The sequence below is a fragment of the Pipistrellus kuhlii genome, unplaced genomic scaffold (assembly GCF_014108245.1).
Source record: "Pipistrellus kuhlii isolate mPipKuh1 unplaced genomic scaffold, mPipKuh1.p scaffold_m20_p_1, whole genome shotgun sequence".
Taxonomy (NCBI): domain Eukaryota; kingdom Metazoa; phylum Chordata; class Mammalia; order Chiroptera; family Vespertilionidae; genus Pipistrellus; species Pipistrellus kuhlii.
Window position 1 is genome coordinate 179,820,458 of NW_023425404.1, and position 72,089 is coordinate 179,892,546.

A 72,089-nucleotide genomic window follows, 5' to 3' on the forward strand; every position below is an offset into this window, starting at 1 on the left:
GCCCCTTTCTCTTGTTTGCCTTCTTGAAGGTCTCCTTAAAGCATAGAAAGACAGACCCCTGATGTGGACAATGCATTTTCATGAAAGCTGACTACTCTTATCCCATCTCCCAGGGCCCCTGCTACTAGCACTTCAAGCCTTGAGAAGGGTCTGCAAGAGAGCTCTTCAGTGAGGTCTGGTGTGCCTACAGAGAGGAGAGACGGTTAGCCAATTATCTGCTGAACCTTACAAGCTTAGCCTCACAATGCATTACCCAGGAAATTGTTTCCTGTTCACACAAAGCGCTGATATCCAAGAGAGAACTACTACCTACTCCCCCTAATGAACTGCCTTTGCCCCTTTTCTCCTAACTACACTCATCTGATACCATTGCAGTAAACAGGAGCTGCAAGGTAGGGTAGGGAAGACGAGGGAAGGAGTACAGAACCGTTGAAGAGATCATGCTTCCATAACTTCCACTGGGAAGGACTAGGAGCCACACTTCTGGTGTGAACCCAGAATAAAAATCATAATTGGATTTGCTGTGAGATTAGGGTTTGACATAGGAGCAGCTAGGACTTAATCTCTGAAGATGAATAGTAATCACCAAAATGAAACTAACCACATAAATAAATAAAAGTAAAAGAAAAGCTATGGGATTCACAGATATTAACAAAAGGTAGACATGAGAGAGAATTGGCAGAGCCTAACAGAACAGAGGAGTTGAATGGAAATGAAGCCATTTCTTATCTGTGCCCCATTAAGGTCAGCCCCTTCTGTGAATCCGTTATGTATGTGGCTCATTTGGGTTTCTTGCCTAAATTGTCTTTTTATAGCCTCTCTATGTTTTTTTTTCAGGAGTTCCTGGTTTTGTTTTGTATTTGTTTTGTGGGAGTTTCCCCCCCCCCACTTCTCTCTAAGCCAACTATTGTAAAAATTAGCCAGTCATCACTAGCTTTATTATTCATCTCCCTTCCTCAAATGTATGAAAACAGCTTCTATTTTTTTCCATCTCATTAAAGCTATTTTTCTAAAGTAGCTTCTTTAGTGTTTGTCTTACTGAAACTCTTATGCTGTTTAATAGTCAATTTTTAAACTGTTTGCTCCTTCTAGCTTATACATGACATCGTTTTGTCTGACTCCTCCCACCCCAGTCCTTTAAATCACCTTATGGGCTTTGACTTTTATACTTGATCCTTCAACATTGGCTCCCTCAAGGAGTTGTAAACTAGTCCATTATAATTTTTGTGTACGTTTTCCTTGTTTGACTTAATTTACTCTTCAGATTGAAACTTCCATCAGGATGCTAGTGATTCCCAATGGCTCTCTCCAGCCTCTGTTTTAACCTGACTTTCTACCTCATTTGCTGCTCGTAAGTTAGGTCTGTATGTTCTAAAGATACATTAAGCTTCCAAATGTTAAAATATAATTGAATATCTAGTAACATACAATAAGTCTGTTAAATTTCACACACACACACACACACACACACACACATACACACACACACACACATACACACACACACACACACACACACACATATATATATATATTTATTTATTTATATATAAATGTGTATATATACAAATCTGTAATCTGAAATCTATCCTATAATTCTTCACCTCCTCTCTCTTCCGATGAATTCTAACCAATTATCAATACCTGTAGAAAACTTCTTTGAACTGCCCTTTGCCTTGTTTGCTGTCATATCCTACACATGTCTTTATTTTAATGCTTATTTTGGAGTTGGCCCATTTATATGTTTGTCTCTCTAAGTATATGTCTATACGGGAAAGGAATTCTTAGGCGCCTCTGTTGTATATTACCTAGCATAGAGTTTGCAACCAAAAAGTATATATGCTGTACATATTTTCTGCCCTGAACTTTCAGTATGTGTATGCAAAATAGTGTTCTTTCTCTTTATTCTTATGTTGATAAGGTCTTATCAGATCAATATATCATTGCAAATGATATGCAAATATTAGCTGTGGCTAACCATCTTAATTGCTTTGTTGAATGAGGTATATATATATATTACAAACAAATTGATCACTAAATTTAGTATATAAATGCTTTTCCTTTGCTGTTTAACCATATGCAATACAAATTTGTAGAAAGTCATTGATTCAATTTGGAGAACCCATTTCATAGACAGTGCAATAAAAGTATAGGAATCTTTCAACAAATTACCATAAAAATAAACTTAACAGGTTCTTTCTGTTTCCATTCTTACTTCATAATGTACTAGTTGCTTTTGTATCGACCTAAGTCTTTACAAACTTACTTGCCTTTGCTGTGCACTGAGTTTCTATAATCAGTTTTTTAAACCTGTTTTCTGCAAGATATATTAATTTGTTTGTTACACCTATTGCTGCTCTTTCTTCACCTTGCTTTAACATTCTTTCTCATTACAACCTGAGATCTTTTTGTTCTTAGTTCTCCTTAATCATCTTGCAGTATTTGCCAACATTGACCATTTTGTTTTGGACATATTTCTTTATTACCCAACTATTGTTCTACTCTAACTGCTTACTCTAACTTTTTCTTCATGATGGAAAAGGCAATAAATTTACATTGATTTATTAAGTCAGTCAACAAACACATATTAATAGTCTCCTGTGTGTCAGCATTTTGCAAATGATAATACAGTGTCTGTTCCCAAGCAACTTGCTATTGCTATTTTGATGGGAAGACATAAACCTAATGAATACAAATATAGGATCATTTTCATGGTATTGAGTGTATTGAGGTCACAGTGGAGATATTGAGAAAGGAAGGCATTCTGAATAACATGTGAATGTGTAGGAGGGTTAAAATTTGTTTTTGATCTAACTGGCTGTGAGTACGGTAAGAATTTTCCAAACATTTATTCCTTTGTAAGGCGGTGGAGGAATAAATGCAGCTATGAATCACGGATAGAAAATCAGAAAATATGAATTGAGAATAATAGCTGTACATTCTCAAATGATACTGCCTTAGAAATTCCTATGGTAATTCCCCACCTTCTGTACTTACTTATCCTTTACAAAATTATCTCACTCGGCAAGAAGCTATGTAAACTATAATAATAAAAGGGTAATATGCTAATTAGACCAGACTTCTTCAGGACAAACTGGAGGCCCAAGGGAAGCCAGCCCATGTTCCAGTGCCAGAGGGAAGCCATTGCCGGCAGCCTGGGGAAGAGAGGCCTACTCTCGCACGAATTTTCCTGCATCAGGCTCTAGTATTTATATAATATTCTTTCTCCCCCTTTGGTATAGTGTATACCTAATTCAATTGCATAACACTAAGTTCTTATCATGGATTTTGTGATATTTTGTATTGATAGGATGTCTATTGTCAGAATGATCCTGCACAGTCTTTTGAGGACGTATGCATAGGATAAATAATCCTTCATGACAGTTTCTTCCAATTTAAGACAGCAATTCCTTACATATCTGCCTGCTTTATTGGTAACCATCATTGGTGAAGGTGAATTATCTGCAATCCAATATAGATGAAAATGAAAAGTGTTGCAGATTAACTATAAATGTATTCTTACTAAAGAAATTTTATAAATTTGAGACATATTGTCTCCTCAAGGTAGATAAATACTATGTTCCATGCTGTTTATAGAACAATATAGTTTTCTTACCTCCTTTACAAAATCAAAGCCAACTTTCTTCTCTCTCTCTTTTTTTTAATATATGTTTTATTGATTTTTACAGAGAGGAAGGGAGAAGGATAGAGAGCTGCTAGAAATATTGATGAGAGAGAAACATTGATCAGCTGCCTCCTGCACACCCCCTACTGGGGATGTGCCTGCAATTCAGGTATAATGCCCTTGACCTGAATTGAACCTGGAACCCTGCAATCTGTAGGCCAACGCTCTATCCACTGAGCCAAACTGGTTAGGGCTCTCTCTTCCCTCTTTATCACTATATATGTTAACTAAAGTGTGCTTCAGTTTCCCTACATATAAAACCGGGACACCAACCACACTCATTTCAAACAACTGTGAAAAATAATTGTATCTTGCCAGATTGTACTTTGAACAATATATGACTTTGATAATTTAGCTGAACAAAGTTTTCCAACTGATGTGTAGCAGTATGATCCATTATATTACATGCCTTGATCTGTATACAAAATGTCTTAAGCTCATGAATATAATTTAAAATGAATAGAATTAAGAAATAAAATATGTTCTTAATATATAGTCAGCTTTTACAACAATGAACCTGTGACTGTCACCTCACAGTGAGAGCTGCTAGAAATATTGATGAGAGAGAAACATTGATCAGCTGCCTCCTGCACACCCCCTACTGGGGATGTGCCTGCAATGCCCAATATTTCTAGCAGCTCTCACTGTGCATTTTCATGACAGATATAATATATTTTGTGTAGTGTGGTGATACAGTAGTCAACTATGTATTTTTGATGTTGATATTTTGATAATGTAATACTACTGGATTTTTTCCATTATTTCAATAACATATGGTAGTCTGGTCTGATAATCTGATATTTTGTTAACATTTTTTTCAAATTTCTTTTAAATGAAACCTCTTAAGAGTATTTTATCATTAATATAATCTATAACGAATCATGCCCAACTGATATGACTTAGTGGTTGCATGTTGACTTATGAACTAGGAGGTCACAGTTCTTGGTCAGGGCGCATGCCAGGATTGCAGACTAGATCCCTAGTATGGTGCATGCAGCAGGAAGCTGATCAATGATGTTCTCTCATCATTGATGTTTCTGTCTCCCTCTCCTTCTCCTCTCCATTCCTCTCTGAAGTCTATAAAAATATATTTTTGAAAAAATATGTATATAACCAATCATGATGTCTCAATAAACTATTACTAGAGTAATATCTATTTACCTGTAAAAGCTTTCCCTAATTAATAGAGCTAATGTTTTTCAATATTTATTATTTTACCAAATAAGGAACTGCTTCTTTATGAAAAAAATTCACATAGAGTGTGTGTGTGTGTGTGTGTGTGTGTGTGTGTGTGTGTGTGTGTGTGTATGCCATGGTCTGCTTGTAAATTTGAAATATTTTCAATTGTGAGACTAATAGCCATCTCATAAATGATTCACATGTTGCCCAGGGGTACAGTTAAAGAGTACAAACTGATGTCATGAATACATGTTTGTATAAAGCTCTATTAATAATAAATAAGTTCTCTCTTGTAAAGTTGGGATATAGTAACTGTGTATAATAAATGCTGAGTGTGAAATGAGAAAATCCTTTACTAAGAAAATGTATTTCCAAAAAGATAGTATATATATTTTTGTCCTTTATAACAATTGACTAAAAAGAAGAACGAGCATATCACAAAGCATTTAAAATAAAATTTCTACTATATGTTGTTGGAAAATAAATAGGGAACCTCCATTAATTTCTAATTCAGTACTTTGTTCTTGAATATATTTTTCTCTCTCTCAAAACTGGTAGTACACTACTACACATTTATCCACTGTGCTAAAAATATGCTCTAAGAAGAACAAGAAAAAAATTGCATTTGCCCTTCTATTTATCAGACTTCTTATGCTCGATGAGCTCATAATGTGTTTGGGCTTTCTTGTGATCTAAAAATTAGAGGGCTGAATCCTTGTATGGTGGGAAATGTCTAGGACACTGCTGTAGTTTTATAGTTTAGTGCCTTTGTCTACTCAGAATACTAACGCCCAAGCCACTTATTGCTCACACCACACAAGATCAATTCTTTTGTTTTTCCGCAGCTAAAGTTTTCTGGCTAGATTTGTAATACCTTCTAGAGCATTCATTTCATTACAAAGTAATATTGCTATAAAAATTTGTATTCTGATTATATTAAATATATAGATAAATTTAGAGACATTAACAATTTTTACAAAATTGCAGATTTTTTGTCAACAACATGATTCCTCCACATAGGCCAATTCCCCCCCTAGGTCTCAAGATAGAATTTTATAATGTAAGTTCAGTATATTTCTGAATAAGTTCATATTTCTAGATTTTATATTGAAACATTTTAGATGAGACTTTTTAAAAATTATACTTGTTAAGTAAGTACTTTTAAATTTTAAGAAAATATTTTTCTTTCATATTTATTGGTACAACTGGCCATCTTACTCAAATCTCAGAAATTTCCAGTGATTTAATTTTGCTATGCATTATACTTAGTAAATCAATTAATTTTATTGATAAGTAATGCTCATTTTTCTTCTCTCCTATATTTATATATTTTAATGTATACATTATATACATCAGAGTTTTTGTTAAATATTTATTTTCTCTGAGCAGATGTAAAATTACATTTCTTTACTCCCTCCTAATTAGATATATGCTGGAGCTTATGATATGCATGCCGTTTTCAGGTGAAATATTTTTTTCAATCCTCATCCTAAAATATTTTTCTATTGATTTTTAGAGAAAATGGAAGAGAGAAGGAAAGACAGGAATAAATATCAATGTATGAGAAACACATCAATCGGTTGCCTCCTGCATGCACCCTAACCATGGCCTGGGCAGGGAAGGAACTTGCAGTAGAGGTATGTGCCCTTGACTGGCAAATGCTCTATCTCCATGAGTGAACTCAGCTAGGGCTTCAGGTGGAATTTTTAATAGCCAGGTAATAATTGGCCATGTTTTCTACTCTGACCAGTAATCAAGAAATAACATGGAGGCGGGGGTGATTGCTTAAACTTAAGATATAAACGTATGTTATAATGTGCCTAGTATAATATCTAATTCAGAGAATATTTATTCATGGGCTGTAAATTCTACTATATAGCTTACAGTTTCTGTACTTTGGATGTGGCCAAGTAATCTGGGTACAATATAAAAGCTTGTAAAACTTGCCTGTTCAAAACAAAACAAAAAAAAACTTTTCTTCTCAGTCATTAAAAAAAATGATATAAGCAGAGCTTTAAATGACTGTATGTATGTATGTAATTCCTTGCTTATAGTTTAATAAGTGCAATTATTATTTCAAGATACATCATTAACTTTTATTGTAGTTTTTCTATAAATATAAAGTTGCTGCCTATTTGATATACCAGAAATTCTTATTTTAAGATTATAAATAACTGCATGAACAGGATTCTAGTTATCTTTTAGTGAGAGCATATTTTAATTAAGTTTGAATGGCAAGGAGATAGTAATTAGGATGCCAGACATAAAATCAATCATCCTTATGCAGAACTGTCCATTTATGCTGATCTTTAAGTTTGAGTCATTAACAGGTATAATATATGCCCCGGGCATGAGAACCTGAAGGCAGTGAATTTATCCCAAGTCAGATAGCCTTACTTTCTTTTATTGAAATTTTAATGCATAAAACATTGTATAAAACCTTAGGAATTTATATATTGGCAACTATTCTCCCTCCAAAGCTAACTTTGCTCTACCTCCAGGTATTTAGAAGCAAAATGTTCTTTACAAAGTTATCAGTTTGAAGTAGAACATTTCTTCCTACTAAGTCAAATAAATTTTAATGGTGTGGTAACTAAAACTTTTAAATGTGATGTTCCAAATGAAGTCAAAGAAATGAAATGAGCCCAGCCAGTGTGGTTCAATGGTTGAGCATAAGTCCATGAACTAGGTCACAGTTCCAGTCAGGGCATATGCCCAATGGGGGGCATGAAGGAGGCAGCCATTTGATGTTTTTCTCATTGATATTTCTATATCTCTATCCCTCTCCCTTTGTCTCTCTGAAATCAATGAAAATATATCTTAAAAAAAGACATGACTCTCCTTTAAAACAAAAAGAAAATAAGTTATAAGGTAATAATAGATAAAAATGTGTTGATAAATATAGTTTATATGGCAAATAGCTAATATCCAAATCACAGACACTCTCAAAATTGAAATAGCTAAATTATAAAAAGCATAAAAGTTATACTTATTATTTTATATAAATATATCATATTTATAAGACATTACTTTCATCTTTCTAAAAGGTACAAGAAAATAATATTAATAGGGAGAATATACTCACTCTTAGATGCCCTGTGGATTATGATAGTCTTATTAAAATATGAATGGAGACTATCTTGATATTTTCACCCTATTGTGTTATTTCTCCTACTTTCTTTTTAACACCAAAATTCCAAAATTATAGATCCAGCTGTTAAAGGGTTCTCAGCTGAAATAGCTTATGGATTGGTTGCCACTAATTGATGTAGCATATCATCTCTACAAGTTGCAGATATCATATGTTACATTTTTTAATTAAGATATTAAATATGCGTTCTTATCCCTCTATTAACCTCCCCCCACTCATCCCCTCACGCCCCTGGTGTCTGTGTCCATTGATCAGGATTATATGCATGCATACAAGTCCTTTACATATTTTAATTCTAAATCAATAGGAAGGTACATATCAATGCCCAAGTGAACCAATCAGTTGTGACTGAGAGCCTGGATCTAAATCTAGGAATATAAGGTAAAGCCATTTTTTTGTGTGTGAACAGTGTAGCCTTTTCCAGCAAATAATTACTGGGCTCCTATTCTGACTACCTCTGCTCTCATACCTTGAATCATTGTTTCCATATGGCACTATCCTGCAGACATTCTGCTTTTTTGACCATATCAAGCTATTTTCTTTGCTGCGGGCATTTCATTTGTTTCTTCTAGTTGGGATGTGTGGCTGTATACTGTATTTCCTGCAGCATTTAATCTGAGTAAGTGGTGGTGGTGGTGGTGGTGGTGGTGGTGATGGGCATTTGCTGAGCTTTCATAGTTAAATCACCCTGTTGAATTAGCATCCTTCCCAACAATATTCTTTAAGAATCCTGCAAAAAAAATTAGTAAAACCTGTAGTTTTCTCTTGGCAGGCATGGTATCTGGTTGACCATCGACCTATGAACCAGGAAGTCATGGTTCAATTTCCAATCACGAGGCAGCCAATCAATTATTCTCTTTAATCATTGAGATTCTCTCTCTTTCTCTCTCTCTCTCTCTCTCTCTCTCTCTCTCTCTCTCTCTCTCTTTCTCTCTCTCTCTCTCTCTCTTTTTCCATCCCTTCCTCCCTCTTCCTTTCCCTCTCTTCATTCCTCTCTGACATCAATTAAAAAATATATATATTTTATAAACCTGAAAAAATTATTTTGTCTTATTACTGCTATAGCTTCAATGATTAGTACATTCTATTAATTTACAAATGAATAAAGTCAAGTAATTCAATATTGAAAAGTTATCTTGAATTTATGATTTCCAAATTTCTCTCTCCCATTTCTCAATTTTAAAGCCTGGATAATTATCAGCTATGTTAATTATATGGGTGAATATATACCAGTTATGATGCAAAACAATAAGAAAATCATACATACTATTAGCATTATCAGTACTTAATGTTGCTTTGACACCTCATGCTCATATTACCATTAATTTTCAAAATTCTTACATACCAAAGGAGTGGAGTAAGATGCCTGAGACTAAGGAGCCTAGAAACTGATTTTAAATCCTAACTGTTTTTATGTCATTTAATTTCTCTCTGACTCAGTTTTTTTTTATTATAAAGAGATACAACAAAATCTATAATAATAAAAACATAATATGTCAATTAGACTGGATAGCTGAATGGCCTTCCAGACGTCATTCCAGACATCCTTCCTGACCAATCTGTGGCAGTGGGGGTCAAGAAAGAGGCAGTTAGGGGAGATCAGGCAGGCAGACAGAGGCGATTAGGAGTGATCAGGTAGGCAGGCAATTGGTGAGGGGCGATCAGGCAGGCAAGAAGATGAGCTGTTAGGAGTCAGTGATCCTGGATTGCAAGAGGGATGTCCCAGATTGTGAGAGGATGCAGACTGAGCTAAGGGACCCCTCCCCCTTCCCAGTGCAGAATTTTATGCACCAGGACTCTAATATATTCATAATTATTTAATGGTTATCAAAATATATTGATTTTATAATCATTATGTTCTATAATAAAATATTTTAAGGTGGAGATAGTCACTAAACATTTGTTTAATTATCTAAAAATGAACTTGCACAGAGAACTAAGGAGCTCAGAAAAGTTTTGACCCAATGAGAGAACTTTATAAATCTTTATGATGCCTGGTCCCTTGTGAAATATAAACACAATCTTTGTACTGACTATTCTAACTCAGTCATTATAATTATCCTGGTATCTTTATTTGTGCATCATGAATTTTCTCCACAGTATAATTCTAATTCTAATATCCTTTGTCAACTACTTCACAAAAAACTTTTCTTCAACTCAAACATAAGGGGAGAAAAATTACTGCTTTTTAGCAGTATGTGATTATCTTGTTTATTTATGCCCACAAGCAAAAGGATGCATTTTCTATTTAAAATGCATGGCACATACTACCTCATTTTTGGTAATAATTGTCATTCTACAGCAAGAATCTTACTTTCAGTTTTGCTGAAGGTGGATATGCCTTTTTATGTTTGGAACAGAGAGGATGGAAAGAGATTGTCAGCCTAACCATCTGAATCCTGGGTTAAATATTATGCACTATGTCTCAGAATTCAATGTCTTTTTTAAAACGCCACTTTTATCTTAAATTTCACTTTCTTTTGAAGTGAAGAAAAAAGTTGATCAGACTAGGGGAAGTAAGATTGAAATGACTTGCTCACTTAAGGAGAATCATTTATGGTTTTGTATAGTTTAAAAAGCACATTTTAAAAAATAAAAATATAGCCCTAGCCGGTTTGGGTTGGTGGATAGAGTGTTGGTCTGCCTACTGGAGAGTCCCAGGTTTGATTCTGGTCAAGGGCACATATTTGGGTTGTGGCCCAGATCTTCAGTGGAGGGCGTGCAGGAGGTAGCCGATCAACAATTCTCTCTCATCATTGATGTTTCTATCTCTCTCTCCCTCTTTCCTCTCTGAAATCAATAAAAAATATTTTTAAAAATTAAAAGAGAAATGTAGCCCAATTCACTACTTAAATAGATTTTAAGGATTAAAGGGATGTTAATTTTATCAGTATGAGAACAGTGAGCATAAAAATTTATGAGGGGATATCTGCATAAACAATGGCTCTGTATTTTCCAAATGTGGGATAAACATTAACTTCATATCCAAGAGGTCTAGTGGAGTTCAAATAAAATGAAATCACAATGAGACCTAGCATAATGACATTGCTTAAAGCCAAACCTAAAGAGAAAATGTTGAATGCAGCAAGAGAAAAATGGCACATACACAAAACAATACATCAAATAATGTGATTTTTAAGAAGCACAATGTGATGATTGTATATACATGTACACTGATAAATGATTGTCACAATCAGTTAATAAGTTAATGCATCCATCACTTTACATAATTATTTTGTGTGGTGAGAACACAAATTCAGCTCTTTTAGCAGATTTCAAGTATACAGAATAGTATTATTCATTATAAGCAACATGCTATACATTAAATCCCAGCACTTATTTATTTTATAACTGAATGTTTATCCCCTGTGACCAGCACACAGAAATACACTGATCTCTGAACGCATAATAATCTGGCCACTCAGTGTATTTCTATCTCAAATGGGTACCGAAAGTATTCTGGGCTTTCGCTGGAGATCAACCACCTATTTGCCCTGAGCTTTCTATCAGCTAGTGCAAGGGGAAAATTGATCAGGTGCACGATTTATAGTATCTTTGATACCAAAGAGAAGTACACTGAGTGGCCAGATTATTATGAGTGCAGAGATCATAATAATCTGGCCACTCAGTGTATATTCACATGAAATGATGTGGCCTTGTTGCAAAGGCAAGGCACTGGCATGTGTGTTAATTAAAGAACCTCCTCAGCAATTCCTAAGTGTCCTTCTGTTGCTGGGGACACAACCTCTGTCTTGTTATTAAAAGTAAAGGCTAGTGTATCAGTCTGAATTTTTTAAATTGGAATTTGAGCCCTGGCAGGGTGGCTCTGTTGGTTAAGAGTGTCGTTCCCAGACAACAAAAGGTTATGGGTTCAATTCCTGGTTAGGGCACATACTTAGGTTTCAGGTTTCATCTCAGTGTGTGTGGAGGGGTGCATGCTGGAGACAACTGATTGATGTTTCTCGCATCAATGTTTCTTTCTCACTCACTCTCATTAGCTCCCTTCATTCCTGTCTCTCTGATAATCAGTGGAAACACATCCTTGGGTGAGGGTTTAAAAAAAAGAGAACAGCCAAAACAGGTTTTGCTCAGTGGATAGAGCATTGGCCTGCTGACTGAAGGGTCCCGGGTTTGATTCCATACTTTGCATGTATCTTGTTTGCGGGCACATCCCCAGTGAGGGGTGTGCAGCAGGCAGCTGATTGATGTTTCTCTCTCATCGATGTTTCTAACTCTCTATCCCTCTCCTTTCCTCTCTGTAAAAAATCAATAAAATATATTTTTAAAAAAGAAGAAAAAGAAAAGAAAAAGAAAAAGAAAACAGAACTTGGGCTCTTGGAATGAAATGCCTGGGTCAAGGACTCACCTGCTGCTTGTTGGCTCTCTAGCTGACAATGTTCGTATGCTGATCAGATCTTCCTAGATCTCATACTATCGTTTGCTATCTCTCTCTTGCCCCATCATACACATCAGTGTGCTTTCTGGTTCCAGTGGAAGATTGTTGCTCTTGAGTAATCTAAGCCTGCTTTGTCCATATCCAAAGACCCAGGCATTCCTGGAAATTCATATCCCTCGTCTGCCCCCTGAGGAATGCCTAGAGGGAATGCAGGAATCAGGTTGAACTTCCCCTCTGTGGGATCCTGCCTGAGACCTCACTCTGACTAGGCTTCTCCTGCTGCTGTCCTGTTTTATCTGCACACTCTCTGCTTCTCCCAGTGACCACTTCCTTAGTAGCCCCCTCCAGGTATCTGCAGCTCAGTCTGTTTCTGGGAAACACAACCTAAAACACTGTGTAACATGCAACTACCATGTTTCCCCGAAAATAAGACATCCTCCGAAAATAAGATCTAGCGCATGGAAAGATAAAACATCCCCTGAAAATAAGACCTATCGCAACTTTGGGAGAAAAAATTAATATAAGACACTGTCTTATTTTCGGGGATACAGGGTAGTTCTGTAACTCCTCAGTTTCTGCCACTGCCAAAGGGATACAAAGAATATCCTTTCCCCAAAATTGCTATGAGAATTAAACCTATTTAGCATAGAGGGGTGTGTGTGTGTGTGTGTGTGTGTGTGTGTGTGTGTGTGTGTGTTAATGTCTGTTTCTATATCAGTTGGACCATTGACAGATAAATCAGTTCTTGAACATTTTTACAAGGCTAGTGAGATTTGTATATGTATTCTGATTTAGCATCATCTCATTATTTTATATTTATCTGTTTCTCAATTTATGAAATAGTTACATTACATTTTTTGTTTATGTATTGGATGACTTACAGGGAGGAAGATATCTTATTGTGTTATTTTTGACAATAAGAGATCAGTTTTATTATGAATGAACTTTTTGAGACCATTATTCTCATTTCCTTATATAAATATACACTTATTGGGAAACATGGGGAGAGAGAATCAATTGCTTTTTATTTTCCTTCATCTAAAAGTCATCTAAAAAATGATGTAAATCCAGGGTTTGAATCCACAAAAAGTACAAAGAATTCAGTACACAATAAAAATACAATACAACTCCTTTTCTATTTAAATCAAAAAGCCCTAATTCAAATTTCCGTAGTGTTGCATGAGGCACTCTCTGCATGGTTCCTGTTAGAGGCAATGATCCCCACCACCAGCAATGGGAAACCCCAGGAAGCCCTGTGTACATTTTCTTGTGTCTGTAAAACTGCTTAGGCAATTCAGGTGTTATTTTGTTTCGATAAAAGGAATAATTTAATGTTTTAAAAAGCCTTTAGTTTGCACCAAAACGTACTGTCTAAACAGTTTAATAAAATGATAAAGAAAGAACATCCCACATAAATGGATATTGTGACTAAGTTTTGGCACCGTTTCATTTTTTCTCACGTAATGAATGAAGAAGTGTAGTTCAGTGACATGAACATTTAAATTAGAACATAGCATTTAATATGAACACTTGGTCAGGTGGCTCCTGATTCACTGGAGATGTTATTATTTCTACCACTTGTCTTCTTTCTTTAGCAAGTAAGAGTGACCATAGCACAATGAAAACGTTTTTAGAAAATTTAGAGGTTAAAAAAAATTTAGAGAAAGCTAAACCATGTGCTTCAAATATATGAATCATAAATTTGGCAATTTTTATTCTTATTTATCATTATCTCTCTCATGTCTTTTCAATTTCACTGCATTTATCTATTTTTCTCTTTCACCTTATATACATGCTCACATACATATACAAACATACACATAGCACTCACACTGAGTGTGCAAATATGCATAAGCATTTTATGTTTCTGTTTTCAACATAAAAGTAGTATGTTATGTTAGGTAGGAACACCTGTAGACACAGACTGCTCAAATGGAAACCTACTTTCATCCTATATAATAAAAGGGCAATATGCAAATAGACCGGATGGCAAAACAAACAAACAACCAAAGTATAATATGCTAATGATTTGCTAAGGCTGCTCAACTGCTCACTATGGTGTGCATTGACCACCAGAGGGCAGATGCTCTGACTGGTAGGTTAGCTTGCTGCTTGGGATCTGGCAGATCTGGACTGAGAGAGATGGGCCAGACACTCCCTGGAGCTCTCCTGTAGATCCTCCCCGGCTGGCTTGATTGTGCATCAGTGAGATCCCTAAGCCTGGCCTATGCCCTCTTGCAATTCAGGACCACTAGGAGGATGTTGGAGAACCAGTTTCAACCCCATCTCGCAGGCCACTCCCCCTGGAAGGTCACCAGATGCAGGGCTCAGGCCTGGCAAGTGCTGCTGTGGTAGTGAGAGGCTCCCCTGATCAGGACTGATTGGGTGTGTGCCCCAGGCAGGCACAGTGGGGCCAGGATGAGCAGAAGCGGCAGATAGGAACTGCAGGCTGCATTGGACTGGGGGTTTAGGCCCGATCCCTGCAGGCCACATAGAGGGACCCCACCCTTGCACGAATTTGTGCACTGGGCCTCTAGTCATTTTATAAGTAGCTAAGTAAATTTCACTAATAATCAAACTTCATAATGTCTTCTAATATGTGAAAGGGTAATAAGATTAGCATCTATATAATAGTGTTGCTATGAAGTATTTATGTGTTCATGTGTGGAAAGCACTTGGAACAATACTTTGCATATGATTAAATCTCTAAATGTAAACTAATAATCTAGATTATCCTTATCCATATTTCACCTAGGTGCTCTACCTTATAAGCATTCTGCTTCAGGAGGATGGGAAGAAATGAAAATATGTGTTTAATCATAGGTATAATGCATTTTTCTTGGCATTATATTGCAAATTCTGTAAGTGTGCTGCAAAGTTGTATTTACTAATATATTTATTTTGACAGGTGAAGAACTAAGTTCACAGTGATTAGATCATGTGTGTGGAAGGTCATGCACCTACTGATTGGTGAAGATGTGAATCAGACTTAGGTTTTTTGGCAATACATCAATTCATTCCAAAGTGACATTTATAGGCTGGATATGTGCTAGACAATATCCCTGTACAAAACAGACAAGGTCCTTCCCTGATGCTTCTCATGTTCCAGTAAAGAGAGAAAGAGAAAACAAGCATAGTAATAAATATGATTTCAACAATGGTAATTCTCTAAAGAAAATGAAATGAGATAATTCAAGAAATCATAACTTGAGAAAGGCTTGTGATAGAGATATTGAAAAAGCATTTAACAGAATTAACATGAACTGAAAAAAATAATGATAAGGAGTCCTCAGTCAATGGAGGAGGGGTGTCATTTTTCAAAGCAGAGAGAACTGTAAGAGTAATGGCCTCAGTGAGAGAAAGAGAAGAATTAAAGATGCCAGTTTGATCAACTGGGAGTGAATACTGGGAAGGTTTACTGGGAAGGGAAAGGAACCAATTGGGAGTCAACTTCAATTGAGACAGGATAGTAAGAAGCCAGCAAAATTTCTTATCAAGTAGAATGGGGAAACCAAGACAGCTGATTCAAACTAGCCTCATCTAACATCCTGACTCACCTGCCTCCTTCTCTCTCACATGACCATTCCCTTAAGAATTAAGTCCTTGGGACAATGAGACTCTGATTGGCATAACATAATCTTAGGAAGAAAGCCCCAGGTCTGTTAATCACAGAAACAGAATTTTGATCAAACTAGAGATAACATCTAGGCCTCAGTCATGTTTCAGCTTCAGGTCCAGAAAAGCAGCAAAACCAGATGAAATGACACCATGGGTGGCATCACGACCAGATGCAATGACCAATGACCTCCACCCTAGTGCTAATCAATCAGTAGAGACCCTGACCCTGACCCTATAAGCTCATTTGGAAGCATCAGCATCTTAAGACACACCTGGAAAGCTGAAGGATATTCCATTGAGATCCTCTCCTGAGATCTAAAAAAAAAAAAAAAAAAAAAAAAAAAAGTCTTTAGAAAACAGATAAAAGTCTTTAATACAAAGCATCCAGTGTAAGTTATACATGCTTTTGCCTTCTTTCACTAGCCATGTTTCTTTGCTTTCTTTCTCCTAAACTCTGAGGATCCACATGAGATTTGCAACCAAGATGGCAGTGATAGTCTGCCTGGACTAATCCCCTGGACTTATCTCCAAGGACCCTTATTTTGCCTCTATACCTTGTTTCCTGAGTCCATGCAGCCCAGCTGGCTCACTTCTTCTGTCTCAGTGGCTTTCTAAAGAGCCATGGCAGCTAATTGAGCAGCTTGCTCAGATCTTCTCTTTAAGTGTAATTTCATTTTGCCAGAGTTCTCGACTCTGAATTCTTTCTTTGCCAAACTCAAGAATTAGAGCTGACTTCCCTGGTAATACAGTAGTATATTTTAGGCAAGTTAAGTATGCAATGCTTTAATAAATATCCCAATGGAAATAAATCCATAATTGAAATATGAGTGTACAGCTTATAATTTTGTTGACTGCACTGAATAAAAGCATCTGAGAAGGGAAATATAGGAAAGAAGAGGGCACCAATTCAAGCTTTAGGACACTGTAAATATTAAAATAAGCAGGAAAATTACTCAGCAAAAGAAACAGAGAATGGCAGCATGGTCCAGATAGAAGACAGATTGTATATTCACAAAAGTCAAAGGAAAGACATTTTTTGAAGAGATATGACAGGTCACCTCTATGATAGTCTATTAAATTCGCAAGCATTATGAGCAAGAGGATAGTCTATGGGCTGAATTTCAGGGATTAATGTGTGGTAAGATGAGGTCTGATTGTTCTGGGTTATGGGGAGACTTCGAGGGAGGGGATTAGAGGGAGTTGTTTGGGACCAGTCTTTCAATGGATATCCTGGAAGAGGAACATACACATGATTTAATAGCAAATAAAAAGAGGCCATATAGTAAATGTAAGAATGAACACATTAGGAAAAAAATGATAGATCATATTGGTAGCTAATGATAATGAGCAAGAAGAGGGAGAGAAAAATTGTCAGAACAAAATTCTTAAGTGATTAGAATATATTTGGGTTTAGAGCACAAAGAGTAGTAAGCCTTAGACAATTTAGAAAAGTGTTATTCATCTTAAGAGAAGGAAAAGGAGAGAGTTTAAATCCAGTTGCAGATAAATTTTAATGGATAGAATTATAGAACTACTGCTTGATTATATCCCTATACTAAAATAAGTGTAAAACCTTCAGCTTCTTTTTGTGAGTTAGAAGTTTAAAGAGGGGAGAAAAGGTGCAAAATATTTGTTTTGGGAAGTGAGAAAGTAAACATAGTCATTAAAATGAAGGAAGTGTCTTACAAAACATTGAGTGTATGAACCAAAGCAAAGGATCACATAACCAGAGTTGCATGAATCACAGATCAAGATTATCCACTAATTTCAAGTAGTTATTTCAGAGGGTCAGAAGAATTAGAGGAAAAATGGATTTTTTTTTTTGGACAACTTTCTAGGACCTGTCTTTGCTCTCTGCCCCAGAATGATACATAATGTAAGTCCTTAATTAGGTCAGTAAGTTACCTCACACAGCAGGCAGAATTTTAGGTTATGAAACATATACATTTTATATTAAGAAAGTGCATAGTTTACATGACTTTTATCTAGCAAGATATATCTCAGAGATTAGGAGGTTTATTTCATATAAGATATCCTTTAGGTAGGGAACATCCTATAGATAGGGTCTTTTTTTCTCTTTACCTGGAAGGATAGTTGGCAAGGATATTAGCATAAATTCATGCTACCTTTTTTTCCCTTGACTCAAATGAGTTTTCCCACCTTCCAAGGAAACAAAAACAATCAGAGGCCAACTGTTTTAACTCTTTATTCCTCAGTGCTTCTTTGTACTTTGTGTACTTACAGATGTTTTTTATATTTCTTTTTCTAAATCCTTACATAGGGATATGTTTATATCAATTTTTAGAGAGAGAAGACAGAGAAATAGATGAGAGAGAGAGAGAGAGAGAGAGAGATGAGAGAAAAAGATTGAGCTGTCCTGCAACTGAACCTGCAACTTCTTGATGTATCTAATGATGCTCCAAATAACTGAGCCACCCAGCTATAGGATTGTGAACTTACAGCTTTTAGGTTAGAGAAACAATCATGGTTTTGTTATTGTTTTTATTTGTTTTATAAAAGTAGTATGGTTGATAGACTGAAAGTCTTAAATCCTTTAACAATATTGGAATAAATATCCTTCATTAAAAGTGCTTAGGATGTAGTGGTGTAGTAGTGCAATGATAGAAGTTAAATTTTTAGAGGTAGTAGCAGTTATTGGTGATAGTAAATTTAATATAACTATGGGGTGGAATGTGGAAGTAAAATAAAGGCAAATATTATAAGAGTTAGGTAAACCAAAGAATTGAGAATCCGAGTTGAAGGGACATTATATATATAATATTATTAACCCTATAATATATATATACTTTAATAGCTAGTATCTCAATTTTGAAAATGAAATGGATTTTAACAAACACTGCCTTTATAATTATTCCAAATGTGTATATATTTTTGGACAACATTTATATATATGGTTTGCTTCAGCTTCTATGGAATACTCACTATTAAATATATATATATATATATATTCCTTTAGTTGAAAGTAAACTTAAAAGGTATTAAGTTAAAATATAATGTGTTTACATTACACTTTTATGAAATATTTTGTAAGTTGAATGTCTGGAAACTATTATAATTAGTGTTATAATTCTAAAGGCATAGAGCTTTTAGGGCTGAACCATGTTTTCTTTAATGAAATCTACCTTCCAATGTTTATTCATAAAGCCGTAATTAATTGTCAAGTGCAATCAATCAAAACAAATTGTGATACATTTGCAGAACATTGTGTAAAATTTGACCTTCACCAACTTTTACTTCACCAAGTATGCCTCATTCTCCTTTGAAAATGCCCACCTAAGTCAAATGTATTTCTCTGTTGTCTTGTATGTCATACAGAAATACAACTAGAGGAACTGAAAAATAGGTTTATATTCTCCATTTAATAATCAGGCAGGCCTCCTCTACTCAGCAGCCAACTGATGCAGTCCTAAAAACACTACGAAAATTAACAGTGGAGGCAGCATTGTCCGCTCCTCATTAAACTAGGTTTCCTTCCTTTTAATCAAGTAAAACAAAGAACTAGGTTTGGATTAGAGTATGACACATGCCTGCCTTTCGCATTTCTGACTCTAAACCACAGTATCTGAAAACAAACAGAAAAAAACAAAAACAGGACTATATGGCATAATTGCCAAGATATTCAAATTGAAAGAAAATATTCATCATGCACACTGAATTAATAATAAAATATGCTAATTAAGTTTCATGACAGATACCTATTGATCTTATGAACACCTCAAGAAATTCTAGGGATGTACAAATAAATCTGGCAAGTGAAGTATTCTAGATCATCTTTTATAGGTAGTTTATTAATACTTTACATTTATATATATATATATATATATATATATATATATAAACTAGGCTATTCAAAAATTTATCAGGAATTTTGTTTGCTCAAAATGTTGACTATTCTGGGCATTATAAACTGAGAGTTGCATGTCTGTTTGCTTCGACTTCTATGGAATACTCAACATTAAGTAAAAAATATCAATTAGATATTCTATAAAAACATAAACAATTAAGAGAAAGACTACATTTATAAGTACTTGAAATCTCTTGAGAAGACAGACAAATAAGACAAGTACAATGTCAGTTATAATAAAATCTATAGATCATATTACAGACTCTGGAAGATTTAAAAAACCATGTTGGAAGCTCAGAGCACAGAAAGATCCATATTTTCAGAATGTTAAACAACTATTTCACAGACACACACACACACACACACACACACACACACACACACACACAGAATGTCCTCTGCCAAAAATGTGGAGGTGGTTCCATTTCAGACTGAGGCAATGATATGGGTTAATTTATAGAGGAAAATGTTCTATCGTCCATAATAAATGTTTGGGGTAATCAAGTTAAAAAGGTGGGTTGAGCCCTGCCTTTCAAATATTATGAAATATAGGTCCATTAAATAGTTTCATGCCAATTTTAACTATAATCATTAAGCTATAATGAAGTAAGATGTTCACTGAAAAGTGCAGATGGTCGTGATTAGACAAAATAATAATTCTTTTCTCCCTAGAATGTTGTATATACTGTTTCTTTAAAAATAAAGGAAATATGCTTAACAGGTGTGACTCAGTGGTTGAGCTTCTACATATGAACAAAGAGGTCATAGTTCAATTCTCAGTCAGGGTACATGCTCCAAGGTTTCAGGTTTGATCACTAGTAGGGAACCTGCAGGAGGCAGCCAATCAATGATTTTCTCTCATCATTGATTCCTCCCTGAAATCAATAAAAATATGTATTTTTAGAAGGAAATATAACTTATAATCTCTAAATTGAACAAGGCAAAATACTTCTTTTCTTAATAAAACAATAAACATTGTGGCAACAATAAGGATCCTGGGAAAAGCAAAGCAAAGAAGAATTTCAGCATTTCTGTAAGCAGCATAGATTGAAGAAAAAAATGTGACTGGCAATTGCAGCAAGGTAAGGAATGAGGTGTCTGAAGTAAAGCAAGAGAGGGAAATGCTCAACTGCAAAGATAATCCTTCAAAGAAAATTGGAAAAGTTACATTTTTCAATATCCTAAATGGATCACTGTAAAAAATGAAAGAATTTCAGTCTTTGATTGAAATATCGGAGAGAGAAATATTAAAATCCTTAAGTTCAGAAATTGAAGGGAGAAAAATGAGCCAGGTAATTGATCATCGTTTTGACGCCAAAAGAAATAGAATTTCAAGCAAGTCCAAATTCATTAGAGGACTCAGAATCTGAAAATTATTGATAAGTGTTCCAAAGAATATGGATATCTATGAATCAGTTCTAGTGCTAGGCTAGCAGTAATAGGAAGATCTCAACAGGGCAGGATTTATGACCAGAGTGAGGAAGATCATCGATAGAGGGTAATGGAAATATAATTGTGGTAGATGGTGTAATAATAGAAATGTAATAAAAAGGTCAAAGGCTTATAGACTCATAAAACATTATGAAAGGTGAACAATTCATATGGTATTTGCTAGACAAGAACAAATATGAATACAGTGTAGCAACGTTTTCTAAAGTTTAGGAATATGCTCTTTGCTAACAACCCATGCAAAATTGAAGTGATAGGTATGCTAGGACATTGCCAGATAAGCCTATTTTATCTATAATAGAAATGAGAGAAATATAGACAAGTAGTAGTGTACTGTAATATTATATCAAGGTCTCTCTAATTCTGAAGCATTATGTTGATTACAAAGTAGTTAGGGAATATTTTTATTTTACTATCAACAATAAGAATTTTAGAATGAGTGCAAAATTTAAATTGAGACTTGCCATAAGTATAATAATATTTGTATTGACCAAAGGGATTTTAGATATTTAATATCAAAGCTACAGTAATATAGAAAGACTATTCAAAGTGTTGTGACTAGAACACTCTTTTTAGTCTTCCCACCATCACACACACACACACGTTACATATTTTTCTAAAACAGTTTACTTTATACGTGATATTTACGTTTGAAATATCAAATCGACAGAACGTGTTAGTAATGATGCCAAAAGTTACCAATTCCTATAAATCAATAATACAATAGAAATAACACCAATAAAAAAGAAACAAAAAAAATAAAAAAAAAAAAAAAAAAAGAAACAAAATCATGAAAAGTTAATTCACAGTAAAGGAAACACTAATTGCCAAAAAATAATTTGAAGAAAAGGCTAAACCTCAATAATGATTAGGCACATGCATATCAAAATTTATTTTAAAATAACATTGTATGTACTTTCTGTCATAACAATTAATAACTTATAGATAATACCAAATGCTGGAAAACATATGGATCAATAGGGGTATTCATTCATTTCTGTGGGGTAGGAAATAAGTTTTAGAAAATTCATTGATACTTTGTATTTGAATTGAACAGTACTCAGAATTTCACTCCTTTGTATAACCAAGATAAATTTTACTATATATGAATAAAATGACAAGGAAAAGTGTGCTTATACCATTGTTCTATTAGTAATAGTTAAACACTAACCTGAAAATTCAAATACCTTGTGATCAGAAAAAATGGATACTTAATTCGTGGTGTATTCACATGACACATCTTATGGTGGGGTTGGCAATAATATGGATGAATTCTATCAATAGTAATTAAATGTTGAGTTGCCAAAATGGGAATAGAGAAGAAAAACTATAACATAATATTATGTAATGTTCCATGTCATTTGGACATACATATATGTGAAACAAAACTTGAAATTAAAGAGGAAGAGAATTATGATTTTGACCAGAAAAATCTCTGGGGAGGTTAGGTTCAGAGTAGAGAAGAGTAAATGGGTATATGTAAAAAACAAATTTCATAGCTGTCTGAGAAGTAAGTTTATAAATTTGAATCATATTGTAATAAATTTTCAATTAAATTACTTATGCACTCTTTAACATAACAATGCCATATATAGAAAATAGGATTAATCTATTAACTAGATTTATTGTGTGTCTGAGGAAAAAAAAAAACATCAGAAGCAATCTGTGATATCAATTTATATAATGTATATAATTAGAAGGTAAAAATACAAAAAATAAGTCAAGTTTGCCACCAATAATTTTATGTTACTTTAAGTTTGTGATGGTTAAATATATGAATAGGCCTTCACCTCTCTATAAGTCAACTTTCTCAAACTTTCTTACCTTCATATTTCACATTTGGAAAATAAATAAAATTATATTAATTTGCTTAGTTGTTTGGTACAATAAATGTAACTGTGTGTGTGTGTGAAAAAAATGGCCAGTGTATTGTCTCAGTAAATATTAATATTATAATCCCTAGCTGCGTCAGACATTCCCTGCCACTAATAGCATTTAGATAAGACATTCCATTAAATCAGAGATTTTGAGTTTCAAACAAACATTGTCCATTCCATAAACTCCTCCTTCCAGTGATGTCCTCAGATGTGAATGGCAGACAGATGAATAATTTGGGGCAGGGCCTAGAAGGAGGATGGTAAAGGGGGAGAATTAGGGGGCATCTATAATGTTGTCTAAAATAAAAATAAAATAAAATAAAATGTGACCATTTCACATATAGCCTTTAATGAGCTCAGGCAAATACCACCACTTTCTCCATAATGATGTAATTTATCTGAATCATTAATATAAACAATTTAACTACAAGCTATTGATTTAGCAGATACAAAAGATATCAGGCAAGATGAAAAGTAGAAGCAAACATAGGGAAAATTCCCTGATTAATGAGAAAAAGGGTGGTATTTGCTTTCAAGTTGCTTGAAAACTTGAAATGGGCTTGGAATTCATAAAATCATTCGCTTGGGAAATGGTATAGCAAAATCCTAACACAATTTTTATACCTTTATTCTGAAAAAATGTAATTGATTAAAAAAAAACAGTTCACTGAGTTTCTTGAAGTTCTGGCTCAAGTTTCTATCTATCAGAACAAGATCATAAAGTGTTCTAATTATTTTAAGTGCATGCAATAATGGCATAATAACAATAGGCATTAGTCGAATGAAAATAAATAGGTAAGAAAGAATTAAATGTATGAATGGCTGGGGATATATACTACATATATTTTTCTGTTTCTCATCTTATTGTTCTTGCTGCTTGAAACCACAGTTCATGTAATTTTAGGTTTAATTCTTTATATCCAATATCATCATAGCCTTCCAGGTTCTATTCTGTTCATGACTCATATGATTAGTTTTGATCTCTGGCCTCATTACTGAATGTTCTGCCATATTTAGTCACGTTAGCTATTTATTTAGCCTGTAAACTTTACCTAGGAAATTCAGAAGGATAGCGTAAATTGAAATTCATAGTTTTTCTTTGTGGTAATTTGTGTCTGCTACAAATTCATGAACTTCATGTTATTTCATTTCATTTATGTAACTATCAATAAGCTCATTTTGCTCTGAGAAGTCTCTTCTAATCAATTTTAATAATATGTTTTAATTATTCTTTCTGCATAACAACTATTGTACCTTCAACATTTTGTCTATTAAAAACTAATAATAAGTTAAAAGTTTCTTTTGTTTTTTAAAAATATATATATATTTTATTGATTTTTTACAGAGAGGAAGGGAGAGAGATAGAGAGCTAGAAACGTTGATGAGAGAGAAACATCGACCAGCTGCCGCTTGCACACCCCCTACCGGGAATGTGCCCGTAACCAATGTACATGCCTTTGCCTGGAATCAAACCTGGGACCTTACAGTCCGCAGACCGACGCTCTACCACTGAGCCAAACCGGCTTCGGCAATAAGTTAAAAGTTTTCATAGCTATGCTATGGGTTCTAAAAATTGAAGAAACTACATAAATAAGGACTCTATTGCATGCATTAAGCTGTACTTAATGTTGTTAGTTATGATTCAGTCTATACAGTGTTTTTAATTTACTCTTATGATAAAAAGTTACAGGTTTCTTACTATAAAAGGAACAAAATGTCTGATTATGTGACATGGTTTTAAAGTGTAATTAACTTTTAGATTAGTGCTGAAGAGAAGCTACTTCTGTTGTCCAGAAGGTCACTGGTACAGTTTTCTATCTATATGTTTTGTTTTGTTCTTTATTTTTCATTAATACTATTACCATGGTTACTAATCTTTTACTGTACAACATCTAATCTCAAGTGTTATTGTTTTTTAAATTTCAGATATTATAGTTTTCATTGCCTAAAATTTATTTTGTTTACTTTCTATATCATTCATTTCATCATTATGTTCATGTCTTCCTTTAAATACTCGTTCATGATAATAATAGCAGTTTTAATTCCCCTGTCTGCCAATGTCATCATTGATATAATTTCTGGGTCTGGTTCTATTGTATTATAGAGTACATTTTCCTCCTCCATATATCTAGTAATTTTTTTTTTTACTTTATGATGGGTTATTGTATATTTTACATAATTAAGTATTTAAACTTAGTTATCTTTCTTTAAGAAGCATTGGGCTTTTATTGGGCAAGTGATTATATTGCCTTGCAGTGAAATTTCATATATTAAAATCTTGTCTTACAAAACCTTAGTAGGGAAGATCTAGAGTTGCTTTTACTTGAGAGATTTGAGCCCCTGACCTAAGATTTGTCCCTTATTATGTCTCAGATGAATGGCCTGATATATACTCTAGCTTCTGGGAACTTACAACATTATCAGTAATTTACTAATTCTTGAGCTTGGTTAGCTCATATCTCCCACTCTGTTTTGCTCAGTCTTGTTTCTTTCTTCTCTATGTATGCACACCATCATACTCTGCAAAAACTTGAGAGCAGCCCTAAGCAAATTTCTGGAGCTTTTATATTTTATTATTTACCTGTTTATGTATGTATGTATGCATGTACATGTGTATATATTTATTCATTTATTTATGCATAGTTTACACCGCTCTGGGATTCTGACTTGCACATGCAATATTTCTCAGCTGTTTGATTTATTGAATCTGTAATCAATTTCAGTCTCTTGCACCCAGTGTAATTGCTATGCCCTGCTTGGGATCATCATCTCGTCTCAGAATCCCATAATATGTCCTCAGGTTGAAGGATTTGAGTATCATAAGGATTATCTCATTTATTTTCCTCTCTTGTAGGTCATAGTTCCACAATGCCTATTGTACAATGATACCATTGTTTTATATATTTTGTGTAATATTCTCACTATTTTAAAGGGAGAATATAATTTTGTAATAACCAAAGCTTCATAGTCTTTTCAGAAAGCAATTATACATACCCATAAGTTATTTTCTAAAATATATACATAAGAAGTAAAATTCCATCTGCTTGGCTCAGTGGTTGAGCATCCACCCATGAACCAGGAGATCCCAGTTCAATTTCTAGTCAGGGCACATGCCTGGGTTGCACAAGAGAACTAAGAGCCAAGATACACATGAATAACAAGAGCCCCAAGAGAGGGAATTCCTTTATTAAGAAGGTTATGTATCTACAGATGTTCTTATACTTGCAGTGGTCAAGCCCATTCTGGCCAAACATCTGTGTCTCCAGGTGTGATCAACAGACTAGTACCTTTTCTATGTCCCCCAACTTTACTGGACATGAGTCTGTTTTCCCTTTGTTGAATCCCACTCCCCTGCCAGTCTTATTAACACCTAACTGTTCCCCTGCTGGCCTGGTCACCCCCAACTGCCCTCCCCTGCCGGCCTGATCTCACACCCAATTGCCCTCCTCTGCTGGCCTGATCTCACTCCCAACTGCCTTCCCCTGCTGGCCTGGTTGCCCCCAACTGCCCTCTCCTGCCAACCTACCTGGCCACCTCCAACTGCCTCTGCCTACCTGATTATCCCTAACTGCCCTCTTCTTCAAGCCTTATCTCACCCTAAACTACCCTCCCCTGCAGGACTGATCTCACCCCAACTGCCCTCCTTTGCCAGCCAATTTGGTTCTGATTGGTCAGTTTCTATACCAGTCAGTGTCAAAAGCTAGCCTCCTAAGCAGCCATTGGCTCCTCGCAATTCACCCAGATTTTGTTCTGATTGGTCAGTTTCTATGCCAGTCAGCATCTCCAGGCCTATCTCTGGGACTGATCATAGAGGTAGGACTGATCAGCAGCCACCCCAGGCTTGCTGGTGAGCAGTTGAACTGCTGACCTCTGGGAGAGATAGAGATAGATAGAGAGAGAGAGAGAGAGAGAGAGAGAGAGAGAGAGAGAGAGAGAGGCTTGACTTCTGGAGAGGGAGAAAGAAGCAGGGTCTGATCACTCTGCTTCTGTCTCCCAGCCTCTCCAGCAGCCACTGCCACTACTGATCAGCTCTCTCTCTCTCTCTCTCTCTCTCTCTCTCTCTCTCTCTCTCTTTTCCTTCCCCCCCACCCCAGAGGTCAGCAGTTCAGCTATTCACCTGCTGCATGCTCAGCCTGGTGAACAGTTGAACTTCCCAGTCCTTGCAGATGTGATGGACACAGGGTTTTTATTTATTAGAACTAGTGGCACAGTGCAAGAAATGTGTACATGGGAATAGCCCCTAGGCCTGGCTGGTGATCAGGGCTGATAAGGTTCCCTTGCGTCCCAACTTCCCTGCCACTGGTCATCTGCCATGTTCCGCACCACCCCCTGGTGGTAGCACATGTCATAGTGACTGATTGAATTCCCTGTCTCCTGGTCAAACTTCTGAGGGGACAACTTGCATATTAGCCTTTTATTATATAGGATTCCTGGGTTTATAAAATGAGTTTAGAATTAAGTTAAGTAACTTTTATTTTAGCCAAGCCCCTTACACTTGGGTGTTCTTAGGGAAACCCAATCCTTATTGTCACTGTGATGTCAGAGAAATATGTGTATCTCAGGTCCTGCTAGCCATAGCTATCATTAACTTTGCTAGAAGCTTACATTCAGTGACAACTTTTTAATTGTATAATTCAATAAATTTCTTCTTTCCTTTGCTTAATGTATTTTGAGATGATTTCTATAAGAATTCTACGTAACATATTTTAAAATTACTCTTAAATTATGTAATTGATAATTATTAATTTGATAACATGAAAATTGACATCATTTGTATATTTGTTGAAAATTTTTATTTTAAAACAGCTGAGGTATTGATAACACAATTCAAGAGATGTTTTAACACAGATCAGAACTTTTCATATGTTAATATGTGATATTCCTCAAAGAAAAGCTGTTCATTGTGGAAATATACAGCCTTATTTGAAAATAGCCATATTTAATCACTTAAATCTCTCAGGATGCTTGCATTCATTTACAGGGATTGGCAAACCTGGGTTAGACTTCTTTTTGTAAAGTTTTGTTGAAACACAACTACATACAGTTTTCAATATATTATCTTTGGTTCCTTTTGTGCGACAGCAGCATTGTTGCTATGAAAACTCTATGCCCCACAAAAAGGACATATTTACCATCCCGCAATATATAGACAAAGTAAACTGCCTACCCCCATTTATATGAACAGTTTTGGGGCATCATATTTATATTAACTCTTTAAAAAGCATCCAAATCATTGAATTAGTCATTTAATATGAATAAGACTATTAGTATAGGTTACCTATTAGAAGGCTAGAGAGGTATCAGAAAACCAACATTCATTAAATATAAGTTATTTATACATACTCTAGTACTTATTTAATCTCTGGGAATCTGGGCTACCTTGTTATTATCTTGTTACTGCTAAGACCAAGAAACAAACAATATAAACAGGAATAAAGTAGTCTAGACTCTCTTTTCGCTTGCATTCAGTATATCTGAAAACTGCTAGGTTGTTTGCATAAGATCGTTTGATATATGCACACGAAGTCATATTCATTTCTTTTCAGAAAGAACTTAAAACTTGCATCATATTCTATTAAAATGAGACAGGTCAAGTAGTTATTTCTGTCTCTTGTCTTTCTTGTGAGACATGTAGAGATTCTGAATATGATGGGTTTTAATAACTAAATCCCTCAATTTATCTGCAGGCAAAACTCTAGACAGATGGTGATATTCAGCTTCCTTTAGATCTCACTCAATATTTTAATTAGATACTTAATATCTATAAACCACATTATATTTGACTGGGTAGGGGAAGCATTAATAAATGATGTTATAATAAAATATGTTGAGACTGAACATATCCATCCCAAGCTCTGATTTGTCACATTGATGAAGTACATCTCTCTGGCACCAATTTTAATACATAAGTTGGTTTATAAAGCATTTTATTCTAAATGCTTTTGAGAGCATTGCCTTCAGGGGCACAGAATAAAGGATTTCTTTAAAGTAAGCAATGATTTTAATGAAGCAATATTTGGGGTTCGCTTGCCTTTTAAATTCTATGTACACCATTAATTTGAATCATTTACCAGTGTCCTTCCTTTAGGCATTAAACTTTGTAAGGTTGTTTTTTTTTTATTATTATTATTTTTTTTATTCCCTTTTGACCTGCTTTGCAACTCGGGGAAATTATTCTGAAATAATTATCCCAACAGAACTTAGTGATCAGTACATCAGCAGACTTGTATGTCTTGGGAGCAAAATCAGCGAATTAAGAGGGCATTTTATAAAGAACAGGTCATTTATGCTGGTTCAACTCATGTACCTGCAAGCAAAACCATAATGGAGAGCTATTTTCCTAATGTCCTTGAGTATACTAGAAGAAAATCTTCCCAAGTATTGTACCCAAAGAGCTCCATTCATCTGAAATTAGGTCAAACTATTAAACTCACCTCTGTTTGATGTAAAATAAAACTGCTTATTGCAGATCTAACAAAACACTTGGTTTCCCATTAGGTTGCCTTCAAAGAATGTCCTAGATAACCTTAAGGCAATTTAGAGCACAAGCTAACTTCAGTTCTTTTCTGCTATAGGTCGCAAGCCCATTAGAATATAATTGAAAATGTACTGTTGCAAAAACATAGTCATTTCTTGCTGATTATGTGTTTCTTTCAACTTATCACCTATCCTTTAATTTCTCTGTATTTCACATATGGCAGAGGCTATTAAGATAACTAGAAATAAAATAAAAGAACTAGGTTAATTAATATTAAGGTGATGAGGCTTTTTGAAATGGACATAGCTATGTAATATAAACACAACTCCTGCCTATCTTCCTTCTTTCTTTTCTCTTCACCTTTCAGTGTATTATAACTATAGATAACTTCATGTAGAACTATGTTTTCTCCTTTCATTTCTTAAAATGATAGATCACTCTAATCTCTATTTTATACTGAAATTTTTGTAAATAATGTAAAAATACACAATTCTTTAACAAAGGAAAAATGGTTATAATGTAGCTGCACCATCAAACAAAATCACTTGAGAGCACATGTATGTTGATTAAGTATATTGTATTCTACATTTTTTTTTGTCTGCAAGACAGATAAAGGTAAATTAAACAACCTGGAAGATTTCTCTGCTATTTCATAGCAAGGCTGCAGGGAGAGGCTTCAACATAGTTTTGAGAATCACCTGAAAATTATTCATTGGTGTATTACTAAAACAATAGCTGGCAACATAACAGTACCAGGTAAGTTTTGCTGCATGACAAAAGATCCCCAAATATGTTGGCTGGACTGCTATTTTAGTTCATGATTGGTCTGCACAGTTAATCCCCTGGGTGGTGAAGCTCAGTTCCTTCCAGCAGGGCTCCGCATAGTTGACAGGTTGGCTGGCTGACTTGTATTGGATGACCTCGTACAGAGTTTGCTATCAGCTGGATTTTGACTGGGATAATATGGCTTATATCATCCAGTCGCTAGTCTGAACTGTTCATTTGGCAGATGTATTCAAAGAGCAGTAATAGGGCAGAATTCAAAGTCTGCAAACTTTTAAAGTTTTTTTCTGATGTCAAAGTGGACACTTTTCTGTTGTCCAAAGCAAATGATAAGTTCTTCCCAGATTTAAGGGGGGTAAAAAAGCCTCCACATTTTGATGACAGTCACTATAGAATCTCATTGTTAGAGTGATAATATATAAAACATAAGAACTTGTAGGGTTATTTTTCATATTCTATCAAATGTAGCACAATATTTGAAATATTTTTCTATTAAAAATCAAAAACAATTATTACAAATTAAAATGACAAATGTAATTTAGCAATGCAGTTTATAGATATCACAAATTATAATGCAAGTTACATATACATATATACATGCGCGCACGTGTGTGTGTGTGTGTGTGTGTGTGTGTGAGTGTGTATTTAACATATATTTAACAAAACACTTGCTTAATAAGGTACAGTTGTGATATATACATTTGATTTGGTATTTATAACCTATTGGTACTTAAAATTTTTGAACCTTAATTTAAAGACAAGCATGCTTAATTAAATGGATATCAAAATCAGATAAATATTTAGGTAGGATTTTATTTGAACAATATTATGTTTATTCTGTATTAATTTCTTTATTTTGTAGATACCGTTTCTCTAAATATTTTCTAAACTTAAGTAGACATACTAGGAAATAATATTTCTCCACATTTAAAATAGTCAATATAGTTCTTTCTCATATTTTTCTATTGTTTTGGTTTCAATTTTTTCCACCAGAACGTAGTCTTGGGACTTTGGTGAATTGTACTATTATTCCCAAGTTTTTATTTTTCTTTCTTGGGAGTTCCATATTCACCTACTCCACCAACATCAGACTTTACAATAGGACCTGTGGATTTTCACCCAGAAGGAGGAATAAACTTCACTTCCCATTGTCATGCTTGGTGATATTAAGGAGACAGAGGTATAAGGACCATGTGTGTATGTGTGTGGGGGGAGGGTGGACCGGAAGTAAAACTTGCTAAGGCAATGAAGCTGGATGTGGGAAGAAGGGCTAGATATAGAGATAAACTTTAAAATGAATGGGTTGTTGCTAAGACAAGCGGCTTCCAGATAATCAATCACAAGGCAATAAGACATATAAACCAATCCCAAGGATGTTGCTGAGGCAAAATTCTTTGAAAAAAACTAATAAGGAGCTAACAAAGCTGTATCCACCCCAGGATCAAAAATAGTGTGCTTTCTCTTGTCCTCTCTCTCCTCAGTGTGCTAGATTCTTGGGCTGATGGCAGGAGACCTGCTCCCCTGTGCTCACATGGCTTATGGCCACATGGAACTCTACACATAGAATAATAGACTTTAACACCTGCCTATAATATGGAAAGTCAGCTTTGGACACTAGCCCACTCCTGGAACCTTAACTACACATTTCCAGGGCTGTCTTTTTTTTAACAAACCAGTTCCACCAACCTTTTTTGTCTGCGACTGCATTCTTTGCTTTCATGAGACAATGAAGTTGGACTCAGACCCCACATTTCAGTTTCAATATAACCTGTTTTAATTAACAAAATTTGAGCACAAGTAGCATTTGTAAACTTTTGGCAGAGATGTTAAGTTATCTGTATGGTTTATCAGAACTCCTTTGTTTTCTTCCGTAATAAGGTTAGGCATATCTCAGATAATATACACTTCAGGGTCCTATACAGAAAGAGATCTGAGGCAAATCAAGACTAATCATCAATGGGCATGTAAAGTAAGAGAGAAGTTAACATTTTTATTGTAAGCCACCTATATATATTTCTGAGATGTTAACATGCAAACTGACTCCGATGCATCCTCTCCTTCGTGATCTGAGAGACACTTTTGGTTTTGCTAATATGTCAGCATGAAAGGGCTGTTAGGTTGAGAACTGAAGTTTTGTTCAACAATCTAGACTTTTTTTTTTTTCTGTGAACAACTCGGTCTAGAACTGAATTGTTCCAGATGGGAGACATTCTAGAACCAAGGTTTCTTTCACGCACTCCACCAACATCAGACTTTACAATATGATCTGTGGATTTTCACCCAGAAGGAGAAATAAACTTCACTTCCCATTGTCATGCTTGCATGCTTGGTGATATTGAGGAGACAGAAGTACAGGGACCATGTGTATGTGTGTGTGGGGGGAGGGGGGTGCACGGGGGGGGGGGTGCGCGGGAAGGGTGGACCGGAATACTGAAGAACTAAAATGTAAACAAATTTGCATTTTATTTTTCAAAAATACTGGCATTAGAGAAGACACATGGAGTTGTTCAGTACTTGATATAATAAAACAGAAGTGATGCCCATGAGTCTAAATTATTTTGATTATCATTGCCCAAGATAATCTGATAATATAATGATATAGTTAGTTAAGAAGGAATTTAGAAAAATACTTTTTATTAGAATATCCATACATCTTTTAATGAAAACATTTCAAAGTTTAATAGGTAAAAAGCATTGTATAAATCAAAATTACAACACAAAGTGCAATAATTATATGGGTAAACCAACAGTATTGATAGTATTTGACCAAAATATGAGTTAACAAATTAACATAATGAATAAGGTAAAACCTGCAATCAAGCATTCACACACACATGCATATAGAGACACAAACTCTTCATTTAACAACTGACCTTTCTCTTATTAAAAGTAAATAATTATAAATCAATACAATATTAAACTAAATTCCAAGAAGTGAAGAAACTTCATTTAGAATTGATCGCATCTAAAGTGGTAACTACATTATCAATTGAAACCATACTAGGAAAGGGCATTATTTTCATTAAATTTCCTTTCATGATTTACAGAGAAGCATAATGATTCTTCCAGTTATATTTGCATACTTATGTGGTACTTATTTCCATAAATATTTTGTTATTATAAATATACATCATGCAGTTAGTTGCATTGTTCAAGTTACTTAAACATTATAAGGTATCTTTTTAAATCTAGACTAAGAAACAATGCATATGAAATTTATCAAAAATACCTAAGCATAGACACAATCTTTAGTTTTCATCAGAAGCAGTAATACCTATGCTTGAACAGAAGTGATTATTTAGCCAAAATTATCAGGACCTCAAGATTGGCTTCTAGTATTTAATGGAATATGATATGTTATTCAAATAAATCTAATTTATTTAAACAAAAACATATATAGGGACTACTCAGGACTTTTTTCAGTACTCTTGTGAAAATTTCCTTGCCTTTAATAAGAATATACTTAGGCATTAGAGATTGTAATGGAAAAGATGCATAATATATTAAATACTACTAATAGTACTAAATCAAACATATTTTTCAGGGACTTTATATTTATTCTATGATTAAAAAATATGTTTTTACTGATTTCAGAGAAAGGAAGGGAGGGGAGAGAGAGAGAACATCAGTGATGTGAGAGAATCATTGATCCTCTGCCTGTCCACTACTGGGGGTTGCGCTGGCAACTGGGCATGTGTCCTGACTTGACCAGGAATCAAACCATGACCTCCTAATTCATAGGTCAATGCTCTGCCACTGAGCCAAACTGGTCAGGATAGGTTTTGTACTGAAATCTTACATTTTACTTTAAAATAAAAAATAAAGGAGTTTTATAAAACAAGTAAAAGTATTCTCTTGTCATTTGACTTCTTAATGTTTTATTTCACTACATTCATATTTAATCTGAAATAAAATATGTAGTTCTATAAAATATACTTGATTTATATGTACTAGATGTATAAAAACTAGCAAAGATTTAAATCCTACTTACATGGATAGGAACTGGTTAAAACAATATTAAGATCTAATTTCTTGGCTTTGAGTGTCCTAATTTCCAGGGCTTAAAAATTGTCATTTTTATGTACTAAATTATTAAAGAACATTTTTGAGTTTTTGGAGAATAAAAATTGCATTTAAAACTACTTAATTTTTTTTCTGGTATGCATGGACCATTTATCATTTGTTATCTTCTGACTATAATATTATAACTTTATTAAGTAATCAATCCATGTTTTAATGGAAAATTAAAATATCCCAAAAAGGAAAATGGGGGACATATTTGTTATTTGTAACAATACATTATATATATATACATACATACATACACACACGCACACACACACACACACACACACACACACATATACACACACACACACACACACACACACACACATATATATATATATATATATATATTCCCAAATGATTATTAAATGAGGAAGCATTTACTCAAGTCTAGTTTTTTAATTATATCACAATTTACCATAAGTGGAAGTGATTTAAAAATATTTGTGATCAATTGCTAGCTAAATAAAGAGAAGTCGTCAAACTTATAAGTAAAAGAGAAGAACTAGTTTAAGTTTATGTTATTTAGCAGAAATGCATTGTTTCAGGATCCTATGAATCACCTCAGGGTGGTTTGAGGGCTCTGTGGGGCATAGCTCTAGAGAGTGAATAATTTATTATTTTTGTCTCAGTAAATACTATTCTAATTCACTTACATTAGAATTAAGAACTATACTGGGTTTTCGTTTTAATAAGTAAAAAATAATTTTAGTCCATTTTATCATTTAAAGTATGGGGCTAAAGGGACACAGTGTGATTAATTATCACTGGTATACATGTATGTATCTATACTCCTTCTACCCACACATTTTGCTCATTGCTGTAGTGTAGAGTGATGATGATACAGAAATGGTTACCATTGGAGAGACACTTTTGAGACAATGAATGCAACTCCTTGACAATGTATGCGAAGTGAAATAAGTCAGACAGAAAAAGCTGAGAAGCATGTGATTTCATTCACAAGTGGGATATAAAACTGGAACTTATGAACACAGAGAGCAGTGTGTTGGTTGCTGGCGGGGTGAGGAAAGAAGATCCTAATATGAGGTGACAGGAGAAGATTTGACTTCGGTTGGCAGACACATACAGACTTTGTAATTTATAAATCCACACATGAAATTTATATGTTCATGTTGACCAATGTCAGCCCAATAAAATTTAATGTAAAAATATATATATAAATAATTTGTCAATGTAATTAAAAGTAGTGTATCAGGTTAGAAAAGCATTGTCTGCCCTGGCCGGCCTGGCTTAGTTAGTTGGGCTCCATCTCATGTACTAAATGATTGCTGGTTTGATTCCAGGTGAGGGCATATACACAAAATGTGGGCTTAGTCCTTGGTTGGGGTGCATGCAGCAGGCAGCCAACAGATGTTTTGCTCTCATATTGATGTTTCTCTCTCTCCCTCTTCCTTCTTCTCTTTCTAAAAGATCAATAATAATTTTTAAAAAATAAAAAAAAATCAGTAACTGCTTAGATTATAAAGGCAAGCAACATGGCATAGACTATTCAAAACAGTGGGACAATATAATTTTGAGAGTCTCAGCTAGGCTTTTTAAAGTGGTATGGATAGTTCCAATCACAGATTTTCATATTAGTTCCTCTTGGTGCTGTTTATCTTCCATAGATGGCATTTTAAATTATTAAACTGATTTCTTTTTTTGTAATGATTATTTGATTAAGACCATAACTTCCTCTGCCCATCATCACTTGTTCTGAACCTTTTTCTGTCATATAGCAAACAAATACTAAGTAAATGCTTATTGCATACATGCTTGATTGGTGTTTGTATCTGTAAATATTACAGTGTTGAAGAACTACATTGCTATGCTGATTTCTTTCTAAATGTTTCTTTCACAAAATGTCCTTCTCAAATGAAATTTGTGGGAGGAGAGATTGGAATGTGAAATTTTGTATTAAGAGCAAAATTTGAAGAAGACATATATTGTCAGGAATTATATGCATTTGATCTTATCCTAGGAAAAGGAGGGATGTAATATGTTTTCATTTTGATTTGAAAGGAAGAAATGTTCCCAATTAATTTATTATTTCTCAATTTCATTATTTTAATTATTCACAAGGAGGATTTATTTGTTTTGTTTTCTTAAGAAATATCAAACACAAGAATACTTATCACTCCCTGCAAATGTTAGGATAATTAGTCAAATCACCAACCGCACCAGCATCAGAATTCCCTTCTCGAACCTTCTAACAACCAGATGGATTTGCCTTGTTTGTAATAATTGACATAGTGTTGTTGGAGAAATGTATTGTCTTTCTTCATCAGTAATTAGTGGAATAGGTATCTCAAAGGAAAATAATTTTCTGAAACTTGCATGGGTGGATGAGTGGTTATTGTTTGTATGCAATTGCATCCTTGGGTTTCCAAAATCCATTTCCTTAATCCAGTTCTGGGAGATATAGCTGACCATTCAGTAGAATTAAAGGCAAAGCCAGTACCCAAACCTTCTGTTCCATGGTGGAGCTGGGTCCTGTTTAGCTTTGGGCTAGTTGTAGTCCATTGTTCCACTATGTGTGGGATCCACAGGGCTGTGGGCCATGTGGCCAAATGCAAGGGAGCCAAGAGAGCATGCTCCCTTCAACAAGAAGGCAAAAGAGAGAACTCCTTTTTCTTTCTTTTTTTTTTTAGGAGATTAAATATCTAAAATATTCCTGTGCTTGCAGTGGCCATGCCTACTTTGGTAAATGACCAGTTCCCAGGTGTAACTGACAGGAAATACCTCCCCTATGTCACCCGGACTTTACTGGGCATGCATCTAAACTGCAGCTTCCTGGAAAAGCTACATAAATGACATGGCCATGACATTTGGCCTTCCCTTGCTCTGTTCTAGTTATTCATAATAGGTCAAACTACAATGGTATCAATAAACTACAATGGTATCAATGTCTTCATAAATAATGAAATTTGATATGAAGAAACAACATTTCTAATGTCAATTCAGTGTTTGCAATCGAGTATAAAAACACTATCCAACATTACATAGTTGGAAATGTAAATAAATTCACAATTTGAACAAAAAATTTTTTAACAATTACCTTGTCAATGACTATAACACTGAGAGAACCTTCTAAGTTGCCAGGAGATATTTATATTGTGTACTTCTACTTTTATATAACCCTTGTATTGTTTAAATCTTTAGGTATATGTTTTATATTTCAAAACAATAATAGGATTAGAAACAAAACATGATTTAAAAAAAAACTCTTTATGTAAACTGAAAAACAGAAAAGAATTACTATATCTGATTGTCATGTTTAGAAAAAACTTACATAGGAAAATTTTATTGTTCATGTATGGTAGTAGTTAATCTAAAATCTAATATAAACCTAGTATTACTGTGTATATAGTCTTTTTACTCTTTTTTATGCCAATAAAGTAATATGTAATCTTGATAAATATGTTTATTTTTCAAAAAACACTACAGGCTAACTAAAGCCTTTTGGAATAAAAAAATAAAAATGATGAAAGTTTAATAATGACAATATACATTTCTCTATTTAACACTGGAGGCACAGTGCATGAAATTTTTGCACATGATGATGGTCCCTCAGCCCCCAGCCTGCATTCTCTTGCAATCTGGGATCCCTCAGGGGATGTTGGGTCTAAACCAACAGTCAGACATCCCTCTCACAATCCAGAGTGCTGCCTGCACTATTGACCATACTTTTCATGCAGGAGAAAGGCATCTTTCTGTTGTATGAGCAGCTACATTTTTTTGCCTTTATTATAAAGAGGAGTACATAACAGGATCCTTCTGAGGCAGTAATACCATTTTCCCCATCTTGGGGGTGGAAAAATTAAAGCAGGGAGAAGTTAAGTAATTGGCTTTGTCACACAGTTATAAGTGTCAGAATCAGGGCTGACAACAAAATATGCAAGCCAGAGTCCATGCATGTCATCTCTGCATCACCCTGTTTTCTTTTTCCAGTGTTATAGTAGCCTTGCCAGATTTAAATTTTTGAATTTAAGAGACTGCTCCCAACATACAGGGTAGGGTTCCTAGGCCTGGCCAGCAATCAGGGCCATCTGTGGGGTGACCAGTGAGTGAAGCAGTCGGCAGCCCCCACCTTGGCTGGTGGCCTGGCACCACCTGCTATCTGGCCCTACCCCCCCAGTTACCACCATTGTCACCTCCTGGGGGCAGCTCCTACATTTAGTGTCTGCCCCCAGTGGTCAGTGCATTCTTCCATTTGGTCAATTTGCATATTAGGGTTTTGATATATAGGATGGTAAGTGACACATGTCACATTTTCTAAATAACATTGTTAAAAGACACACAATCATTAGTTCTAAATATTGTAAATTATTAAATAATGGAGGAGGTAAAAGTCTGTTACCAATGTTGTTCAAAACACATGCACACATGCACATACATACAACCCACCACCACCATATCCTAGCTTGAACTTAACAATAGTCTATTTGCCTAATATTTAAAAGTTATCTTGTAACTCCTAAAATACTTTGACTTAATGTTTACTATTACCATAGTCAGAGGTAGAATGCCATTAATAATTGTTTGCATGTAAGAAACTACTTTTATTGCTTAAAGTAAAAAAACTGTATGTGACGTTCCTTCATTATGCAGTGAATCTGTGTATACCGAGGTTGGCACATAGAAAAATAATCTTACAGTAAAGTGTAATTTCTAAGATTCAGTTTAATTGCTCATTCAAGAAAAAGATAAGAAAAAAATATAATATCTATAGAATGAAATCATTTTATATTAGTTTTATAAAGAATTTAATTTGGCTCTATGGAAGTTCTCATTTGTGTAATAACTTATTTATTCTGGATTACTAAAGAGGCTCATTATAGCATTTTTTAGTAAATTCATCTTATTTGGCTGAAAAGCAGTAATGACATTTGCTTGATAGTTTCCCACCTTATAAAAGGCTGGGAAAATAAATAATAATTACATTATAAATAATTTCCATTTACAAATATAATCTACTTCTTCCTTGAAAAAAAATTACACTAAGTTTGTGAATGTATAGTGCTTTAGAGAGAGAATACTGTGATCTCACTTAGCAATTAGTTTTCATTCTATGCTCCATAAAATTAAGGAGATTTACAAAGCAAGTGGAAATACTAACTTTTATAATGATGAGCCATATGGCACTTGGTTTTACTATATTTATGCTTAGCAGAGAGTATAAAATCATAGTTCTTGCATTTTTTACAAAATGAGGTTACTACTTCTATTATGCTTGCAAATTAGTATGATGAGGATAACAACAACCAAAAGTTTCGGTTATTTAAAAAAAAAATAGATTCTGCTGAAATCTAACATTTTTCCTGAGCTGTTTTGGTTTATAAATAAGTTTCAAAAAAGGTTTATAAATGGGAAATACTATGTTTATAAAACACTATTTCTACTTAAAATCCATGACATGGTTTATTTGGCTTTGGAAATATGCACTCCCAGTTAAAATGTGTTCTTAAAAAATAGAAACAAAGGCTGCCTCTGATCTCCCTCCTATTCTTCTCTTCCCCTGAGTCTATTCATTCTGGAATGGAGAAATTTGTACTTAGTGATAGTTAATACATCATCGAATGAAATTGTATATGCCTACAATCAAGTATTTTTAATATCTTAAATGAGATGGAGAGGTAGACTTATTCACATGAAATATGATAGATTTAGCTAATATAAAGATGGAAATTCCACTACACCATTTGCTAGTTGTTTGTAATCACACAAATGTAAGTCATTTACGTTTTCTGCTTGGGGTCAGCTTCTATACTTCAAAGACCATTGTAAAGAATATCATTTTTTCCCCTAATTATGATAGGAATCCATAGGAGTCTTTTAAGCAAACATTACTACTAACCTAGTAGACATAAAAATAATCTCTTCCACCTCTTCTGCTTGGCCACAGAAGGGCCAGCATAATAGAATGATTACGATAGGGCAGTCATCATGTATGTTGGTATGAACACATGAATACAGGGAAGCCTCTCATCTCAGCTCAATAGAGGGTGAGGGACAACTAAACTTTTTAATATTCAAATAGTCATCAGTTCAGTAAAAATTCAGGTTACTGTGTTCACTCATACACAGTTTTATTTTCTATGTAAGTGGGGATAATTACATTATAAACAAAACGATGCCAGTTTTCTGGATGTGACTAAAAGATGTATCACTGCCATGCATAATTTAAAACATTACTATATATAAATTATGTATATAACTCTTGTTTGTGTTGTGTTGGTTATGTATTGTCACTTTGAAAATCACCACTGTATGTCCTCATCTCAAGCAGCAAAAAACAATGAAAGTTTACATGTGTAATTTTGTTTTCTAGAAAATGCATAAAATACGTATATATTCACACACTAGAGGCCTGTATATATTCACACACTAGAGGCCTGGTGCATGAAATTTGTGCATGGGGGGTTGGGTGTTCCTTAGCCCAGCCTGCATCCTCTACAATCTGGGACACCTCGAGCGGTGTCCAACTGCCCATTTAGGCCTGATCCTGGTAGGATTGGACCTAAGCGGGCAGTCAAACATCCCTCTCACAATCCAGGACTGTTGGCTCCCAAATGCTCGCCACCCTGCCTTCCAGATTGCCCCTAACTGCTTCTGCCTGCCAGCCTGATAACCCCTTACCCATTCCCCTACCAGCCAGATTGATGCCTAACTACTCCCCTGCCAGCTTGTTTGTCTATAACTGCCCTCCTCTGCAGGCCTGCTCCCCCAAACTGTTCTCGCCTATAGGCCTGGGTCCCCCTCAACTGCCCTTCCCTACAGGCCTAGTTGTCCCCAACTTCCCTCCTCTGCTGGCCTGGTCACCCCTAATTCCCTCCCCTGTAGGCTTGAGTGATCTCAACTGCCCTTCCTTGAAGACCTGGTCCCTCCCAACTGCTTTCCCCTGCTGGCCATCTTGTGGTGGCCATCTTGTGCCCACATGGGGGCAGGATCTTTGATGTCATAGAGGCAGCTATCTTGTGTGTTGGAATGACAGTTAATTTGCATATTACTCCTTTAATAGATAGGATAGAAGCCTGGTGCATGGGTAGGGGCCAGCTGGTTTGCCCTAAAGTGTGTACCAGATCAGGTGGGGGTTCCTTTGGGGTATAGGGTGACCTGGCTGAAGGGCCTGTGGTGGTTTGTAGGCTGGCCACGCCCCCTGGTGACCCAAGTGGAGGCCCTGGGATCTGGGATTTATTTATCTTCTTGCTCCATGGCTGCAGCCATCTTTGTTGGGGTGGATTTGCACACTCACTCCTGATTTGCTGGTGGGTATAGCTTGTGGGTGTAGCTGAGTGATGGTTAATTTGCATTTTACTCTTTTATTAGATAGGATATATGCTATTGTTACACAATCAACATTTTATAATTAGAATCCATTATTGTTAGTTACCATACTCACAAAATGATGAATTACTTCCACTATCTTCAATTCCATCTAGTTTTGAATACTAGATCAAAGCATGTTTTCATAATGAAAATCGTGATGAACTGTGAAACTCATGATCATTGCACTGAATTAAAGACTAAAAAATTATGCTAGTTCTAAAATACATAGTATAAACTATCAGGTATTTTTTGCAATAAAAAAGGGAAAACCAGGGAAACTCTTTAAACCTAGTTTTGTTTTTCATAAGTCAGAAAGACTAGTTTTGCTCGCACATAACAATGTGATATCATTTTGTAATGCTAACAGGAATGATTAAATCATAAAATGTAAATGTAATCAGTTTTAAAGCATCAGAAGGCTCATCATCTAAGATATAAATTATAGGCTTTCCATGACTGGTGAAAATTTAATAGCTTTTATTTCTAGCATAGATACAGTGTTGAAATTGTAATATTTTACATGACTTAATGAGGATTCAAATCAGAGTGTTTCTAAAAGGAAAGTATTGATTCACACTAGGTCAACCCATAATAAAAACCCATTCCTGCTGCTATCTAAGTTACTACATAAATCCATTCTCTTGTCAATTGTAACTTGTTTCAATTGGCCCTTCATACCTTTTGAACAAAATGTAAATGACTGCTCTAGTCTATAAATGGATTACTAGGTCTTTCATACATAAATATATCTTGCACATTTTATTTTCAAGAAACCCTATTGTCATGTCAAAATGATCAAATCCATCAGCGTGTATCACAAAGAGCATTTGTCTACTTTTCAAACTCCCTGTTGGGAGCACAGAGATTTTTTCATTGACTTTGGTGTTTGCTCATGTCAGTTCTAAACTGGCTTTATTGACAGTACAATGTGCCACTCTTTTCCCTTCTGACCTTCAGGAATCCTAAAAGTAGTGTCATTTGGAAGATGGGACCTATTGGTTCTTATCCTCAGCTCATGAAGAGAATATTTCTCACTGTCTGAAATACGTGGATATGTTGGCAAGGTATGTCGCAAAAAATGATAAAACATGTTTAATAAAGTATGAAGCTTTGAGAGTAAATTGAGTTTACATGAATTCTGGCTCCCCCAGTTTATAAAAGAACACGGAATAAGGTGAGAGCTTGCGGCTCACATTGTTGACATTTTCTGAAGGTTTTTGTATCCACTAAATCCTTGATTCTCGGCATCGGTTTCCAATCAGAATGAAAGACCGAAATCATGAAAGATGTGGTTTGAGCACACTTGTTAAAAAGTTGTAATCATGTTTACCCATCTAGTGAAAACGGTTTTTATATACATTTGGATGAAGGAATCTGGGATCAAATCTGGTTTGCAGAGTGAGATTGGGCTGAAAAAAAATTGGTTAATAATTATACTTGGGATGAGTTGCTGCCACAATAGGAATGGAGAATGGATTCTGTCAAGCATGAGATATGTGTGTGAGGGGAGATGACATAAGTATCATAACATATTTTGAAAGGGAGCACCTCATGGTAAAAGCTGACTGAAGTGAGAAGAAAAACGTTATCCCTGTGGGCATTTCAGTCGATAAGTATTTCAGTAAGCTGCAAGGTATAAAGAAATGTAGTGTAATGCAGAAGAATAACTGTATTTTTCAAAGTCATGTTCTTTAAAGGCTACCCTTAAGTTAAATTACTTTTTTCTAATGGAGACTGAAGAGCATCTCTGTAAAGTATACAGTCTTTATTTCCAGCTTTTTCATACAAACTGCTAAATATTTCTTGTACTTGTGGTGGAATTTTTATCAGATTTTACTATCAAACTATGAAGAACTCCCCCTTTATATTGATATTTTCAAAAAGACTTAAGCAACTTTTAATTGAACCTTAATTTCCATTGAGCTCTTACCTATTATGAATAAATATATCACTTCAGTCAGTTTTTATCATGAGGCACTTCACTTTCAAAATATGTTATGATGCTTGTGTCATACCCCTCACACACACATATCTCATGCCTGACAGAATCTGTTCTTTCCCCCTATTGTGACAGCAGCTCATATCGGGCATAATTAGTAGCCATATTTTTTACAGGTGCAGGTAGTGTCAAACATTTTTTATTTGTTTCAATTGCAATCTATTTTCACATTTTCAATTAGTCACCTTTTCGTTGTTTATACTGTGTGTGTGTGTGTGTGTGTGTGTGTGTGTGTGTGTGTGTGTCAGTGTATGTTAGTGAGGGAGGGAGAGAGAGACAGAGGCAGAAATTTCCCATGTACATACCCACATGTATATTCACACCAAATGCTCATACATGTGCACATGAACTTTATCATCTCCTAATCTCTATCACCTCTCTGGCTATATATCCATAGAATGTTTCTAATGCTATCTGCCACCAGGTTACTCTCCACAATGTGCTTGTCTGGCATCTACTGTTCCCTCACCTCTCAGTGGGACTCGGTATCTTCCTTTATGTGGCTCATAGAAATTTGTGTCTCCTTCATGGCTGATCTGGACATATTTCCAGTCTGTTTTTCTCACTTACAGGGCAGGAAACTGAGGATTGGGACTTGCCATTTCTATCATTCATAGCATTTTTAGGAATAGTTCATTGACCAGAATATTGTTTAAATGTGTTTATTGCCTGAAGAAATAGAGGTATGACCTGAAAACTGATATGAAGTGATACGTGTTTAAACATGAAGTGCCAATTTAATCCCTTTCCCTCTTTCTCATGGGTGCTGCAGTCCATGAGATATTAAATGTTGCTAAGCTGTCACAGTAACCAACCACACTTCTGCCAAATAGCTGTTATTCCTCCTATTTCTTTTTGTGTTGTGTGTTAATCCTCTCCCAAGGATATTTTTTTCATTGCTTAGAGAGAGTGGAAAGGAGGAACAGAGCGGGAGAGAGATGGAAAGAAACATTGGTGTGAGAGAGACATTGATTGTTTGCTTCCCACATGTATCCCAATCAGAGCTGGGGATCAAACCTCAACCCAGGTATGTGCCCTTGACCAGGAATTGAACCCACTACCCTTCAGTGCTCAGGCTGACTTCTAACCACTGAGAAACACCTGCCAGGGCCCTCCTATTTCTTATTAAGCTGTCTACTCTTTGAAGCTTCTGCCCTTTGATTGTACATGCAGCTTCAGTGTTGCCACCTATTGGTCTGCTGTGAGTAGTTCAAGCTTTATTGTGATTTTAGGGCATGGCTTACATTTTATTTCTTCTACCAGGTCCCCAATATCAGTCTAGGACATTATTCATGTTCTCTATCACAGACAAGGTGATAGGTATACTTTTGATTTTGCCTTTTCTTTACCCAGATTGAATTCTATGATCCAAAATCATCTTCACCCTCAAGCAAATCCACTAAAACCTTTGCTGTATTTTTTTTTCTGTTTACTAAACCACAATCTTAAATAAACTCAGCCATTCTTTTTCATTAAGGTAGCTTTATGCCGCTGAAAGATAGTTTATAATTTGGAATGTGTTACACAATAATAGCTTCAGTTAGTAGTTGCCAGGCTAAACAGTTAATTTTTCCTATGAGGTAAATTTCTTTTATCACCACACTCATTACAATTTTCAGTTTCACTTCATCCGTTCACTCTTGGCTGCAGTGACTTTCCTAGCATTTTCTCACCTGGCACCACTGAACTTTATCTCTGCCCCATTGCTCAGTGGATGACCTTCCTCACCTTCCCGGACTGAACTGAAGCCACCCCCTGGAGCTCCCTCACCCTCCTGCCACCATTCCTCTCCAGCATCTCTGCAGGCACTCTTTCCTTTCCTCTGCTCCCATGGCAGAATGCTCTCTCTACCACATGAGTCCTGACACCCGTTCACTTCTCTTCATATGACTTTCCTTGTTTGTGATATTGTTTAATTTTTTAAATTTAATTAATCTTTATTGTTGAAAGTATTACAAATATCTCATTATTTCCACCATTGACCCCCATCTACCCACCCACACCCCCAGGCCTTCACAACATTACTGTCTGTGTCAATGGGTTATGCATATATTCATATGGGTTCTTTGGGTAATTTAGATGTCATATATAACCAGTTTCTTCCTCCTTTCTGTTTTTTTTTTAATCAATTTTTAACATTCAAGCAAGTGCTGATTGCTCCTATTTTTAACAAAAGAAAGGAAAAGAAGAATGTTAGACTATGTGACTTCATGTTGACAGGCAAGCTTCAGAGAGGAATTGACTCTACCCATAATTTCTATTTCTTCATTGGCCATTCTTCAACCTATTCTCTTAAGTGTCATATTTCCCCAACACCTTCACTTTTCACTCTGCACTGCTTACCTAGATAATTTAATCCCCTCACATGTTGTCAAAAACAGTAAAAACCTCACAAGTTGTCAAAAGCAGTCAACTCTACTATGTTGACTCTGAGCTGTAAATTCCTTATATATATATTTTAAAATAAATCTTATTGATTTTTTACAGAGAGGAAGGGAGAGGGATAGAGAGCCAGAAACACCGATGAGAGAGAAACATCGACCAGCTGCCTCCTGTACACTCCCCACCGGGGATGTGCCCGCAACCAGTGTATGTGTCCTTGACCAGAATCAAACCTGGGACATTTCAGTCCACAGACTGACACTCTATCCACTGAGCCAAACCGGTTTCAGCTAAATTTCTTTTATATTTTAACATCAAATAGAATTTATTTGTAAATTGATTGCATATCATGTTTCTATTGCAACTTTGTATTTTTTCTTTCTTTCTGAATGGTACAAAATATAATGGTGCCTACTACAATCTATAGCATCTTCTATATGAAGAAAGACAGCATAGTATACACCAACACATATTGATTATATTCTCAATTCCAAACCTGCATAAATGCAATAGAAGTTACATGAAACTTTTTATCTGCATTTGGATTTGGATTTCTCTCAAGCATTTTGTGTTCATCACTTTAAAAAAGCACAACATTGGATATGGTATTTTAGGCATGTATGCTCCAACTCTAGCCTCAACCATTAAAAAAACAAACAAAAAATCTTGAGTCCAACCAGTGGGGTTAGTGGTTGAGAATCTATGAACCAGGAGACTTTAGGTTCAATTCCCAGTCAAGGCACATGCCCGGGTTGTGAGGTTGATCCACAGTAGGGTGCTTGCAGGAGGCAGCAGATCAATGATTCTCTCTAATCACTTAGATGTTTAGTGATTGTTTCTATCTCTTTCTCTCTTCCTTCCTCCCTGAAATCAATAAAATATGTCTTTTTTTTAAGAATACTTATTTTAAAAAAGCCTTGATTTTCAGAAACTAGGAAGTCATTATCAATATTTGATTTATCGGGTCTAGTAATAATTAATGTCGTTTTTTAACATTCGTTTAAAATCTTGCTTGGCGTTGACTTGTATTGACATAACCTTCAAACACGTGGTATCTACAGAACGTGTGAAGTGCAATTAACAAGTTTTGCTTGAAAAAGTTTGTGTTTGGTTTGGTTTTTGTTGCAAAACTAGGACTAAGAAGATGGTGGATGAAGAGCATATTCAGTACTGCATGCTTTACGAGTTCCAATTAGGAAGAAAAGCAAGTGAGGCTGAAAAAAACATCTGTAGTGCTCTTGGTGAAGATGCAGTTAGTGCCAGAAATTGCCAGCGTTGGTTTGAGAAATTTCGCAAGGGAAATTTTTTGTTAGATGACAAGAGTGGTCGAGGCCATGTGTCCGATTTTGATCAAGAAGCTCTTCAAGCTCTTTTGGTGCAAAATCCTCAAATGACCCAACAAGAGCTTGCGACAACTTTAAATTGTTCACAAAAAACAATTTCCAATCAATTGCGTGCACTTGGTAAAGTCCAAAAGTTTGGAAAATGGGTTCCTCATGAGTTGACCAACAACAACCGTAATCAAAGAGTCACAATTTGCAGTTCGCTCCTCTCTCGTCAAAACCGTTTGCCATTTTTAGAGCAAATTGTTACCGGAGATGAAGAATGAGTGCTGTCTGTTAATTTGAAAAGGCGGCCTCAATGGTTGGACAAAAATGAGGCTCCTCAGCCCACGCCAAAACCTGACTTGCATGCGAAAAAAGTGATGTTGTGTGTTTGGTGGAATTTTAAAGGAATTCTTCATTATGAACTTTTACCATCTAACCAAACTATTACAAGTGCAGTGTATAGTGCCCAATTGGAAAGGTTAGCCCAAGCTTTAAGAGAAAAAGAACGCGCTGATTAATCGGAAGGGTGTAATTCTTCACCACGATAACGCACAACCGCATACTGCAAGAATCACTGCTGAAAAACTGTGCCAGTTGGAATGGGAAGTTCTCCCTCAACCTGCATATTCTCCTGATATTGCCCCTTCCGATTGCCATTTGTTTCATTCTTTGCAAAACTTTCTTCTTGGAAAAAAATTTAATACTGAAGAATGCCTCAAAAATGCATTGACCGAATTTTTCGCATCAAAATCACAAGAATTTTACAACAGAGGGATTAAAATGCTTCCTGAGTGTTGGGCACAAGTAGTAGAAAACAACGGCAACTATATTGTTGATTAAATTTTGTTCTATTGTTTAAATAAATTTGATTTAAAAAAGTATTAGAAAACGACATTAATTATTACTAGACCTAATATATCCACATTTAGTCAATTTACAGTTCTACCTCCAACACAATTATTAGAAATTCAGGTATCAACACTTTTCATTTTTTTGCATAAACTTAGTTTTATTAGAAACAAAAATGAAAAAAATGACTTTGGCATCATTGTTATCCTCAATTTGACAATGAGGAAATTGAGAGCATTTTTCAAGGTTATACAGCTAGTTAAATTGGATCCCCAAGTCTGATTTAAATACTATAGAATCTGGGCTTGGTTAATTTTCCTCTTTCTCACACTATTTATCTAATTCATTAAGAGATCCACTCTTAATTCATTCTGGGCTTGGTTAATTTTCCTCTTTCTCACACTATTTATCTAATTCATTAAGAGATCCACTCTTAATTCATTCTGTTAAATTTGTACACTGCACATGGTGATCTTTTAAAGAGAATTGAGTTATTGAAATTTCTTCTGCTTGCGTTCTTTAATTTGTTCCCATTTAAGATGCAGTCTAAATTTCTTCTACTAATCAACAAAACTCTTCTTTCCAGAGTTTGTCTCACTTTTAAGTTAATGACAAAGTATCATGGTATGGTAGTAGAATAATGACGCTCTCCACAACCTACCACTCCCAAAGATTTCTGTGTCCTAATTTCTGGGAGTTGTAAATATGTAGGCTTCATGGCAAATGAGGAAATTCAAGTTGTAGATGACATTATGTTTGCAATAACAGACCTTAATAAAAGAAATTTCTTTGGGTTATCTCAGTTGACTTAATCGAATCACAAGAGTTTTTTGTGTGTGTTTTTTTTTTTTTTTTTTTTTTTTTTTTTTTTTTTTTTTTTTTTACAGAGAGGAAGGGAGAGAGATAGAGTTAGAAACATCGATGAGAAACATTGATCAGCCTCCTCTTGCACACCCCCTACAGGGGATGTGCCCGCAACCAAGGTACATGTCCTTGACTGGAATCAAATGTGGGACCTTTCAGTCCACAGGTTGACACTCTATCCACTGAGCCAAATCAATTTCAGCCACAAGAGTTTTTAAAAGTGGAAAAATGAATTGGATAAAGGAACTAGAGAGATAGCAGTGTGACAAAGACTCACTTTGCAGTCATTTAAGATTGTGGAATACAGGGGACCTCTGGATGCTGGAAAGGCAAGGCAAGGAGTTCTCCCACAGAGGCTGGAAAAAGATACGTGCATTGACATCTTTATGTTAGCCTACCATGCCTCATTTCAAACCTCTGAACTTCATACATGTCAGATAATAAATTTGTGTTGTTTTAAGCCCCTCAGTTTGTATAATTAGTTACAATAGCATTCAGAAACACATGGTGGTATTTCTTTAAAGCATTCATTCATTCATTCATTCATTCATTCATCTAACACATTTGCCTTGTGCAATTGCTATTATTTATTCCAAAATAAACAAGCACATATATGGCTATCCATATTTCTTCGTATTTTAATAGTTTTTATAATTGTCACTTGTAATCATGAGAGGAAATAATGTTTCTTTGTTATATAAACTTAAATGAATTCATTTTCCTTGGTAATTGAATTTAGGAATTGAAATGATGAGAGAAATAATTTTTGCATTTCTGCCTCTTTCTTATTTTTATTTTAGATTATAATCAGTAGCTATCAAGGAAAATAATTTTACTAAATTGCTTCTTATTAAAAGATAGCAAACATGAATATATTTAGATAAGAAAAAAATAGACATCACCTCTAATCTCATTTCAATGTACACAATATAAAAACAATTTTATTCCTGCAACAGATGAAATTGAATAAAAACAGTATTAAAATGAATAAAATAAAATTAATACTGCAACATTATACAATGCTTCTCTGATATCTCAGAAAGGAAACTAGGCTATTTTCCCTAGTTTACAATATAATATTAAATTAATGACATGCTTATTTATATATACTGAAGAAATTAATTATAAAATTTGTATGTATTATCAAAGAACTTTCACTGAGTAATATTAGTATTTTTGCCTCTATAATGAATCAGATACATTGATATCCAGTAAAATTCTTTATAATTTAAATTGATAGCATTGTATACTGGTAATTTAAAATTATGTAACTGTATTATATGGTGCATTTTTTAAGCCAAACTAAATTTTTATTCTTTTAAAAAATGTATTGGGGTGACATTTGTTGATAGGATTATATAGGGTTTAGGTATAACTCTCCATGATATGTGATCTATAGATTGGATTGTGTGCCAACCAACAAAAATCAAATCATTTTTTGCCACTCTTCTTAGGAACCTTTTAAATACACTGACATAGCTAGACCTCAGGATTATTAATACATGACATGATAATTATTAGTTTATGAAAACTATTTAGTGGATTTCAGATTACATTTTTAAAAATAGAATAGCATTTAGTAAATTAATAACAGAATGCATCTCACATTAGATTATTTCTGATAAATTAATTTGCTATATATAGTTGATGTCTTTCCTGGTTCATAATGTTACAGAGTAAAAAAAGAAAAAATCAGACATCAGAAATACAAAAAAAAAAATGCAACCCTGCTCTAGGAAAATACTAATTCCCCAACTAGTTCTTTCTGTACAAATCATGGTTTACAGTTTGTTAGCCAGAGATACAATATACACCGTTACACATTTCATGATTTAGGAATCTGTGCATATGTGCATATATGTGGAAAATATCTATGGAGGGTTGTTTACTTTAATGTAAGTAGCTTCACATATTTTTTTGCAAGGCAAATAAAGCTTGATATATATGGCTTAACCTTTCCATTTCCACAATCTCCTTTTATATGACTACAAAATAACCAAATGTAACAAGCCTATGTCTTCAAAACTGTTGTAGTCCTTCATAAGATCTTTCAGAGAAATACTCCTTGAATAAATATACACATTTAATGACTAGGAGGAAAAAGAACATTACACTGGAAACAATCAGCTGTATTGACAAAAATGGAAGTGGGCTTAAATTATCTCTTATTTTATCATAGGGGTTAGTGATTTCATAGGATTGATTCCTTTCATGTCACAAAATAATATACTGATTTTTGTTCTTTTTGAGGTGGATTAAAGCATTTGTTGGGTTGTTTTTAGATTTTTATATACTTTGGAAGAAACTAATAGTTACTGATTATTAAGCACTTCAGATGGGTCAAATGCTATTCTAAAAGAAATAGCTTAATTAATCTTCACCAAGACCCATCAGATAGATTCTGTTTTTATACTCATTTTCCCAATGGGACACTGACATTTAAAGAGATTAAATCTCCAGCCCCAAGGTCACACACTTAGGAAGATGCAGAGTCTAGATTTGAACTCAAGCCTCTATAATCTCACAGTCCAAAATGCTTACTGCTATTCCCTAATGTTTTTAATAGATATCCATTACCTAGCAAGTGATTTTATGTATATAATTCCATGTAATATTTAGAAGAATTTTGTGAGAGTAGTACGGTACTTACGTTTTATATATATATATATATATATATATATATATATATATATATATATATATATTTGTGTTAATCCTCACCTGAGGATATTTTTCCGTTAATTTTTTTTTAGAGAGTGGAAGGGAGAGAGAGAGACAGAAGGAGAGAAACATTGATGTGAGAGACAAATCAACTATTTGCCTCCTGTATTACCCCTACCTGGACTGGGGATTGAGCCTTCAACTGAGGCACATTTCCTTGACCAGAATTTAACCTGGGACCCTTCAGTCCACATGTTGAAAATCAATCCTCTATACCAAACCATCTAGAACATAAAAATATCATTTAGTCTGATTATAACAATACTATTTTATTACAAAATCAATCCTCTATACCAAACCATCTAGAACATAAAAATATCATTTAGTCTGATTATAACAATACTATTTTATTACAAAATATCATGGAAATACCTAAAACTAAAAAGCCAAAGTGAAAGGCAATATGTGTTTGAGATCAAAGAGAATTGAAATTCTGGAAAGCACTCAGACAGAAATACAAATAATGTTCAGATTACAAGATGAAAACAAATGGTATTTATAACAAAGGGAAAGGAAAATTAGATGAATGGAAGAAAGGAATTTCAATTGATACTAATACAAGCCCATGAAATAATTTCAACAGGGGCAGATAAGCTATTTTATTTTTAAATTGCTCAGTTTATATACTTTTTCACAGTAGGTAGAATATTTTTTAAAGTCACTTGAAATATTAGTATATAAATTCAATATTGATACTTTAAACCTAAAGCTCTTCCATTCCATTGTGATTTTAAATTATACAAACATGCTTTTTATTTACCAGAAATCTTTTTCTTATACTTTTCTTTTGTGGATTGCCACCTATAATATTATTGATGTAATGCCCTTTTAAATATTGATGGGAAAACAAATAAGTACTCTATATTGTATTTTAATGTTGGTATCAGTAAAGCTATTTCTGAGGTTGCTAGATGCTTGCTTAAAAATGTATAAAATTTGTGCTCTCCAAATATTTTTTGGTTAATATTTTATTAACCAAAAATATCTCCAGGTGATATTTTTTCCATTGATTTTTAGAGAGAATAGAAGGGAGGAGAAAGGGAAAGGAAGAGAACGGGGGATGTGGGATTCCCTTTCATGTCCCTGGTGGTTCAGGATCCTGGTTTAGGGTTAGGTCCTGGAGAAGGGCTGCACACAACTGAAAAGAGACTAGAGTAAATTCAATTTGGTGATATGGGGGGCCAGGCCATAGTCCAACTCTAGTGGGAGAACTACACACTGCTCTGGCCCTGCCATCCCTTTTATTGAGGCTTTGGGGAAAACACCCATAGGGCTAAGGCAGGAAATAACAGAAACTTACATAGGACAAACAGAAGTGGAGGCTGCTTCAGCTAACAATGTCTCAACTGAAGGGTGTATGGTTAGAGCAATCAATACTGTTGACAGCCTTCGTGGTTTCCTGTCTATATCTCTTTATTAGTGAAACAGTAATTGGTTTTTGGCAGGAGAGGGGGGGGGGGAGAGAGAAAGACAGAGAGAGAGAGAGAGAGAGAGAGAGAGAGAGAGAGAGAGAGAGAGAGAGAGAGAGACATATCAACGTAAGAGTGTAGACACAAGAATTAGTTGCCTCTTCTAACGTATCCAGACCAGGGTGCCAAGAATGAATCTATAACCAGGGTATATCCCTTTGACCAGGGATGGAATACATGACCCTTTGGTGTGCAGGCCAACGCTCTAACCACTGACCAACACCAGCCAAGGTAAGCTCTCCCAACTTTTAACATTAAATATCTTTCCTCAGGACTTTTTTCCTCTTCAGAAGCTCACCAACCCTTGAGTTAGTTTTTTACTTCTTACTCAAATTCCCTCTTTGGTATTTATTTAACAGAAATCCTTCCAGATATCCAGTGCTTTGCACATTGCTGATATAGTATTTGTTTTATTATTTATATGTGTTATCTATCTTAAAGAACATTAGTTAATCAGTGTGATGACTGATTTTATCTGTCTGTTTGAGCTAACGGATTCCCAGATTGCTGTGAAAACATTATTTCTTGATGTGTCTGCAAGTGTGGACTGGAAGAGAGTAGCATTGGAATGGTAGATTGACTATAGATCACCCTAATGCCAGTGGCCATGATTTACTCCATGGAGTAGAACAGGAAGGTTGAGAAAAGGTGAATTTCCCCTGTGGTTGAGCTGTGATGTCCAACCTCTTTGTCCTCAGAAGTTGATGCTCCTGGTTCCTGGATCATCCAGTTTCGACTAAAGCTACACCATTGGTTCTCCAGTCTATAGATGACAGATCAGGGTCTTCTAGGCCTCCATATCCCATGAGCCAATTCCTCATAACAAATCTCTTCCTATATAGACAGATTTCATTAGAGAAATCTCAACTAATGGGACGGGGAGGTGTCTGTATTTGTAACATAATCTTACCAATTTTCTTATATTAGTTCATTGATTTATTTTAATAATTATCAACAATGTCAAAAGAACAATAAAGTATTTAACAAGCTCAGAAAAACCCATCTGTGCTGCATGTAGCAAATATAAACCTTTTACATGCATTCTTATAATTAACTTGGGGGAAAATAAACTATTATGGATAGCATTGAAGATATATGCCTCTCTCCAAATATAACCATTCTAGTTCCTTTCTTATTTCACAATAGTAACTGATATCCTAATGTGTTTGAGAATTTCTCCTCCTAAGTATTTATAACTTACTGACTATGCAAAAATATATGATATACTTTTACATGTTACATAAATGGCATAAAATATTGTCAAACTTCATATGATCCTCTGCTTTTTCATCTGTAACCGGTGAATATCAGTTACCTCTGGATTTTTGTGAGGTATAAATAAAAACACTGTAAGATAAAAAGCAAAGTATACTTTCAATACTTCTCTATGTTGATGTTTAGTATTTTTATTTGATTATCCCTTTATTATACTGTTCATGAAGAGAAGATGATGTAAAATATAACAGCATATGGCATCCAAAACAATTGCCAACATCATTTTTTATTCTAAAGTTGCCATTTCAGAATGAGTAGTGGGAATTTATTTTGCTGAACTCTTAAAATACTGATGAAGAAACTACTTTTATTGAAATGAATTAACTTGATCATAAATTAATTTTAATTAGAACCTTTTCTACTACAGAGAGCTAAATGAAAACACAGGCTTAATTAGAGCAACCCTGTAAAATTGTTTCATTCTCACACACTTTTAAAATTGTTTTTGTCCCTGTTATATAGAATACTCCATACTGTGGGGAGCTTACAATGATATGACAGGTTCTTCACAACCTTGAAAAAAGGTCATGGATCCAAAATATGAAAACTATTAAGAGAACTCTCTTCAGTGTGACTGAAATTTAGTTAATTATTTTTATGTGTGGGATAAAGACAATTTTATAATTGTAGAAATATATCTTGCAAAAGAAAATATAGTGATACAGGCTTTAGCAAGTAATGTCTCTTCTATATTTAATTAGAAGAAAAAATTGGTATATCAGAAATTTCTTTTCTCTGTCCTCAGTATCTTTTTTCTGCCATGTTTTTCTTTTCATTTGAACTTGTAATTATATTCCTTCATTCAAATAATAATCATTGAATGCCTACAGTGCAACATTGGTTCCAAGGGAAATACATATTTATAGAAATTTTCTAAGAGCTCCAATCCAGTGGGCAAGGAGGAAATATGGATGTTTTCCTCTGTATGGGTTAAAGAGGTATATTTCTTATAGTAGTGAATGGGAGCTCTCTGGATTTATCTGGACCACTGGTTCCCACATCTCTAGGTCAGACAACTGTATCCCCAATACCTCTACCTCTGTCTCTAGGAGTGAAGGGTATGCCCCTGTAATCCTCCTGCCCCTGGGAACAGTACTCATTTCCTATCCTCCCCTCTCTAAAATACGCACTGTAACAAGGTCTGCTGTGGTAATCTCTGATAATCTTATTATGACCTCCCCACCCTCAGTTTCCATAAGAAATCCTTTTTCATCCCTGGAACTATTGGCACCTTTTTTTTTTTTCCTTCATAAAACATGCCTCTTTACTTCTGCCACACAGTAGGAGTCAGTTTGTACAGTATAAAGGGAATGAAATAGGTAAAGTAAACCTGTGTTCCAATCTTGTATTTACAGCTCACCCCATGACTTTTGAGTTTTCCTCATACTTGTTATCTCAGTGCACAATCAAGATAACAGAGCCTTCATGCTCAGTGGGTTGCTATAAATTAAAAATGAGGGGATGGCCCCAGCAGGGTAGCTTGATTGGTTGGAGTGTCTTTCTGTGTACCAAAACGGTTGTAGGTTGGATCCCCATTTGAGGCACATACAGGAAACACCTGACTGATGTTTCTCATTTACATTGATGTTTCTCTCTCTCTTTTCCTCTCTCTCTGAAATCAATGAGTATATGCTCAGGTGAGGCTTTTTAAAAAAATGAAGTGATGATTATGGGTTTGTTTTGAAAATTCTTAATCACTATTCAAATATATAATAATGGGTATAGTATTAGAAAATTATAAAATTTAGGTATGTCGTTTACTTTGAGGATTACATTCAAGTTGATACCAAATTCAGTGTTGGGTGTCTGCCTCCCAAAATGCCACTGATGGAGAAGCAAGGTCTGGTGAGAGGAAAGCTGGTCTATTCAAGAGCCAGTAGCCTGGAAGTCAGTGGATTAATGTCACACAAATCATCTCTCTTAACATCTCAGGGCAAAGAAGGGCTTTTATGATCTGTGAAGAAGGAGGCAGAACAAAAGAACTGACAAGAGGGAGGGAGTTGTAGGTTCTCTGTTGAGGATGGAATGTGTGAGTCTGCACAGATTGCTCCAGGAATGGTCTCAGCACCTGTCAAGAAATGGTCTAGTTTTCATCATCCTGTTTGTAGGGTCCAAGGTTAGCAAATCTCCTGGAACTGAAATGTCAGAAGGCTTGAGTCTGCATCCTTTATGGTTAGCGCCTAGAATCCTTTAAGCAAATAAGCTCTTTATCTATTACTACATGTGGATTTACAAGTCATCATTTATAGAAACAATGTTAAAAGAATAGTGGAGTGGATTATAAAATCTGTAGGTGATATTCTCTTTGTGTACATGACACCAACAAAGGTGACATAGGATGTTTCTTTTAAATGAAAATAAAAGTTTTTAGAGCATCAGGGATAAAATGCGATCATTAATGAAGCTGTTACAGACTTTTTAACTAGAAAATTAAATAGTCATAGCCCCAGAGTAAACTTGACACCTTGTTCATTATCTGAGACTTGATTTTGTGCTATAATTACTTTAGGATCCCAATTAAGTTCCAGGCTAACTATTATAAATGATTGAGCTATACATGTGAATCAACCTGAAATGTGGGCAAAGTGAATTCTTTGATAAATATATACTGCCGATTTTGTTTGGCGAAATCGACACTAATTTCAGTTCCTTTTTCATTGAACACCTAAGAGCAGTCACTTGGAAACAAGCATCAAAACATGTGCCTTGAGATAAGAAAACAGACTTTCTAAGTGCTAATTTATGACTTGTAATTAGCAGCAGTGCTGTTCACTCTGGGTGTTTTAGACCCAGTAAAGTTTGAAACTCTTTCCAGTAACTCAAGATGACTAAATTTCAATTCAATGCCTGAAAAAGTACTCTGTGAGAAGGAAAAAAAAAAGGAAAAAGAGAAAATAAACGTAGGACCTCTGATGCTAATGAGATTTCTAGTCAATCAGGAAGGTAAAAGAGAGGAAAGTCCTTAATGGAGCACTTCCTAATTTCTGATAAATAGGAAAAGCACTGTTCTATCTCATTTAATCCTTATAATAAAGTTTAGCAGGAGGATATTTAAATCCTTATCATTTAATTCTCATAATCAACTTTAGAAAAAGAGAATTTTTTTTCTTTATTGATTACGGTATTACATATGTGTCCTTGTCCCTTCAGGAAGAAAGTATTTTAATTAATTTTCTGCAGATAAACAAATTCAGTTGAATGTCTCATATAAAATAACATTGTTTGCCATTCAATAAACATTGCCCAGAATACAGTCTCTTAAAATAAGGCCAAATATATATATATATTAGAGGCCTAGTGCACAAATTTGTGCAGGCATGGGGCCTGGATTGTCTAGCGCCGATCAGGACAGATCAGGGCTGGGCCTGTCAGGAAAAGGATATGGTGAGAGGTTGGCCGACTGACCTGCTCCAATTGGGACACAATCAGGGCCAGGCTGGCTGGTTAGGAGGGGCTGCAGGTGATTGGCTGGTGGGCCCTCATCCTTATTAGGGTAGGGGGGCGATTGGGGTAGGGCCTGCTGGGAGGAGGGGCTGAGGATTGTAGCCACCTGCTTTGCCCCTGGTGGAAGTGTGTGTGTGTGGGGGGAGGGCAGTGGGGGGATGGGGGAGGTGATTGAGGGTGGAGCTGGCAGGGAAGGGCCTATGGGCCAATCAGAGTGATGGATGCTGATTGGGGGAGGGGCTGGCCAGGGAAAGGGGCTCTGGGTAGTGGGCTGGTGGGCCCTACTTCTGAATTGGGTGGGGAGCCTATCAGGAGCCAGTGGCTGTGGGGAGAGGCCATGGGTGGTTGACTGGTGTGTAGGGGGATCCTGAATGGGAGCAGAGCCAGCTGGGGGGAGGGGCTGTGAGCTGATGGGGTGGGAGAGGTGATCAGGGGAGGGGCCAGCCAGCCCTGCCCTCTGTTGGGGTAGGGGGGATGATTAGGGGTGGGGCCAGATAGGGATAGGGGCCATGGGAAGTTGGCCAGGGGCCCCAACCCACATCAGGTTGGTTTGCTGGCCACAGTGGTCTCATAATGACCAGTTGTTCCAGTCCCCTTACAGCATTCTGGTCGCTGGCTTTATATATATACATATACATATACATATACATATACATATACATATACATATATATATATATATATATATACACACACACAAACACACACACACACATGCACACATATACAAACAAACACACACACACACACACCCCTTAGAATTTAGTATAAACACAAATTATGTGTGAACCTGTTGCATATTATAAGGTATCAACCTACTTTATAAGTATGTTCCAAAAAGCTGGGGTTAATTCAGGATGCTTCTATATTTAACTAATAAAACATTTCCATTTTAAAGGTACAAAGAAGATATAAATAAAAACTGAGGAATAGAGAAACATCCCAATTTTCCCATGTTTTATCAATAAATAAGATTTAAAAAAAAAACAATTGTACTGGGTACTATGTCTTAAATTTTGAGCAGAAATTTAAAAGTGTTTAAAACACATTATATTTTGTTAGTTGTCTCTGTACCACTCACTCAAGGCTTCCCAAATTGTATAGCAACAACATTTATCTCTTATATAGAGTTTCTGTGAGTAGCTAGATGTAATCAGTGTGACTGGTTTAATGGTGAGAAAGTGACTTGGGGCCAATAAGAGAGAACAGAAAACTTTCTTTTAATTTTAAAACTGTTAAAGTGAAGGAGAGCTCTCTGTGGATGGAGTGATGTGCATTTCTGAGTCCTAGCACATGCTGACATTTGGCATCCAGGATGTTAGCCAGGATGAGTCTGAAACTAGTACAGGAAGAAAGGCAAAGCCAAACACTGTTAATGACTGTGTAGTCATATAAATCCTCTACTTTTTCCCCAGTCAGTTAACGATTGTAATTGATGAGAGACAACAGTCATTTACAATTTTGGATTCTCTTTGTTGGATTTTTATTATTTTGTCATCCTTCCTGGATTGTAAGAACGAGGAATTCTTCCTCACTCATGGAATGCACCAAAAAATCGCTTAAATTATTTTCCCATTTTGATGTCCTTCCTTTCATTTCATAATAAAAATTAGTCTTTTGATCAAACAACATTATAACTTGCAATAGAAGATTGTAATTTTTTAAAAATAACGAGTTTACATCTGTTGTAGTAATACATTTTAAAAATAAATTATGTAGTTAATAATTTGGGAAGATATTATGTAAGATTTATACTGAGTTTGCTTTAAAAAAAAAGTATATGTTGTTGACAAGCAAATTTAAAAGCAAAACATTAAAGCCTGGAGGGTGTGCTCAGCTCATCAATCACAGGCCAGAACCTGTCCATCAGGAGGCAGACAGATGCTCAGCTTCCAAGTTCCAGGGCTTTCCTGACTTCATATTAACTAGAAATATGAAAACTTTTGTTTGGAAGGAGGTGAAAATTTGAGTAGTGCACCTTACGTTTTAATCATTATCTAGTAGGCTATAAAAGCTCCTAGTGAGACACTGTAATTATTTTAGGTTATTCGCAATATACTCATATGTTATAATACAACAAAAAAAGGGTTATTATGAATATACATATGATCTTACATAATAATAGACAGATATGTAAATTGACTGTACATCTGCTACATCACAGCCAATCAGATTGAGTATTCAAATGAACCCAATAAAGATGGTGGTTAATTTGCATACACAGGTGCCTAGCGACTGGGGGTGGGCAGGATGCTTGCATTGTTGCCATGGCAATGACACAGTCATTCTGACCCGCTATCAGTCTTCCAGGGCCCCTGGGCAGCATGGGAAGGTGGGGCCAGAGTAGAAAGAAGCAGCTCTGGGGCTGGGCCTGAGAGGAAAGGCAGTGCCAGCAGCCAGGGAAAGGCAGGCTCTTTCTAGCATGAATCTTCAAGCATCAGGATTCTAGTATAGTATAAATAAAGGTTATTATGAACATATATATATGATATAGTACAACCAAAAATAAATTGCTTAACCCTAGCCTGGTGCTCAGTTGGTTGGAATAGCATCTCGTGCACCAAGAGGTTGAGGGTTTGATTCCTGGTCAGAGCACATGACTAGGTTGAAGGTATGATCCTGACCATAGGGCATGTTCAGGAGGCAACCTATAGATGTTTTTGTCTCACATTGATGTTTCTGTCTCTCTCCTCTCCTCTCTGGCTCTATCAATTTTTTTTTTTAATTATATCTTTGGCCAAGGATAGAGAGAAAAAATTGCTTATATGTCATGAAGACCTCATAGGGAAATACATGCTTTCAAGGAAATTTTGAATTTGACTTCCAAAAAGTGTACTTCAAACTTTTGAATTAGAGAATCCAAGAAATAAAATCTGGGAAAGATCTCTAGCATAGTGCTTCTCAAACTTTAAAATTCATACAGTTCACCCAAGGTTTATGTTAAAATGCAGATCTGACTCAGGAGGTTTTGGGGAAGCACCTGAGATTCTACTTTTCTAACAAGCTCCCAGGTAATGGTGATACAGTGGGTTCATGGATCACACATCAAGAATCAAGGGTCTAAACAACTAAAAAAGACATTATTTTTAAATGAATTAATAAGTACTCTTCTAGCTTCCAATTTCTTACCTATTGTATGAATAGTAGCTTCAGAACTTTGTTCTGGGTGGATGCTTTCACTCAAGCACATCTCACTGTGTCTCCCATAGAACAAGCAGTAGCTCAAAAATGGGTTAATTTGTCTTCCTTTCCTTCTTAAAACATTGTCCCTTAATGATCATATGTAGATGAGATAATACTAAAAAGGAAACTTCATTTGGATTTATTTGAAACTGAATTCAGATTTGATGATGATGTCTTTTGAAGGTAAGTTGCTTGTAAAGTTCTTTCATTTTGCTCATACGTAGGAATTTTTGTTAATTTTACCCTTTTGGAATCTTAATTTTTAAGGAAAATGAGATAGCCTCAGTTGATTCTTCATATGACATGCTGCATTAAAATTAAGACTACAGAGACATTTTGGGACTCCATTTTGCCATGAAAATGAATAGAAGACTCTAGCTTTTCAGATACTGTCGCTATTAAGGAAACCTCTGTGGACCTCTTGACTTTGTTATCATTCGGTCTTTAGAGTTAGCAAAATATGTTTTTATTGAGAACACCCATGATGATGAGAAAACATATTTTTCTACGTGGTGATTTTATTATAATATCAATGCCTGTATGTGTAAAAGATGGCCTGTTGAGATTAAATTACTCTGTTGAAAATTTTAGCTGTTAAATTTTAGATCCATAACTATTTGCTGTCAAGAATGGTTAAAATGGGGAGGGGCTGGGAGAAGTAAAATCAGAAGGGGAAGTGGAATGCTAGAAACAAAGGAGGCACATTTCACTTGAAAACACATAATGACATAAAATAAAATCTTAGAAATAAATGAATCCAATAATGCCTGTAAGTATAACATCATCAGTTGGACATATCTCAGAAATTAATGAACAGTGTAACAGCCCACCTATTATTACAGATTAAAAGAGGGAGAGCATATAATTACCTTAATAAATGCAGTAATAGAAACTTTTACAGGGATCACTTCTCTATAATATCAGGAGACTATCCCCTCACAATTGCTTTCATTTAGCCTCATGTCTGCCAGTCAAGAAAAGGAAGTATTATTCATTTTTTAATGCAATAAGGACTTTTAAAAAAAAGAATGGTTGAGTCAGTGTATAATAATGAAGATACCCAACTTAAATGAAATTTCTTACCACTCAAGGCTAAAAACCTATGCATGATGTAAAACTGAATTTATAAAAATGTCTTGACATTATTTATTAATAAATAAATATATTAAATATAGTCACTAGTATATTTAGACCCCAATTAGGCAAATAAAACATACAAATTTAAAATGCAAATAGCATATATTCTCATGTAGACAAAAGTGTGTATAAATTTAAAAATACTTGAATAAAATAAACTAGAGTAAGTGGGTTAATCTCCTAAATAATGAGTTCATTATTGTTTACCATATATCAAATAGAAAAATAATATAAATTAAAATGTTTTTTGATTTTAAGAAATAGGCAAAGAAAATATTTAGGTACGGGAGGCCTGTCAAAATGAGAAAGAGAAAAAAAAAAAGTTAAGGAATTATAATAATCTCCAGGGTTAAACTTTAAAAAGGTTTCTCTTTGGATCTAAAAAAATAAATGAAGAGTTCAACTGTTACCTCTCTATCCCAGAGATAATAATTAAACTGTTTTCAATCTCAAAGATTAATAATTTTAAAAAGTATTAAAAAATCATATGGTGAGATTGATTTTATAACCCATCAAAGTATCATTTTCTAAGCTTTAAACAATCTAGTTTCATTTTCACTTTATGACAAGCTTCTCCCTCATATAAAACATTTTCTTAAATTCTTTTTTTCTAAAATTATAATATATAATTCTTTATAATCACTTAAAATTTCACTTTTAAATTTTATTTAATCCTTGGAAAATTACATTCTCTAGTGTAGGGTTGATTGTCTTTTTGTTGTTTTTGTTAATCCTCACCCAAGGATATTTTTCCACGGATCTTTTAGATAGAGTAGAAGAGAGCAGGAAAGACAGAGAGAAACATTGATGTGGTTGCCTTCTGCAGGCTCCCTAACCAGGGCCTGCCCCTGAAGGCGACTGTAGCCCCTCCCTTGACCAGAATTGATCCTGATACCCTTTGCTCTATCCACTGCTCTATCCACTGAGCAAAACTGGCTAGGGCTTATTGTCCTTTCGATACTTTTCTCTGTATTGCTTAAAGTTCTTTAAAGAAAAAACAACACACAAATTTATGTTCAAGTTAAGTGAAGTTATTTCTGGCTAAATTTTATTATTTTCTATTCATCTCATTTTGTCCTGCAGGGATGATCACATTCGATAATCCTGCAAACATTTTAAACCATCTTTTTATGACAGGAACTGTTTAGAGTGATCGACAGCAAGTGTATTTACCAATAAATGCAGCATGAAGGGACTTTGCAATTTGCTAATCCCCTTTCTATGCATTATCTCATTGAATCCTTGCACTATCCCTGGAGGTAGGCTTTGTAATTCCCGCTTTATCAGGAAAGAAATGGAAATCTCAAAAGTTTCATGATCTGCCCGAGGTCACTGCAAGTGTTAAAGTAGCAGAGATAGGAAATGACTTCAGGTTTCCTGGTTCTTAGTTTTTGTTTCTATAAGCAGAGCAATCATGAACACATACTTTAATATTGTCAGTAATTGCTTTGGGTCCCCATGTGGCTTTTCTATTTTAGTTTTCACTTTTCTCTTTTCAAATAAAAAATAAATAAAAACTCTGGACTTAGGTAAGGAGAACTTTATTTGAAAGCATCCTTGCAAGAGGAAGGAAAGGGCAATTGAGATAGGGAGGCAGAGAGTGAAGGGAACTGTCACACTAGGAGGAAATCAGTAAGCATTCCCACATTTAGGGGAATAGGGCTTTTCTAAGAAGGAGTAACCACGGTTAGACAGACTGGGGGTGGGAAAGTAGGATAAGCGAGGGTGGCATGATTGAACACTACATTAAAGAATGCTTTTCCCTGTGGTCAGTCTGTTCTTCAGAGAAGCCTTAAGGAAGAGTTGTAGGCTTGATCAGACTGAGGCATATGGGAAGGACGGTTTTGTGTAGTAAGCCACTTCCAGAACCAACGAAGGTGGGGAGGTTTCTTAACCATGGCACTTATCCAGGATCACAGCTACAGTACATCTCAACCATGTCCCTCTTCTCATTTATAAACTTTTTCTTTTCTGTGAAGAAAATACAAGGAAGCCCTGACATCTATGAGTGTGTTCTCAGAACCTCTGGCATCTGTAAGAGGTCTCTATTGTTTTATCTGCATTTGTTGGGGTGACATTGGTTAGTAAGACTATCTAGATTTCACGTGTATATTTCTATGGTTCATGATCTGTATTTTGCATTGATTGCCCACCACCTGAAGTCTCTATTGTTTATTGTATCACAGGAAGTGCTATGCATCCACTCTAAGGTCTTTTGATGCACATTAGGGTGGAGTCAGCAAATACACTACTAAAAGAGAAAGATGCAAATTGACCTTACCTTTGCAACACCCACCAGCCAAAAAGGAGTGAGCATTCAAACTAACCCAACACATATCGTGGGTTAATTTGAATATGCAAATGCAGGTGCTGAGCAGCCAGGGGCGGGGCAGGGCATGTGCATGATGATGCAGATGTTCCACACTGATTCAACTGCTGCAGGCCTCTGAGCAGTGTGGGAAGGTGGGAAGGTAGCTCCGGCTCCCAGGCTAGAGCAAAGGCAGTGCTGGCAGCCAGGGGAAGGAAGGCCCATTCTTGCATGAGTCTTCATACATCAGGCCTCTAGTTTATAAATAAAAACATGGAATCCCTGGAAGTTGAACAGATTCCAAACAGACATGAACCTATTAAAGCAAAATAATTTTTGTTTAATTTCACTTTCTCTTCACTTTTCTAAGCATGCGTATTACTTTGCTTCTATATGTTCTTATTTTCTTTTTGGCCAAAGGAAACTAAACTTTACCTGAATGTTTAATATATCCAATATGTGTGATAAGCCACTTAAAATTTGTAAAATAGAACACAAATATGCAATGTCTTTAGAACCTGTACAAAGAAACATTAACCTACCTGATGCAGTCCATGAGATCCAAGGCTTTGCCATTCTCTAGTATTTTAAGCTATGTTCACACAGCGGGTCACATGTTACTAGAGGTGCTCTATGTCAGAATAAGGATGCAATTGATTTTTCAAAACTTAACTTATATTTCACTACATAGCAAATCCTTTTCTGAACTACAATACAGCCAATAAATTTTTTTTCATAGTGCTGCTTTCCCCACCCACATACTTCTATTACTTTATTCATTCATGTACCAGACTCCCAATTTACAATAAACTCTTTAAGGGAGATACAAGGAAAATAAATCAGCAAATCCCACTTGACACATAGAATACAATATGTAAAGATAGTATTATATGTACTTTTATTACCCATGATCATTGCATTTATAGGTGCATAGTAAGTGCTGGATGTATCATAGCTTAATGTCTGTTTTTCTTTCTGTCCATTAACAAATATAAAAATGATGATGGTGATGATAATAAAGGAAAAGATAACCTGTATTGCACATTGTTTAATTTGCCTTATTTAATTGCTGTTTAAATTCTATGTGGTAAGTAGTATTTTTATATTTACAGATTAGGAAACAGGTTTAGAACAAGCTAAGTCACAAGGACAACTGTCTAACTCAATAATCTGTGTAATTAACACATTGCATTGAAGTTCTATTATCAGCAACAGGAAGAGCAAAGCTACATTTTAATATTTCTCAAAATTCTCATTTCTTAGTTCTGAACTTCCTGAGAAGACAGCATTATTTACTTTGGGCCCCATTTCCTCATTTTCAGTTGACTGCTTTTATATTCTGTAGGTATTTTGTAATTTAAATAAGGATAATAAAGTTAAATAATATTTATGTAATACTGTGTGCCAGGTACTGTTCTAGACATTTTATTTTTTATTAAGTCATGATTCTTTCAACTTGCCCTCTGACCACAAATTCAGGCTCGAACATGAGAAAACACAGCCTGCCTTAATAAGTATAGGAGAGGCATGCAATTTTTTGTTTTGTTTGTTTATTGAGATGAGGGAAGAATAAATAAAATCAGTTACTACAAAGTATTTTTAAAATTAAAATATATATTCTCAGTCTTAGGACACTATGCTATAACCATGATCTATCTATATATTTTATATATTTTAATATACATAGTTCTTGCTTATGAATAGTTTGAGAGATTAAATATGCAAAGAAATAGCATGGAAAGAACTGCTAATATATGCCAAGTGTAAGCAATAAAAAAATTATGTGCAAATGTCAAAATGCTGGGGAGAGAGTAAAAATTCAGAACATGGTAGAATTTATCCTGAAAAGTCTCCTAAAATGTAGGGATGTTGGTAATGAAATTGAATGATATGAAATTACAGAGATCAGAAAGTATACAGAGCCCTGAGGCAGAAATTGAGATGCTTGTTATTGAGTGATAAGAAACTGCACTTGCAGAAAGATTAAATGTTGCTCAGCAAACAATTTTGGATCATTTAAAAGCAATGGGAAAGACTTTAAAGGAAGGAAAATGGGTGCCACATCTACTGAACAAAAGACAAATGGAAAACCAAAAAGTCATCGGTAAAATGTTGCTTCAAGGGCATGAAAGAAAGTCTTTTTTGCATCTAATTGTGTCTGGTGATGAAAAGTGGATTTATTTTAAGAATCCCAAATGCACAAAATCATGGGTTGACCCAGGTCAACCATCAACATAGAGTGCAAGGCCAAATTGCTTTGGAAAGAAGACAATGTTTTGCATTTGGTGGGATCAGGAAGGTGTGGTGTATTATGAGCTTATATAATGAGGTGAAACCATTAATACTGATCACTACAGATAACAACCAATTTGAATCATGCTTTGATTGTGAAATGAACAGAATGTTCCAGAAGACCTGACAAAGTAATTTTGCTTCATGATAACTCACCCATCACATACTTCAAAACTAGTTAAAGACATGTTAAAAGATCTTGCCTGGGAAGTATTAATCCACCCACTGTATTCACTAGACATTGATCCTTCAGATTATCACTTGTTCAGATCAATGGCACAGGCAGTTTCTAAGCAGCACTTCAAAACATATGAAGAAGTGGAAAACTGGTTTTCTGAATGGTTTACCTCAAAACAAGAAAAGTTCTATCGTGACCGTATCCACAAATTACCTGAAAGATGGGGAAATGTGTACATAGAGATGGACATTACTTTGAATAAAGCGCTTTTGATGTTTCTCTGAAATTATCATGTTGACTTTGATTACAAAATCTGCATTATTAACCTGTACACCTGGTATTTTCTATTATAGTTCACAGAATATAACATACCAAAATATTATATCAAATAGTTACATATATTGAAGAAGAGATTATTACATTATAGTTTTATTCTTATCTCACTTCTACCTTCAATAATGATTTATTGGATCTTCCTTCTCTGGACTTGGCAATGTCTAGAATAAATCTCTGTGGAACCATTATTAATTTGGACAATGTGGTATTCCCTTGAATGCTTCTCCTTGTTACTATATGTTATCGCTGTAATTTCATCTTTGGAAATCCATCTTTGGATCAATATATCTCTTCTATCATTCCAGATCATTCTTGTATTCTTCTATCTCATTGTAAGTAAGATCCATTAATCTACATTTTTACACCCTCTCACCTACTTTATGTGCTCTGTTTTTTCTTTTCCCAGGTCACATGTCATGGTCAATTGTGATCATTTGAACGACAGTATCATATAAGCCTATATGATACATACAGTATCACATAGATCATTATTAACCTTTCTTCTGCTTCCACTTTTCTATTATCCTAAGCTTTTGTGGTTCAAGTTAAATCATAGGAAAATGTGGATCCTGAGAATGCTTTTCCAGAGGAAAAGGGAGCAAAGCGCTGGCCCAGGGAGTAGCCCACCTGTACTTCTGAGGTGAGCATCAGCACTCCTGATCTCTAGAAAAGTTCAGTTTAGAAAAGGATAAGAAGTCCTTATAATTGCTTACATCTAGGCCATCATTATTACCTCTAATTGTGGCATTTACTTGGGTCAAATGCATGTGTTTTTGCACTATAAGAATGCTGAAATTTTACATAATGGAATAAGATATCCATCAACATTTATCCCTGCCTAATTTGTGCTACTTTTCAATGCACCAGAGTGGTCCATTTCAAATTTCTGAAATCAGCCTTAACATTGTACAACTTTCAAGCACAAACGTGGAGCTCTGAAGTGAGGAGGCTCACTGGACACTGGTTCTCTAGTCACAGGACCGCACCCTGTGAAATACAGCCCTGACTTCTTCCTGTGCCTGCTCACATTCTCCTGTCCCCGCAACAGGCGCTCAGTTCCTGTAGGGATGGGAATTCATGCAGTCCTCTCAGATAATTTTTCTTTCCTGCCAGTGCTGCCAGCCAGGGAACCTATTAACGCCAGTCATCAAGCAAAAGTTAAAAATATAGAGTCCTATCTGGTTAGAACTGGCCACAGACCGCCACCTTATTTCACCAAGGTACAGGCTTCTGTTTTCCAAGGGAAATGTGTGTTAATCAGTGTCTGAAGAAATGAGGAATCTGGGGGATCAAAATAAAAATACATGTATTTACTTATTAGCATTTAAAGCAAGATATAATTCAGTGTAGTAACTAGATTTCTGATTTTTATCGGTTTTGATACCATGGAGCTGTTTATTATTGTTGTTGTTATACACTTAGGATATCTGATGTCATGGCACATCATGAAATCAGGTTGTAATATCATTATCAGTTTAGAGTTGTATTCTCAAGGGTGTTATCACAGATTTCAGTTCACCATGGTAGTGTGTGTTGGACAGATGAGTAATTTCCAAACATAGGCACTCATAAAACAGAGTAAAGCAATGCACTTGGCACACAGACTGGCGTGATCCTGTTACACTGATATGAAAAGGGAAAGAGTGTGGCACTGAGACTCTTAAGATGAAAAGCCATTTTACATCTTCAAAGATAAGCCAATTAGTGTCTGAGTTATCTAACAGAAGCAAAGGGCCTTATTGTCAACACTTTACAATAATCTTGCATTTACTTTTGGGAATTTCACTAAATTGACCTTAGACAACTTATTAAAATTATAGCACAACCTAAAGTAATAAAACCACATATAAGTGTAAATGATGATAAGTTTCATCTATTTTTCTATAGATGCTTTATTTTATATACACCACTAAGTGTAATTAGTGAAGTTTTATAAATAATAAAGTAGGTAGCCATTTTTAGAAATATGTTTTATTGATATTTTTAGAGGGAGAGGTAGAAAGAAGTAGAACATTGATGAGAAAGATACATTGGCTGCCTCTTGCATTCTTCCTGCTAGGGATGGATATAGCCTGCAACGGGAAATCAAACTGGTGACCTCTTGGTTCATGGGATGGTGCCCAATCCACTGAACCACACTGGCCAGGTTAGGTTGATATTTTTTTAAAGAATATAGAATAAAGTATACACATTGAGGAAATACTGAAATATTCAAGTACCATATAGAACATATATAATACATAATTCCTTTATTAATCCTTGAAATATTTTTGCGGGTTATTCAGTCATTATTCTTTTATATTTGAGGATCTTAGTGACAATTAAAAAGTGAAATAGAATAGAACACCTACAAAACCAAAAATATGAAACTTTATGTAAAGCATTTTTATTAGAAGTTTTTACTCTATCCTTTTGAATAAACATAATCAGAGGAGAAGCTTATGAGGATGCAATTTCTCCATCTCCACAGAAAGTGTCTTCCATGACCACTTGTTTTTGAATAACTAGAATATGTTGTTCAATTTGTTCAAATGCTACTTTTCCATGATATCTATCATAACCACACTAGTTTTCACTGTAACTTTTACTTTTTTTATTTCCCAGCTCTGCTTTACCCTAGTTTACTGTTACTTAAAAACAACAACAACAAACAAACAAAAAAAAACCTTCTTATCAACTTATCGTAGTATATAAGTTTTATTTATTGTTTAGAGTTCCTTCTTACTTTCTATTAGAATGTAGGCTCCACAAGGGCAGAGAACCATTACATCTGTTCCTGGAATGTTGTAAATGCTCACGAATATTTTAAAGTATATAATCCAAACTCTAAGAACTATGACAAACTTTACTGAAATAAAATTTCTGAATATGGATTCTGAAGGACTACATTTTACATATTTTCTCCTGAGTTTCACAATAAGATTTTGGAAATTGTTGTATCCTAAAATTAGAGAACTGAATAGGGTGCCAGTATGTGTCTTTTGAATAGCTGCTCTGGGGACTCTTGATATATGATATTTCCTATCTTCTTACCTCCATTGGTCTGTGAGAGCAGTACTTTTGTATCAAGGCAGCACTAGAAATCAAACCTGCAACCTTTTGGTTTATGGAATGACACTCCAAGTAACTGAGCCACCTGGTCAAGGCTATCTTAGTTTTAAATGTTCAGCTTTCTTTTTCTGTTTTCATTGGGAATTATAGTAAAAAGTTGGAGAAACTACTTATTAGGGATTGCTACCAGATCTCATGTAAAACCAGACATTTTACATATTTGATCTGTTGTGATAGCTCACAAGAAAGTGAACTATTGGTTTTAATTAATAATATATTTCCGAATACTTCAGAATCAATATAAAACACCACTATTATTGATAAGATATATTTGAGTTGAGATTGGTGAGATAGACTTACTGATTAAAAAGACCAGAAATTCATGCAGAGTGACAATAGAATTTGTATCAGAGTAAATCTCTGATGACAGTTAGTCACAGAGTCAGTGTATATTTGCTGATATTCTTGAGAATGTTAATTTGCATAGGAATAATGAAAAAAAAAAGATGTTTAGGAAATTTGGTGACAGCTCTGTTTTATGATGTTTCTGATATTTTAATTCAGCTATACAATTGCTTAATATGTGAAAAGCTTAAGTATTCATTTAGTCATTAATATTTAAGTCCAATCATTTATCACTAAAATAAATTTTACTGTGATCCAAGTACTGTGCCATAGACTATGAGCACTTTGATACATGAACCTTCAAATAGGAAAAAAATATAATATGAGATACACACAAGCAAATGCAATCCATAAGTACAATAATAGGCAAATATAACTCTTTAGAGGTGACAGAAAAGAAGGAATCATCAATTTTGAATCATACATGATTTAAAGATTCAAAGAGGAGGATATTTAGTTGCAGAGAATATCAGAGAAATAAGTGAAATACTCAAGCATATTATACTGTCAAGTGCCAAGAGTTGAAACTGACATGGACAACAAGACTCTGTTGGAGTGTCTTACTACAACAAAACAAAACAAACAAACAAACAACAACAACAACAACAAAAAAACATGGCCCTAAAATAATTCAAGGATTTTCCGGGATATTTATCTTTAACAATTTATATTTAAGAATCAAGATGATAGAATAGCAGAAGAGTTTTTATTGTGTGGAATTTTATGCATATCAAAGACCAGCCCTAACCAGTTTGGTTCAGTGGATAGAGCATTGGCCTATGAACTGAAAGGTCCCAGGTTTGATTCTGGTCAAGGGCTTGTACCTTAGTTGCAGGCACATCCCCAGTAGCGGGTGTGCAGGAGGCATTGAATCTATGTTTCTCTTTTATCAGTGTTTCTAACTTTCTATCCCTCTCCCTTCCTCCCTGTAAAAAAAATTAACAAAATATATTTTAAAAAAAGATCAATTGGCTTGTTTTAAACAATATT